The following is a 63,696-nucleotide window of genomic DNA, read 5'->3' on the forward strand; positions in this document are numbered from 1 at the left end:
TCACGTATCGCTGTACCGTATCATGTAGCGAGCAAAAATAAAACTCTCTAGTGTGTGTCAATAATCAGCCAGTTATTGTGTGTCAATAATCAGCCGGAACTATATTCTGCTGCGCAGGATACCGCCTGTGTACGCCTCGTACTTTCAGCAGTGCTGCAACCAGCTTGTGAGATGGAGTATTGTGCGTGCGTGATTGCACACATGCACACATGGCGTCTTATCCATTTCGCTGTTTTCGAACATGCGCAGCGAAATACCTGTATGCAGGACCCTGTATATATACGTATATATATATGAGCGTATGTGAATGTACGCTCGCTACATTGGTCGCCGACCTATGAGGGCCCACCCTCCACGGAAAGGAGACTAAGCCCTGCTCTACTCTACCTTAATTAAGATAGAGCTAAGGCACTCGAACGTACGACCTTTGGTGGGGGTCGAACCATCGACCCTTGATGTTACTTAAGGCGAAATTAATTATGGCAGAGTTAATCAAGATAGAGTTAATTAGGCCACTCGAACCCATGACCTTTGGTGGGAGACAACAAGTAATAGGAAATAACAACGCATTCGAATGAGAATGAACAGACAACTTGTCCTACTAGGCATGTGCTGGCTGCTGTCTGGCCTGTAGTAAACAATTTGGGTTACTGTGTATGGTCCCCTTCCCAGAATGGATGTGCAACTGTGACTCAAGAAGACGCTGTGTGAGTCGCTATAAAACGCGAAGTGCGATATGTGCCATCAGCTGTGTAGTAAGAAACTAAGAAAACGTCAGCGAAGATGCTTGGCGTTTCAGTAAGGAAAATATGATCATATATAATTTCAATAAAAATTCATTTTTACTTACCGGGAGCGCGTCGCAATTGTGGGCACAAATATCTTGTAATTATCGTATGAAAACAGCAAGTCTTTTTGATAATGAAAGGCGGACTGGAAAAACACAGTGACTCAAGGTGTCTGTACTACATTTAGTACAGTCTTAGAATTGCAGAGCGAGGAGCTGAAAAATCTAAAAACTACGTACAGTACGCTTACACGTACAGTACTGCCTCGGCAGCGGGGTTAGGTAGGCCTCGGCACTAGAGTAGCGATTCTGATTCAAGCTTAACTAGGAGACGAAGAATAAGAGCAAGACACATCCAGGCCGAAGCTTTGTCATCAGCTTTCTACATCGCCGTTTACCATTTATTATATTGTTCCACTGGGTATTACTTTTTAAATTCGCGGTGATTCATGAACCTGCTATTAGGTTGATGACGAACAGGGCATGAGTTCTAGACGCGACTTAACACGTGGTAGATTTTCTAGCGTGTCTAACACCGCAGAAGTTTAGTTTTTACCTGCGATTTTTGATGACGTAGGACATATCGCATTTTCAATATTTCTAACCTTTCGAATAAACTTTCAGTTGCCATTCCGAGCCATGTCTTGTCTCATCTCGTGCCTTAGCTTGGGTCCTAGTAGTTCGTGCTCCCAATTAGCCATGCTTCCGCACTCACTTGCCCATTGTTCTCTTCTGATGCACATAATTTATCATTCCAGATGGTAGAAATGTTGTATAGATTCAGAAGTGAGATGTACGCTCTGCACTGTGGCCATGAGTACTGTGGAAATATAGCAGCAGGAAATATTGATATTGGCATTCTGACAGTTTGAGAGTTTATTTGATAGTTGATGTGCAGAGTTCCAGGACACGGTAAAATTCAAGTCTAATAAATGCACAGAAATGTTCAGGTTCGTTAGCGCTGGGGGGTTACGGGTAAATTGTGTCCAAATTTTAAATTTACTGCCTTAATCACCATTGCAAATCATTACTGACCGTTCGTTTTACTTGTCTTTTCCTGCAGTATGCGCGTTATACGGGGTTCGTAGTTGGCTTCTACTTTTCCATGGCGAAGTTAACGAGCCATCTGGTTAAGGGTGAAAATAAGGGGAACGTTTCGGGCAATGTTTAGGCAAAGTTCGGTATGCCTGACTTTATTGCGAATTACGTGCTCAACTGCTTGGGAGCGTTATAAAAAGGTATGTTTCACGAGCGCCACAAAATTAAGCCCGATTTCGGCATTATTACCGATGCCAACGGGTTATTACGATGCCACCCAACACAATTTTTGTAAAATGTTCCTCTAGCAAGTGCTCCAGAGCGTTGTACTGCATTTGACGCTATATGTTTAGCAGTGTCCCGAGACATCTATACGTAACGCCGATCTTATATTTGTTAGAAATGTGGAAAGGGGGGGGGGGTATATCTGATGTCTAATGTGCGCAGAAAATTTATTGTTTCTGGTTTAATCAGGAGCATTACACATAATTGCGACAACTCGAGTTACCTTGTTCTCGAACAAAAATGGTAGGTTATGGGTGATATGTAGGAAACGTTTACAGTTAGGGCGTTAATTGTGGCCTTTGCAATTAGGTATTGAAGCATTCCGGATCGTGATGAGTGTGTTTTACGAACGGTGCAGAATTCAGACCGCTGCCATAGAGGAACTATGTGTGCTACCGAGATCCCATTTGGTGAAACTTTGGGGGAAATTATGGCCAATGCTTACGAAGTAAAATGCGTGCAGATCAATTTACTTCCTTTGTACTGCCTGTGTGACCTTACAGTCTTTGTGAAAAGAATTTCTCAACAACTGCCCGAAAGCATTATACACGGACAAAGTTTCAAACAGGTGAGTCTAATGCAAGCCACGTTTTAGTGACCGGCAAATGAAATTCCTAATTTAAGTTCACGAAAGGAAGAGCTCCATTGGAAATTGAGTCGTGATTTTGCAAGGTTGCACATGCAGGTCCTTTTGCGCAAGTATATATCATGCTATGGACATTTCACGTCTTTTTGTATCTTGGTGTATAGTTGATGGAGGTGAACTATTTTATGGCCATGCGGCACTGCACCGAAGGAGCAAAGAGCAAAGGAGAAATATGACGAGCAATTAACAGTAGATATACAAATGAAACAGGGCGCGGATCAAATACACAAGAACGCATTTAACAGCAGTTCACTAAAACAAAGTTTTAAAGAAAGCAAACGATGTCATACGCGTGGCCGGGCAGCGGCAGCAAGTCCATAAACCGTGAAGTCGGCGCTCAGAGCTTTCCCGAAGAATGCCGCCGAGCCGATCTTGTTGAGGTGGATGCGAATGCTGAGCTGGGTTACCCGGGAGTCTAGATCTGACGACTTCTCTTAAGCAGTTTCAGCTAACTTGAGGCGAAATACCGTGAGCTTCGTTGCAGACGTTGGTTTGTCGTCTCGTACGTAGCAAAAAGGGCAGCTAAGGCCGCTGGACTCCTGGACTGAGGGGACCACCCACTGCAGAGCGGAGGAGCTACCTACGCTCGCGTGCTCTTTTTATGAAAGTTTATTCCCTCTCTCTCTCAACTAGTTACTCGGAGTTCCGATGTGGCTAGGCGGCCCAGGCGATACTGAACGGCACTAGCCCATCGACTTCTTCTCAGCAGATTACAGGCTCAGCTTCTAGACTGCTTAGCAGGGACTAAAACTTGTGCGTAAATAGCCTCTCCTTTCCCTCGTTCCCTAGGTCGAGGAACGGCAGGTGTGGGTGACCGTTAACCTAATTATTTCATTACTCCTCGCAAAGGTCGTAGCCGCGCCCCTTTTAATCAGGTGATCAGCCCCCCCCCCCCCCCCCCCCCTGCTGTCAGAGGTCGCGCCCCCGCACTGCACACACACACACACACACACACGTAACGTAACGTAACGTGTGTAACGTAAGGTACGTTCGGGGAGACCCCGAACGTACCTTACGTTACACAGTTATAATATCTACCTGAAATGCGAGGCATCCTAGGTGCGGCGAGTTCTGAAATTTGCACGTTACAGGCATAATTAGAAGCGTTACAAATAATTATTAACTCCTCCCTTTTTCGGTAAGTTTCCATGGATTATACTACAGTCGCCCGGTGCCCTCAGTGAACGAAGCGACGCACTTTGTTTCTGTTTGATTTCTGTTTGGCTAGGTCATGAATGATGTGTAGACGAAGTTGAAATAGGTTGGGTTTATTGCAGCTTTTGAAATAAATTACGCATGCAAGCGCTCCTGGGCGTTATGAGTGCGTTTTAGAAGCGGCGTAGTATTTAGCCACATCCCTGACATAACTAAAGGAAGCTACAAAGACACAGTTTTCCGAACGTGTGGCAAATTAATGTGCGAAGTGAAATGTTTGCGAACGAAATACAACGTTTGCAAAAAATTCCTTAAAAATGAGCTCGAAGGCGTTATGCGAGCATTTTATGTCGTGTTTCTCAGTGTGCCGAGGGAAGTCTACGTTAACCAAAGTCTAAAGTTGGCCAAAATGAGGCGCACGTTATTATGGGTCATGTGCAGTCAAAATCAAAAGTCTTTCGGTTAATTTAGTCCTTTGCACTCTGTTTACTACGTGTCGTTTTCAATTTGAACTCACCTTTTTCCATGTCCTTAGCTCTGTTTGCGCAGCCTGTTGTTTTCTATGTACTCTCACATTTATCCGTTTCCTTAGCGCTGTTTGCAGAGCGCGTCATTTTCTGTGTGCCCTCTCTTTTGTTGATGTCCTTAGCGTTGTTTACGCAAAGTGCTGTTTTCTATTTTCACTCACTTTTGTCCATGTCCTTAGCACTGTTTGCGAATCTTGTCATTTTCAGTGTACACTAATTTTTGCCCGTATCCTTAGCGCTGTTTTCGCAACGTGTTATCTTCTATCTTCACTCACTTTTGTCCGTGTCCTTAGCACTGTTTGCACAACAACTCATTTTTTTATGTGTCTTCACTATTTTTCGTGTCCTTACTGCTGTTTGCTCAACGTGTCGTTTTCAATGTGCCATCACTTTTGTCCGTGTCCTTAGCACTGTTTGCGCAACATGTCGTCTTCTTTGTGCCCTCGCTTTTGTTCGCGTCCTTAGGGCTTTGTGTGCAATGTATTCTTATCTATGTGCCCTCATCATTTTCCGTGTCCTTAGCGCTGTTCACCCAACGTGTCGTTTTATATGTGCCCTCATGACAGGAGTGATACTGGTCCGGACATCTTTTTGTGCATCACCCTATAGCTTTTGACCACAGCTCACCTCACATGTCATAGTGTTAATATTTTACGCACCTCAGAGCGAATATTTTATGCCCTTATACCGCCATGTTACATCTTTACCTTTTATCATTGACCATACCATCGACTACACCATACAATTTCCTGGCGATATTTGGCCCTCATTGGCCCTTCCCCATAAAACCGCATACATCACGTCTATGTGCCCTCACATTTGCCCGTCTTTTTAGTGCTGTTCCCACCTGAATATGAATAACCAAATAGCCGATGCTTTTAGTTGACGTCTTCACTTTGTTGCTCAACGCACCATGCTCAATGCGTGCTCTGGTGCCATTTTGTTCCCTTGACTTCTTTGGTTATTTCGGTTGCGGAACTTTTTCACTTCTTGCGTCAAGTTCTGCTTCTATTTTCGGGAACACACTCAGTGGCACATAACCATTCTGAGGTACTGGGCCTCATTGGGCCTGGGGGATTAGTCTCATTGCCCTCACGTTGTCGACGTCACGCCCCTTCTCATTGTCGTCATGCCGTTGTCGCTATACCGCCTTTGTCTTTCCATCGATATCATTCCTTTTTCATCATTCCGTCGTCAGTGCGTCGGCGTCATATAGTCGTCGTCATGCGGCCGTAAGCATGGGCAACCTTAGCAAGCGAGTGCCCTAGCAAAGGAGGACGATATTCTCGTATGTGGCATATATCCGAAGAAACGACTATTTGTAGCGTTAGCTACACTGGCCTAGCCAAGCCCGTTTCGCGCGGCACATCAAGAGCCGTGCTGCGCATGCGCAAGGACCAGTGATGTCCCACGGCTTGCGCACCGGAGCCACCGGAGCCGGCACCTCTTGCGCACTCCGCCGCCGCCGCGCGCGACTCACCGCCGCCGGTCTGCGCATTCCAGAGGAGTGACGTCGTAGCCGTGGTAGACGCACTGGCGCCGGCGCGCGCTCGCTGTGCAGTCGCCGTCTGACACTGCGCTGGAGCCGCTGCGCTTCTGACTGGCGTTTGCCAGTGTGGTATAGCCATGGAGAAGGAGAGCGCAAATGCTGCTCAACAGCGCAGAAGAACGGAGAAGCTTGACTCATCGGATCCCGAAGTAGTTGCCTGGCAATTAGCGGTTGAGCGTAGGAGGAATGAACAGAAGAAGGCTATATACATGTGCCACATAATACGTATACCGCGTGTGTGTCATTGGAGCAGCAGTAAGCATGACAATCAAGCTAATCCTTGACAATCTAGACAACCAGGAAAGCTAAGAATAATCAGCTGAACCTTTGTTAACGCTACGTATATCCTGGCATAGCCGAGCTAAGCCACTGCAACTTTTTCATCATTCCGTCGTCATTGCGTCGGCGTCATATAGTCGTCGTCATGCGGCCGTAAGCATGGGGAACCTTAGCAAGCGAGTGCCTATAGCAAAGGAGGACAGTATGTGGCATATAGCCGAAGAAACGACTATCTCAGAATTACCGCTACACTTGTTGAATAAACGTAACTTCATGAATACAGTCAGCAGCTACATTGCTCGACTGCTATTCGCATTGCTGTCGAGAGTCATCGTGAGATGAGTTGTGCCGCTATTTTTTTTCTTTCCCTGCATGTGTTAGATTACACTAACTTCGAGATCAGCTCACAAAAATGGTTGCACAGTCGTAAGAAAATAGTGGATTGTTCGCAAAGAAATACAAGATGATTTAAAACGACGAAAGAAAGTGCACGCGTGGCCAGCACTCCAGGTTATTTAAAAACAGCGCTACCGACACAGTACACAGAAAAGAGAATGGACACACACGGCACCGACACAACGGCGTTTATTAGAAAAGCAAGTCAGCTTTTTTTAAGCCTTACATAAATTGTGCGCGCATGTTCATGTCAATAAAAGCGCTTGTCATTCCCAAAACATTGCCTCGTGGTCGCGCGTGCGATTAACACCATTGTTCATCCCTGTTCAACAAGCCCATTTCCTTATAAGATAAGGCTACGGAAGGCTGACTAATACAACCACCACCTTTTATTATTATGCGAAACGCTTCCACCACTTCTATTGTACTGCTTTCAGAGTGAACAAACAGGATTTCTGTGACATCAAAAAATGGTTTACAATCGTGTTCGAAGCAGTGCATTGCCACGTTTGTAGATTGTTTTATCGAAACAATTCTGGTGCTCTGCTATCCTCACAATAATGTATCGGCCTATCTGTCCAATGTACGCAAGGCCGCAGGACAAAGGGATTTGGTAGACAACAGCAATTTTGCCGGCAAGGACCGAATCCAAGACAAGGACCGAATCCTCGAAACCGGCCTCCCTGCAACGACGTATCTGTGCCTCGAGACTGCTGCTCATTTTACGACGACAAGATTTCTTGACTACCATACCCATGCATCCGGCGACTATCCCATTTTTCACATGTTTTGAGTGGCATGTCCTCAAGTTCAACCAGGGCTTCTCGCTCCTAGCTAGGTGAGTACTGCCAAAACAGGTGGCCTTGTTCGAAGGTTAGCTTTAAGTCTAAGTATTGCAGTATGCTATGTTGTGTAACTTCATGCGTGAATTTGAGCCCGGATCCTCGCCGCGGGCATGAGCGTTGTGCACACATACACACTGTAAGTACACTAGCTTGCTGCTGAGCTGCTATGCATATTCACCGGTCTGTGCAGAAGGGACAGTAAGCGGCAAGGTGACATTACCTAAAATTGAACTTGGCACTGCCTAAAGCCGACGGCCTCCCGTCGGCCTCAACTCGCGCACCATCGAGACGCGACGGCTCCAACGTCAATTGGTGAGGCTCCTTATCACGCCAGCATTGTGAGACGCCTGGTAGCCGCATGGGCGCTGTTCCTTCCGCCAGGCAGCAATTACCCGGCGCGCTGGCTCACGCTAACGTGTCCTATCCAGTGATAGAGCACTGTTTGAGGTTTGCGGACTTCAAGCGCGACGCTAAAGCTTGCTATTGTTGTCAATGCTTCTACCTTCGGACGAGACTGACATTTTTTTGTAAGCAGCAAATCTAAAGTTGGAAATGCGAATGCACTTTCGAAGGCATGGAGCGTTTTGTAGCGAAGAATCGCTACAGTAAAAATGTCATATTCAACAGAAACATCAAGGACAAGGCTAGATTTTTGTTCGTTTTGATTCCCAAATAAGGACAGAAAAACGAAGGAAGAGAAAATCAACTGCAGCATCCTATTTCCTAGATGTTATTAAAACTATACCCGCAAAGTGCAGTGGTTGACCTATGTACTATGAAATTATTTCTTCGGGGAAAGCGAATGAAGTTGCTAATAATGTACTTAAGTGTGTCGCTCATTATTTGCAACGTTCTTTTTTTTCAGCCCTGTTGAAAGTTTCTTTAAAATGATTAAATATGTTTGAACCAAGGTGAACTTTCGGGAAAGGTCTATGCTTTCTAAGTAAAGTGAAAATTGCCTCTGAACGTGACTGTACTTTTCATATGGCGATGAAGCTTATTTTCTTTTTATTGGTACTCAGTAAACGTGGTTTTCTTCTCAGTTTGAGGGCTGGGATGATGTAAGGGATGTTCAGGAACGTTATGAGTGCCTGAGCAGTACACTTCAGAGTCTTCGTGACTTCAGAGACCTCATAGTTTTCAGAGACTTGTGATGTCGATCTCGCCGGTAATCTCAACGCTCCCCTTTGTTCTCGTTTGGACGGTAAAAGACTTGCTGTGGTAGTACAAACAGCGTACGTGTGTGAGCCTTGCTTCTTCATTTTTGTGTAATGCACGAAGACCTCCTGAAGCAACATTACCCTGCTGCGCACAGCCGTTCTTTCTCCACTCTTTCCTTCCTTCCTTCCTATCTCGACTAAGTTACATTCCGTGCAGTCCCGGTCAGGTGCATGCGCTAAATTTCGTAACCATCGACATGCAGTGTACACTTACAGCATACATTGGAACAGCTGAGCAATTCCATCAATTTACGCAGAGCTTAGAATGCCATTATAGTCTAGTGTGAAAATGACGGTGGACAGACAAACTGAACATGACCCGTAATATTATTGTGGCGTTTTAATAGCGAGAGTTACACAGCGCAAAATCAGATGTGTTCTTTCGGCTACGTGCTCACGTTTCTTCAATGAACATGAAGGGTTCACAAAAAAAGAACATATTAGAGCAATTTGATTTGTGAGCCAGTTTAGGTGACCGCAGAAGCTACGGCCACTGAGTGCCACAGGACCGGCGGCTAAAGTCATGCCTTTTTTTAAAGCACATGGCCTTGAAATATGCATTAGCCATGGCAACAGAGTACATTTACAGAGGATGTACCAGAAAGCAAAATACTATTTAGCGGCAGAGAAACGGGAGCGACACAACGCCACCTGTGACCACAACGTCTAAACCTTCATGCGCTATAAATTAAGCTCTTGCGCGGCAGAATTTGCCTTTCAAAGACCTAGTTGGCGTTGGGCGACGAAAGTCCCCATTGAAGTACGATAACGTGTGGATGAAATAAATAATTTTTTTTCGTTTTAAATGCGAGAAAGTTCAACGGAAATGAATTTCGTTTAATAAAGCACTGACACACTGGATAGCGCATATTTATTGTAGTAAATATATTTAGGTAACGTTTGTTTTTTGAATTATGTAGTAGAGAACAGAGGTGTTAGTTGGTAGATCTGTAGCCGTAGTATTAGATAGCGATGCATGTAGAGCTCTCAGCAACGTTCGGTTTGCAGATGACATTGTCCTGTTCAGCAACACTGTAGATGAATTGCAACAAATGATTGGGGACCTTAACCGAGAAAGTGCCAGGGTAAGGTTGAAGATTATTATGCAAAAAACAAAGGTAATGTTCAATTGCCTGGCATGGAAACAAAAATTCATGATCGCCAATCAGCCGCTACAGTCTGTAAAGGAGTAGAAACGAGGAGAGAAACACACTCTTGAAGTGTGTTGAAAAGGCCAGGCGAGGCCTCTAGCTCCCGTGCGACAAATCGAGATACTTGTAGAGCTAATATAGTGTATTTGTGTAGCGCCGTTTCTAAATTGAAATGCTGGTTTTGGTAAAAGTTTGTTATGGAAGCTGGTAGAACACCCGGGTAGACAAGCGCTTCAGTAATCCTTCGAAGTTGCTGCTCTTTCAATCCTTTGCATTTGGGCGTTACTCTACAAAACATGGCGTAAATCTGATTTAGTTATCCCATTGTTTTTCGCATCCATACTGCGACATAGGAAAATCCTGGAGGAGAAATCCCAGCATCTATGTTTGATGGGCGTGGTATTCTGGTGTGCTTCATATGGAGACGTATGCTTTGGCGATTCTCTTCCCTGTGATGGTCTATTTAATTTGTTACTACTACTACGTAGTCGGATTTTGTTAGAGAATACTTATGCCCAATACGGGTGAGGTGTTCGCGAATGATATCTAAGCCTGACTGAAATGTGAGCTCTTGTTCTAGGCAAAGTTTGCAAAACCATATAGTAAATACTGTCCGCATAGATATTGTGTTCGATTAGTGGGATAGATGAGAGAATGGCAGGCAGATCGAATAGTACGATATTGAAGAACGTGGAGGTTAAAATTGAGCCTTGAGAGAGGCGGTACTTAGTGGATATGGTGCTGAAAGCTCTCCATCGATTTGATGTTGTATAGAGCGACCGGTAACAACGTCATTAATATAGTTGTAGTAGCATAAGAGGGGAGGATGCTGGTTAGTACTGTCAGGTAGTTCTTGAGAATAGAGGAGTGTTTTAGTAGTCAAACACCTACCACCTGCCATTACTCGAGTTCGCACAAAACTATAATTTTGATACACATCTTCTGAGATACAGAGCATGGTATTTCGAGTGCTAATATGTGATCTAAAGCCTATCATTGTGTATGGGTAAGCACTGTTATTTTCTAAATGCCATTTGAAGCGATAAGGGCCGTGCGCTCCATGAGTTCGCCTACACATGACACTAGATATAGGACGGAGGCGCGTGATGGCAGCTGGCCCCCTAACCGGGTTTCAGGAAGGGTATTATAGAAGCTGTTTACCACTTCTCTCGAAGGATTTCGGATTCGCAAATATTGTTGATGTCTTCCAAATGTTGTTATAAGACGAGGGTAGCCTATGAAGTGTACTATATGTGATATCATCCTTAACTGGCGCTGTCTTTCGCTCTGCTAAAGTAAACAGACTGCTTATTCCGGTTGTACCTTCTTAGAGTGATTCATTTGATAATCCGGAAGTTGTCCTACAAATCGGTCAAAGAGGTTGAACGTTTGACGAATTTCCCCAGCACTTTCTCGGCTTGTCTTGCCAGAGTGCACCTGAGTCCGTGGTGTGTCGTGCGTTTCCTTGGCCCGAAATTGATAATAAGATATTCCATACTTTCGGAGTATATAGCTCACGATTCAGCTTGTCCCTTCTTTCTAACTAGGTTTCGGTGCAAAGTCCTCACGCATATTCTTGTGCTTCTAACGATATTTGCTCAATAAGATTGCAAACTCTCCAGTTTTCCCTTTGTTTCATCCGCTTTCGCACTATGTTGTGGCTTTTATCCTGTGGACTAAGGAGTTCAGAATCAACCACATTTTTTGCGTACTTTTTCGAATTTTGTTAATATTCTTTACCAGCGATAGTAGGTCTAGCTGTTTGTCAGCTTTGTCTAGGTCTAATCGGAATCGGCGCCCCTCAGTAAATTGCGTATCGCCCGTAGCGCTAGTAAGGCGAGTCTTGATGCGAGGAATCGGTCGAGTATGATGTGATGATCGCTGCCAAGGTATTTGGTATTCATGAAGATTCTTCTAAGCTGCATTTCTGATTTCGCGGTGCCAGCTTAGGTAAGAGTCCGAGTTCTATTCGACATTGTTTCCTTGGTGTGTAGGGTCGGCTGTGCCATTAAGGAAAGCATATTTTTTTTATCTTGCATGTTTCGGTGCAGGCGCTGCCCTCCTTTTGTTGTGCGTTGGTAGCCCCATGATGTGTTATGTGTATTGAAATCCCCAGCTGTGATGATGTCTTTGTCCGTATGCAGCTCTGTTTACGCGCTTGACCATTTAAAACAAGGACTGTTGAGCCTGGTACCCAGCTGTGTGAGAAGGTTTGTAAGGTCACTGCAACTGAGGCAAAACCTCCCTTGCCGAGAGAAACGAGGCCGTTTGCATTTTGATAGACCGTATTCAAACACAAAAACGAGAGATATAAAAAATCACATCATCTCACCCTACGGGCAACCATGGTTGGATGCGAAAGCATCGCGGGGGGTGCGCATCGAGTTTCCGTTTCGTTTCCCTTGGCAACACAACCCAATGAAAGTTAGAGTGAGAGAATGTATTGAGAATGTATTGTATTGTTGCTGAACTGGCGTCGAAGCACGCTAACGGCCGCGTTACGCTGACGTTCGTTCTGGACGCTCCCGACTTTGCTCAGGTTGTTGTCGAACCAAAGCCGGTCGCACACGTTGCAGCTGTGCCCGAAGCTCCAATCGAGGAAGTCGCGCTTGAACAGCGCGTCAGCACCGTCGAAGCCCGGGTGTTGTAATGGCCTCGAACGTGTTGCTGCTCTGGCCGCAGACTCGCGTTGCCTCGTCGCTTCGGGATCGGGAGCTGCCGCTCGACGCTGCCGTTGCGCTTCAACTTTCGGAGCCCGGAGTTCGGGGTCGGCTTCATAACGCTGACGTTCCACTTCGGCGTGCCGAGCCCGTCTTGCTTCCGTATAAGTTTCCTGCCGACGTTGACGTTTACGTTCGACTTCCCGAGCCTTCCTCTGCTCCGCGGCGCTGCCGCTGCAACTACCGCTGACGTTGGCGTTGTTCATGGCGTTTCGCACCTCGTTGCACAGAGAGAGAACGACGGAAGCACAGCGAACGCGCGCTTTATACTGCGCCGCGACACTTGCGCCGCCTACCGGCGTACCCTTAGAGAGAGAGAGTGAGAGAGAGAGAGTGATATGCAATGATTTGCTGCACCGCACATGTGGCGGAGAGGGGAGAAGAGCGCACACCTGCGTAGAAGAGAATGAGGGAGAGTTGCGCATGCGCAGTATGAGTGCGGACGCCGCAGAACGGACACTGCCTCCAGCATAAGATGCCCCCGCACCTAAAAAGGTTTGTTAAAGAATCACTGGCAGTTTCACTTAGCTCGTGACTCATGCCACGGCCGCTGGATAAAAAAAAAGGGTGCGGCCTGCCGCGTGCATCGAAAACGGTGTGATCCGCCGCGGCGCCACACGCCTGGGTCTGTTGTCTGGAGTCGCAGAATCCAGACAACAGACCCAGGCGTGTGGCGCCGCGGCGGATCACACCGTTTTCTGCGACTCCAAGGCAGCCCTCCTCGGCCTGCAGAGGCCAGACAGCGCCAGTCTTGGAGTCGCACTGCTGTCCACCCGGCTGACAGCGCTGCAGGACGCAGGCCACCCTGTGTCCCTGCACTGGATCCCCGCCCACGTAGGGATCCCGGGCAACGAGGCAGCCGACACCCTGGCGAAGGACGCCTACCACATCACTGTGCCCCTCAGTCGGGCCGTGACGGAGGGCGACTTCACAGGACTGAGGCTGCGGCGACACCTGGCGACCCACCACCCAGACAAACGGGTGGCCCTGGGATGCCCCCCACGTCCACTCCCCCAGCGAGGCCTGGTTCGCAGGGAGACCTCGCTCCTCCTCCGGCTCCGCATCGGCTGCAGCTGGACGGCAGCACGCAGCCACCGACTAGGACGAGCGACGTCCCCGGCCTGCTCTTCCTGCGGGGAGCCGGAGACCATCGAGCATCTCCTGCTGGCCTGCCCGGCGTACCTCCAGCAGCGGGGCCCACTCCTGCAGGAGTTCCGCCGCCTGGGCCTCCCCTCTGGCAAGGAGGAAGACCTCCTCTTCCCCGGCCGACACCACCTTCCTGCACTTCGAGGCGTCGTGGAGTACCTTGACTCGTCAGGGCTCTCCGCACGCCTCTAAGACATCATTTCTGCAAACGGGACGGCCTCACGGCCTCCCATCCCACCCCGGGCCTAACAGGCCCGGAACAACACTCCCTGCAGTCTCTGCAGCACACCAAGGCCTTCCATCTCGGCCTAATACATGCCGCCACAGCCTGCCGGTTTTGCTTCGCCCAGCCATGGCGACTCCACCCTATCCTCCTTTCTCCCCCACTTACCCCTTCCCGTTGGCGCTGAGCCGTGCTCCCTCAAGGGCTGCAGAAGATAGCGTCAACATTTCCCTTTCCACATGAACCACTTACTACTACTACTTGCTGTTGTCTGGTATCATCATCATCATCATCATCATCATCATCATCATCATCATCATCATCATCAGCCTATATTTATGTCCACTGCAGGACGAAGGCCTCTCCCTGCGATCTCCAATTACCCCTGTCTTGCGCTAGCGTATTCCAACTTGCGCCTGCGAATTTCCTAACCTCATCATCCCACCTGACTTTCTGCCGTCCTCGACTGCGCTTCCCTTCTCTTGGTATCCATTCTGTAACCCTAATGGTCCACCGGTTATCCATCCTACGCATTACATGGCCTGCCCAGCTCCATTTCTTCCGCTTAATGTCAACTAGAATGTCGTCTACCCCCGTTTGTTCTCTGATCCACACCACTCTCTTCCTGTCTCTTAACGTTACTCCTAAGATATTTCGTTCCATTGCTCTTTGTGCGGTCCTTAACTTGTTCTCGAGCTTCTTTGTTAACCTCCAAGTTTCTGCCCCGTATGTTAGCACCGGTAGAATGCAATGATTGTACACTTTTCTTTTCAACGACAGTGGTAAGCTCCCAGTCAGGATTTGGCAATGCCTGCCGTATGCACTCCAACCTAATTTTATTCTTCTGTAAATTTCTTTCTCATGATAAGGGTCCCCTGTGAGTAATTGACCTAGATAAACATATTCCTTTACTGATTCTAGAGGCTGACTGACGATCCTGAATTCTTGTTCTCTTGCCAGGCTATTGAACATTATCTTTGTCTTCTGCATATTCATCTTCAACCCAATTCTTGCACTTTCTCGATGATGGTCCTCAATCATTTGTTGTAATTCATCTCCATTGTTGCTCAATAGGACAATGTCATCTGCAAACCGAAGGTTGCTGAGATATTCGCCATCGATCCTCACTCCTAATCCTTCCCAGTCTAAGAGCTTGAATACTTCTTCTAAGCATGCAGTGAATAGCATTGGAGAGATTGTGTCTCCTTGCCTGACCCCTTTCTTGATAGGTATCTTTCTACTTTTCTTGTGGAGAACCAAGGTAGCTGTGGAATCCTTATAGATATTTGCCAAGATATTCACGTATGCCTCATCCACTCCTTGATTACGCAATGCCTCTATGACTGCTGATATCTCTACTGAATCGAATGCCTTTTCATAATCTATGAAAGCCATATAGAGAGGTTGATTGTACTCCGCAGATTTCTCGATTACCTGATTGATGGCATGGATATGGTCCATCGTAGAATATCCCTTCCTGAAGCCAGCCTGTTCTCTTGGTTGACTGAAGTCAAGTGTTGTCCTGATTCTATTGGAAATTATCTTGGTGAATATTTTATACAATACTGAAAGCAAGCTAATGGGTCGGTAATTCTTCAATTCTTTAACGTCTCCCTTCGTATGGATAAGTATAATGTTGGCGTTCTTCCAGCTCTCTGGTACACTTGAAATTGTGAGGCATTGCGTATAAAAGGCCGCAAGCTTTTCAAGCATGATATCTCCTCCATCTTTGATTAAATCTACTGTTATTCCATCTTCTCCAGGCGCTTTTCCCCTGGTCATGTCTTTCAAGGCCCTTCTAACTTCATCGCTAGTTATTGAAAGAGCTTCTGTATCCGGTTCATCACTATTTCGAATGGAAGAAGCTTGGCTGTTTTGGCTACAGTACAGGTCAGTATAGAATACTTCTGCTGCTTTTACTATGTCATCGAAATTGCTGATGATATTACCATGCTTATCTTTCAGTGCATACATCTTGCCTTGTCCTATGCCTAGTTTTCTTCTTACTGATTTCATGCTGCGTCCATATTTTACGGCTTCCCCAATTTTTCCCACGTTATAATTTCGAATATCCCTTACTTTCTTCTTGTTGATCAGTTTTGACAGTTCAGCGAATTCTATCTGATCTCTTGAGTTGGACACTTTCATGTTTTGTCGTTTCTTTATTAGGTCCTTTGTTTCTTGGGAGAGCTTCCCTACAGGTTGCTTTGGTGCCTTACCTCCCACTTCAATTGCTGCTTCTGAGATCAGCCTAGTTACGGTTTCATTCATTAGCTCTATGTTATCTTCATCTTCCTGTTCTAAAGCTGCATATTTGTTTGCGAGCACCAGCCTGAATTGGTCTGCTTTTACCCTTACTGCCTCTAGGTTGGCCTGTTTCCTCTTGACTAGTTTCACTCTCTCTCTCTCTTCAAATTGAGAGAAATCCTAGACCTCACTAACCTATGGTCACTGCACTTAACCTTACCTAACACTTCTACATCCTGCACTATGCTTGGATCGGCAGAGAGTATGAAATCTATTTCATTCCTTGTTTCTCCATTAGGGCTTTTCCAGGTCCACTTCCTGTTGCTGCGCTTCCTGAAGAAGGTATTCATTATTCGGAGCCTATTCCTTTCCGCGAATTCTACTAACATCTCTCCTCTTGCATTCCTAGAATCGATGCCGTAGTTGCCAATGGCTTGCTCACCAACCTGCTTTTCCCCCACTTTTGCATTGAAGTCGCCCATGACTAAAGTATACTGAGTTTGCACCTTTCTCATTGCTAGTTCAAAATCTTCATAAAACTGTTCTATTTCTTCATCATCGTGACTAGAGGTTGGGGCATAGGCTTGTACTACCTTCATTTTGTACCTCCTATTCAGCTTTATTACGACGACTGCTATCCTTTCATTAATGCTGTAGAATTCATCAATGTTGCCCGCTACGTTGTTATGCCCTAGAAATCCTACCCCGGATTCTTTCTTATCTGGAAGACCTCTGTAGCAGAGGACGTGGCCGTTAGTCAGTACTGTGTAAGCCTCACCAGTTCTTCTAACCTCACTAAGGCCAATAATATCCCAGGAAATGCCTGATAATTCTTCAAATAGTCCTGCTAAGCTAGCCTCACTCGAGAGGGTGCGCGTGTTGAACGTTGCCAGGTTCAGTTTGTCTGGTATCGGCATAGCAAATGCGTCAGGAACGCGCTTGGAACGCCGTCGTGCGTGCAAGCCGAAGCGTTTTATCCCCCTCAGCTAGCGCCGTTCGGCACAGCCAAGTGGCCGACAATGCAACTACGGCCGTCACGTTCGCTCGCATAGCAGCGCACCTGACGCGGCAGGCCGCACCTTTATTTTATCCAGCGGCCGTGCACATGCAGTGGACTTCCCAACAAGGAAACTAAAGTGTTCGAGTTCTAGAAAGTTCGGATAGCGCGTTAAAGATAATGTTCATGCACGTGTTCAACCTGTGGACGTCAACGTGGGGTACGTTGGTATATTTCCTTTCACGACAATGGCATGGGTAGACGAAGAATGATCGGCAGAGTAGGTGCGACACAGTCTGGCACCAGAGAATCATCAAGAGGTGTAGGGCTACAATTCGTGACCGTCCAAGTGCAGCGGACCATGGCCTACCGAGGAACCGCCAGGCAGGTTGAGTCAAAACTTAGCCGCTGACCTTCGCGACCGGAACCCGACGAGTTGTCTCAGCCTGGAAGTAGCTCGCTTAAGTCAGCACAAAAGCAAACTTCTCCTAGCACTTCCTCCTCCACGTGTAACTATGCCATTGGGAGAATTTGGCCACTCTCCATTTCCGGTCTTCTTTTAATGCAATTAGCATTTTTGCCGACTTCAGGCGCTTTTAGTCTGTCTGTCTGTCTGTCTGTCTGTCTGTCTGTCTGTCTGGGCTGTCTGTCTGTCGTCTGTCTGTTCTGTCTGTCTGTCTGTCTGTCTGTCTGTATGTTGTCTGGTCTGTATGTCTGTCTGTCTGTCTGTCTGTATGTCTGTCTGTCTGTATGGCTGTATGCTCTGTCATGTCTGTCTGTCTGTATGTTCGTCGTCTTTCTGTCTGTCTGTCTGTCTGGTCTGTCGTCTGGTCTGTCGTCTGTCGGTCTGTCTGTCGTCTGTCTGTCTGTCTGTCTGTCTGTCTGTCTGTCTGTCTGTCTGTCTGTCTGTCTGTCTGTCTGTCTGTCTGTCTGTCTGTCTGTCTGTCTGTCTGTCTGTCTGTCTGTCTGTCTGTCTGTCTGTCTGTCTGTCTGTCTGTCTGTCTGTCTGTCTGTCTGTCTGTCTGTCTGTCTGTCTGTCTGTCTGTCTGTCTGTCTGTCTGTCTGTCTGTCTGTCTGTCTGTCTGTCTGTCTGTCTGTCTGTCGATCTGTCTGTCTTCTTCTGTCTGTCTGTCGTCTGTCTGTCTGTCTGTCTGTCTAATCTCTTTTTCTTCTTCTCATTCTTCTGTCTGTCTGTCGATCTAATCTCTTTTTCTTCTTCTCATTCTTCTGTCTGTCTGTCGATCTAATCTCTTTTTCTTCTTCTCATTCTTCTGTCTGTCTGTCGATCTAATCTCTTTTTCTTCTTCTCATTCTTCTGTCTGTCTGTCGATCTAATCTCTTTTCTTCTCTCATTCTTCTGTCTGTCTGTCGATCTAATCTCTTTTTCTTCTCCTCATTCTTCTGTCTGTCTGTCGATCTAATCTCTTTTCTTCTCCTCATTCTTCTGTCTGGCTGTCGATCTAATCTCTTTTCTTCTCCTCATTCTTCTGTCTGTCTGTTCGATCTAATCTCTTTTCTTCTCCTCATTCTTCTGTCTGTCCTGTCGATCTAATCTCTTTTCTTCTTCCTCATTCTTCTGTCTGTCTGTCGATCTAATCTCTTTTTCTTCTCCTCATTCTTCTGTCTGTCTGTCGATCTAATCTCTTTTTCTTCTCCTCATTCTTCTGTCTGTCTGTCGATCTAATCTCTTTTTCTTCTCCTCATTCTTCTGTCTGTCTGTCGATCTAATCTCTTTTTCTTCTCCTCATTCTTCTGTCTGTCTGTCGATCTAATCTCTTTTTTTTCTCCTCATTCTTTCTTGTCTGTCTGTCGATCTAATCTCTTTTTTTTTCTTTTCATTCTTCTGTCTGTCTGTCGATCTAATCTCTTTTTTTTTTCTTTTCATTCTTCTGTCTGTCTGTCGATCTAATCTCTTTTTTTTCTTTTCATTCTTCTGTCTGTCTGTCGATCTAATCTCTTTTTTTTTCTTTTCATTCTTCTGTCTGTCTGTCGATCTAATCTCTTCTTTTTTTTTCATTCTTCTGTCTGTCTGTCGATCTAATCTCTTTTTTTTTCTTTTCATTCTTCTGTCTGTCTGTCGATCTAATCTCTTTTTTTTTCTTTTCATTCTTCTGTCTGTCTGTCGATCTAATCTCTTTCTTTTCATTCTTCTGTCTGTCTGTCGATCTAATCTCTTTTTTTTTCCTTTCATTCTTCTGTCTGTCTGGCGATCTAATCTCTTTTTTTTTGTTTTCATTCTTCTGTCTGTCTGTCGATCTAATCTCTTTTTTTTGTTTTCATTCTTCTGTCTGTCTGTCGATCTAATCTCTTTTTTTTGTTTTCATTCTTCTGTCTGTCTGTCGATCTAATCTCTTTTTTTTTCTTTTCATTCTTCTGTCTGTCTGTCGATCTAATCTCTTTTTTTTCTTTTCATTCTTCTGTCTGTCTGTCGATCTAATCTCTTTTTTTTTCTTTTCATTCTTCTGTCTGTCTGTCGATCTAATCTCTGTTTCTCTAATCTATTTTTCTCTGTCTTACGCCAACACATAAGCCCAAGTTGTCTTCCAAATAGCGCGACTGCGTATGTGATCCTGGCCATGATGCTGTTGTGGCAATTCCATCGTCGTCCTTCCAGCTTTGTAGTCTGACCGTCGTCATGCCATCGTCGTAACCTAAGTAACCCAAGTAACCTAAGTTGTCTAATAGCTTGGGCCACTAGTTGCGTACTTGTGATACCAGTGTGGTAATTGCGTTGTTATTATGCCAGCTTTGTCATCCGACTCTCGCCATGCTTTCGTCGTAACGCCGCCGTCGTCATACGGTCGTTATGCATTTGTTGTCATACCTTTATCGTAATACATCGTGGTCATTCCAACGTCATCATTCTAGCTTCGTCATCCGACTCTCGCCATGCTGTCGTCGTCAGGCAGTCGTCGCCAAACCACTGGCATCATGCTCATGGCCGGCTGGGGGTCATGGTCCTTCCATTGTCGTGATTCCAGCCACAGCATCCCGGTTACTCCCCTATTCCTTCAGCTTCCTCCTGGGAGACTGCGCTGACCAGCTTAGACCCGCAACAGCAGCGACGGTTGATCCAACGGGCCTGCGGAATGGCGCCAGCCAATAGGACTCTGAAATATAAGGTCTCAACCCTAGGAGCAAGTCACCCCATCTCATTAGAAATAAATGTTTTCTCTCTCTCTATCCAGCTTCATCATTTGACTATCGTTGCCGTCACGCCTTCTAGGCTGACCAGTGCCTTAAGTTGTCGTATACCCTGAGCCACACGGTATCTGCTCATGGCCGCGATGCCATCGTGATCGCTGCGTCATCGTCATTCCACCTTTGTCATCTGACTCATCATGCTGCCGTCGTCATACAGTCGACATGCATTCTTCTCATAACGTAACCGCGATGCTGCTGTGGTTGCTCCATAGTCGTCATGCAATTCTCGTCGTGCCAGCATCGTGACGCAATTGCCAATGCGTCGTCGTCATCAGTAGTCGTCCCGCATTTGTCATACTGTAGACGTGATGGGGGAGTGGTCATTCTATTGTCGTCATTTTAACTTCTTCATCCGACTCTCATCCGACGCCACGCCGCCGTCGTCAAGCTGTCGTGTGACCCGTCTCATCAATTCAGAAACTTCTATTCACTATCGTTATGCCGTCGTCATTATGCTGCTTACGCGGTTTCATTAATGTCACTCCGTTTCCGTAACTGTATCGTTTTTTTGCTATAGTCTTTTGCTTGAGATTATGCCGCCTCTCCAGCATGTCATTGCCTTAATTGCGTCGTCGCCAGACAGTCGCTCTCATGTACCTTTTGTCGTACTATTGCAGCTTCAGACATCAGACGTATTGCAGCTTCAGATTTCAATCTGTCTTCGTCATTCTATCGGCAGCCTTGCGAAGTCGCCAGACAGTTGTCGTCACGTAATCGTGCTCATTGTCGACTTTGGCAAGCGAGGACGCAGCAGTGGGGGTCGATACCGGAGACAGTGCATATCGCATGTAGCGGACGCAAGTGAAGTCTCGGAACTACCATTACAGATATCAAATAAACGTGAGTTCAGCAATGCGGTGTATCACTACATTGCATGAATGCTAATCGCTTCACTGTCGACAGTCATGGTGAGATCGATTCTGCCGTAATTTTTTTTCTTTTCCTTCCGTCCACGGCACGCCAGCAGTACTGTCTTTTTCAGTCGTTGTCTCCGGCATTTCGTTGACGCACCGCACAGCACGACGGACACGGTGCACCACATGACACTGCACAGAGCATGATGGCAGTGTGCACTGATGATTAGAACATCCCGGCTGCCCAAGTGGCATTGTGCAGTAGCGTGGTCCTGAGCAGAGTTGTTTATGAAATCAGTGTCAGTTAGTGTAGCTGGAATATGTCTGGCCACATATGTTACGGTGATAATTTACATGGTCACACTCCGTGGAGCTCTTTTGTTCCGCCTATTTAATACTGCCTTGGATAAAGTGTTGATGCCCTGGTAATAATACACGTACAAATCCGCCAGATTCTTGAAATAATATATATATATATATATATATATATATATATATTGCGTCTCTCGGTGGCTGAGTTATGCTATTGACTTATGTTGGAAACAGCAATTGTTGACATATCCCTAGTGCCGGTATCTGAATCAGAGGAGGCGTTGAATGTTTGATTAATAGGTTTGTTTTTCCCAAGAACTGATGCAAGCAATGAGAGTGGCCATTAAGAAAATACAGAAAGTTTAGATGGATAGTTCTTTCCACGTTGGCTGTGGGGATTTGTGTGTGTTTGGTTTGAAGAAATGTTTTGGGTTTATCATGTACATAAAGGATTTGGTAGATTAAGTAATTGTGTGAGTTGAAATCCATTTTAATTTTCTGGTATACATGGTGGTAGGTTTCGGCTAAAAACTTCATAAAAAGCTTGAAGTGTCCTAAAAGACCTTACAGAGCAAGAGCATTCAGTGCGTGCACAATTCAATTCAGTAGTAACATAGAACAGTGGAAAACGTGTAACATAATTTGCAGGCATTGGTGCAGGAAGACGTCTGAACCAAATGCGTGCTTGTCAAGAATTAAAGCTTCAAGTGACTGGAACCTACACTATGAGGATGCCAAGCGTGTAACACATTTGAGAGCACTTAATACGTTTAATTATAAATTTTTGGTATTGTTGACTATATGTTCATCGGCTTCGTGACCAACGTGCCCACCAGAAAGTTGTAGTCTACATTGCAAAAGAACATACCTTTAGAGCTTTAAAAATAGGGGACTCAAAGATAGGGGATGCTATCAGGAATAGCAAAAGAATCAATGTAATTCAGACCACAAAACAAACAAAAAATAAGAACCCTAGCGGAGTTTACTTTCCACGCAGGCGCAGTGCCGCTGAGTGTATTTTTGGTTACGATTTAACAGTTGCCGCGACTGGCATTGGCTAAGACCATCCAATGTTTATACACATAGCCGTCGAAGTGCTCCAAATTGAACTTCGTCACTTGTACCGCTTCCCCATTTTACCACCTAGCTTCTCTGTCAGGGGGACAACATTGCCCTGTGATTTCTGTTATTGTCGCTGATCACTGTGCGTCGCTTACGCCATGCTTCAAGTTCACTACTCGATGACCTAACTAGTTTATGGCTCCATACGCAACTGCATGTGCATCCTAATACTTCGAGCATTTGAAAGAACATCTTGTTACTGCAGGTCACTCCGTAGCAATCACATTTACGGCGCATATATCAGTCATAGTTTGATTGTGTGCAGGTATACAAAGATGATTTGTTTGTAACGACCAGCTCGTCCGCTTCCGTTGACAATCAATCAAGATTGGCCTGTACCAGCTTTACGCTCTCGAATATTACAGCTTGCGGTGACGATATCTATCGCCAGTCGTCACATTTCGTGTCTCTGTGCGGCCTTGCAAAGTCCGTAATGAGCCCTGCATCCGCGTCCCTGTGCCACGGCCCTCACTAACATCTGGTATCCGAAATAGGAAAGCATGCCACGGCGTGGTCGAAAATAGGTGGTCGTCGAACTTCTGCAACTGCTGGGCCAATGTGTTATCTCTCGATGTATGTCATTATAGGTTTTGGAGACAAAATACTGCAATCTCGTGTCTCCCCACTACAGTGTACCTCACATAGCACCAATAGCCTACTAGAACCCTTGAGATAAAGTTGAGTCGAGCGCTCATATTGACGTTTAGAAAAGTATACAATAAATATTTTGAGTTGTTTTCGTGTTTTATGAGATGTGTTTCGAACGGCAGGTACATCGCATCAATTTGCAGTGACGCACGCTTTATCTTGTGGCATCCCGACGTGGGAGTGGCCCGCTACGCGCTAGCGCGCGCCCTATAGGAACATAATAAAGATTTTCATCCATCCATCCACCGGGGATAATTCACAAGCGAAAGTATAAACAGTGCTGACACCTCATGACGGGGAAGTAAGGCGGTCTTCTACGAGCCAAGCTTGCCTAGCAAGAAGAATGATCCAGAAAAAGATGTTTTCCAGTTGTTGTGAAGGGTCTGGCGCCGTTCCTCTCAATTTACTATAGTAATAAATCTCTCTTGAATCCTTGTAGCCGCCAATTTTCTAAATGACCTTTAGGTGTTGTTGAAACACGCCATCGCACGTTCTGCAATAAAACGCCAATATAACATACAAATGTTAACAAACGACGTCCGAGCCTCATCCCGCCAACAAACTTGACAACGTGGTGAATGCGACATTTGTCAGTGGTGGGCCTTCGGCAAAAAGAAGCTCGACAGTCTGCCGTAAACGTGCCGACTAGAGTGGTGCGCTTCAGTTGCTTCAACCTTTGTGATGCACTATGAACTGTTTTTCTACGTAGAAAATGGTACTCCACTTAACGCTGCTTTGTTTCTGCTCAAATGTCCTTGAAAAAAAAAAGCATTTGTTGGTCCAGCTTGTTGAATATAACAGCTGGTGCTGTTACTGGCCTGGTTTTCGAAGAATGAAACAGTGACAAGTTGCTTTCATCTTTGCCCGTCGCGGTGTCCATGGCATGTATCCGAGCAACGGCCTCGGGTTACACAAGCCAATTCCAAAGGCCATGCTTTGCTGTATTGCAACGTCTATAAAGCCATCGCTGACGTCATGGCCACGTTTATCTTGGGCACCACCATGGCGAGGGGTGTAAGCGAAGGTAACTTCGCATTGTTGTTCTCGTCCAGTCGGGGAATTAATGGTACCAAGAGTTTTGTTGTAGGATTGAGATCATAAAGCCTAATTTTGATCCATGTTTTGAGTAGGAAAGGAGAGGTAAGCACGAAGTGTTTCTTAAAAAATTTTAAGATAACGACGAGGTCATAGTATACGGCTGTCTTCCCTTAACAGACTAGACATCAATGTATATATGGAGCAAGAAATTACACTTTCATAATTATATATATATATATATATATATATATATATATATATATATGTCAGCTTGTGGTCGCCATGAAACATTACAGTTCTTCAACCACTCTTCAGCACCAGGCGCTCATCGTCCCTCTGCAGCCTTAGATGTGTCCTACTTATGAAATGGTTTCCGATATTCTTCACGAGTACGGTAGTGCAACACAAGACGAGGACAACGAATTAAGCAGGACAGGGCCCATACAGTTTGCTTCTCTACCCTCGTATTCTTTGCGCTATCATAATCATAAGAAATAATTACCAAATTGCTTAGTTGTCGGTTTTCCTATATTTCTTGCCCATTACATGAGGAGCCGCAGCGCAAGAAACCAGAGACGCTAAATTGTTCTAGGCTAGACCTTCGTGTTTTGTTGTCAAGTTTTCAAAGCTAAGCATTCTTTTCCTTCCCGCCCACCACGGGATTTTCAATGTGCCTGTCAGTTGCGTGATTGCCGAGTAAAGGATACCGATCCCAGAAACAGTGCGATAGCAAAGTGCGATGATCCCATGGATGGTGTAATCAAAATCAAAGCTTGGCCTATGCCGGAAACGGTATAAACGTAGGACGTCAGTTGGTGGGCCTATCCTCACACCAGCACACCTTACGTGCCCTCTCATAACTTTTAATGTGGCGTGTAACGCGAGACAATGCTGCGGGCAGTGCAATCATGGTGATGCGATCAAGTAACTCAGGCGTAGCACCTGAAGCTAGTTTCTTTGTCCCCTCCTGGGGGATTGGATTCGCGGTCTGGCCAGGTCTCTCACGCAGCTGTGTTGCGGTGAGAAAAAGCATGGAGAACATTTACTAGGCACAAAACATTTAAAAGCCAAAGAAAATGTCGCCGGATGGACTGCCTCATTGGGAGGTCATCGTATTCACGTGGATCATATGGTGGGGCGATTGATTGATCCCGTGTTTGTCAGTTGTGTTCAGGTGTTGAATGCGCACCGCTCGCTTATATCTTTCGTTATACTCACCACTGGTTAGTGCCAAATGTATGTCTATGACAGTTAGAATACCGTTGTTTCACTATTTACTTTTGTGTAACGTTGTCTGCCTTGTTCGGCAATATGCAATGTTTTTGTCAAGCTGCCGAAAAAAAAAACCCTTGGCAAGTTCGCGGTAGACTGCTAAAATTACACAGTTGCATAGATGAGTGTTCTGTTCGAAATTGCCGATGCATAATTTATGATGAGAGAAGTTCATGATGAGAACGTTATCTATCTACTAGACAGAGCTTAGCCTTGTTTTAGTGAAAGGCGTTAAGGGGACCTTGGTTTATCTCTTGGAAAGCAAATTGCTTTACCACACCTACAACATACAGCACTTGCCTTCATGACGCTTTCGTCTGTTTGATTACGTCAAAGAGTGGTTGTCAGGACAGTGATCGAATTGTGATAATATAAAAGCCATTGCAGTAGACTGGCAGTGTGTATAAACGAGAACGTGCGTTTAGCTTACAAAAATGTGTAGAAAATACGTCAATAACTGCCAAGATTCTGCTGAAGCTTTTCGACTAATGCACCAGAAACTTCTATATAACAAATTTCGTGCAGTTGGACTTGTATAAAGACCATTATTTGTTGAGCAGCAGCGTATTTGTAAAGCCCTGTAACATTACGTTCACAGCTTGTGAAACGTCTCCTACAAACTTCGTCGCAGGAAATTCCAGTGTCATAAGCAGTTGGAGATAACAATAGGACATTTTGCTAACAAAATGTCCTTTTTGTTAGCAAAAACAAAATGTCCTTTTTGTTAACAAAAACGGTCGGCTAGGACGAAGAAGATAGGCTTAAAACAGCCATGCCGAAAATTGTTTAATTTCTTGTGTTTCGCATGTATCGGGGACGAACGCAACTAGCAACTCAATATCTTTCCGGAATATTTCTGTGGAGGAGGTTCTTTCTTTTCCAAGAAACAGCTGTGTATTTCACGTATAGCGCACGAACCATCCAACAAGACGTAGTCATCTCTGAATAAAAGGGCACAAGGCAAACTTCCTTCACGTAAGCAAGGAGTTCAAGTGATTAATTTTTTCCTATTTGTGAAGTACTGCGCAGAGCTCTTTTGAAAATATCAGGCCCCTGCCATTGAAACTCCTTTATGAGCCGCTCTATGGTAACGGCTGAAAATATGGCTTCCAATAGTGCCCAGTATAAAAAAACCCGCTTGCGTTATTTAGAACGTTGACCAAAGTTTCGTTGTTATCTACAGAGTCGTTTACCGCCAACTAAATCGTTATCTGGTACCTTGTAGAATGAAGATTCCTCGTTCAGACAACGTAAATAATATTTTAGAATATTGTACTGTTTGCGTAATGTCAGTGCGCAAAGACTTCTTTAGGTTTCTGAGGTACTTTCACACTTTCGTTGTGATCAAAGCCGGTCAGCATTTCGAATAGACTTTGCATACCTTACGTATGCAAGCTCAGATCCGTTTGGCTTAGTAGTTCAGAAACGTGCTAAAACTTTTTAGCTGCAACTGACTCCTAAGTTGCTCTAAATTTATTAGAGAACAAGTTATGACGACAGTCATTGAGCAGCTTTGTGCAGTCGAGTAAAATCGGTCGAGTTGATGATGTCTAGAAGAATGAATAGGAATCTGACGCCAAAAACTAGCCCCCTGAGCTGCAGAAAAAGCAATATCTTGAATTGAGATAGTGAGTCACACGTGGAAAAATCACTTCACAGCGCTAGAGAAGGGATGAAACACGTACAACAACACTGGCGCTGACTACTAAGTGACATTTATTAGAAAATAGTGCGCATCTATATGAGCATCCTGCTTCCCCAGTGAACATAATCGCCATGACATAAAAGAGCAACAGGTATTCGAAGACTGGCCCACCTACCAATTCGAACCGAGAGAGACATCTAAAAACATCAATGTATTTTCTTGAAGGGCCAGGGAAGCCATGCGGTGACACTTTTACCTTCACGTTCTATGTGAAAGGCCTCTACAATTGTATTCTTCGTTTGGTCTAGTCCTGCCCCGATGAAGTTAGTCTTTCGAAGAAGCAGAAGACAGCCATATTCCTTGCAGCGCGTGGCAGTTGGACTGCGGTATCCATTCTTAAGGTTTATTCTGTGCGGCCGCGTTCTATCTTTAAAACATTGTCCGTACAGTTTGCCACAGCTGAGCGGAATTGGTCACCTGCGAAGTGAACTTGGTAGCGTGTTTCATGACGCATATGTTGATATAATTACAGTGCATGTTATATGTTATGGTAACATATGGAGAACTAATATGGAGGTCAACAAAGAAGCTCGAGAACAAGTTAAGGACCGCACAAAGAGCGATGAAACGAAAAATGTTAGGTCTAACGTTAAGAGACGGGAAGAGAGCGGTGTGGATCAGAGAACAAACGAGGATAGCCGATATTCTAGTTGACATTAAGAGGAAAAAATGGAGCTGGACAGGCCATTTATAGCGTAGGAAGGTTAACCGGTGGACCATTGGAGGTACAGAATAGATACCAAGAGAAGGGAGGCACAGTCGAGGACGGCAGAGAACTAGGTGCGGTGATGGAGTTAGGAAATTTACAGGCGCAAGTTGGAATCAGCTAGCGCAAGACAGGGGTAATTGGAGATCGCAGGGACAAGTCTTCGTCCTGCACTGGACATAAATATAGGCTGCTGCTGATGATGATGGTGCATGTTGGCAGAGATCTTGGAAAGCTTGCAGGGAGACGCCATGACGATGTTCGAATTACGAGGTTGGCTATATTTTTTTGATAGTATGAGATAATGCATATATGTATGGGGCGACATGCAGAGGGTATTTTTCATTGTTTGTTTCAGTCCTGGACACCTTCTGACCATGCTTCAACATTTGTAGAGGGTTCGCACGTATCGTCGAGATTAAAGATGGCGGATATCGAGCTCTTTCGACGCGCGTCACTTGTGCGCTGAAGCTGTGGCTCAATAAAGTATTGCAGGAGTTTCCTAAATTGTTTAGTTTAGGCATGCAGAAAGAACAACCCTTTTCAGCTGTTTCATGTGGGCTATTTCACGAGAACGCATGCCTTTCTCGAACACGAATTGTACGACCAGCAAATGTGATCTTCAATACTAAAATGAACCTTGATACGCTGTTTGATATTTCGATCAAGGCCCATACAATGCTTACCTCATTATACCGATAGCCTGCTACGACCTTTATTATAAGAGTGAGTCAGTTGTGCGTATTGACGCGAAGAAATCTGTGTAATAAATATTCCGCATTGTGCTCATGTTTTTTTCAGACGCATTTACAACGGCAGGTGCTTGATGACGCACATTTTATCTTGCGGCACCTGGAATGAGTCGTAGGCGAAAGAATAAACAGCGCTCACAATACCCGGCCGGGGTCTCATGCTGTCAGCTACGAGCCAACGTTTGCCAAATCAAGATGAATTGTCCAAAAAAGATGTTTTTCTCGTTGTTGTGACTGGTATAGGGCAATGAATGATCATTTGTTTTAGTAATAAATCTCTTTTGAATCCTGGTCGTAAACAGTGTAAATGACCTTTAGTCGTGGCTGAAAAGTGCCATCTTTTATTGTACAATCAAATTCCGGCTAAAATATATAATTAATAACAAAAACCATATAGCGAACTCGATAGCACGGAGTATGCGACCGTTGTCAATGGCGCGTTCCTCATTTTTAACTTGGGCAATAAGGAGCACGCCTGTCTCTAGAAAACAGGCTAACTAGTGTAGTCAATTTCACTTGCGTTAATCTAGGCGATGTATATCGAACTGCGCATTTGTTTCAAAAGCTTAAAATATTTTTTTTTGCGCTTAACGCTGCTTCGTTTTTTCTCAAATTTTTCAGAATAAACACATTGCTTTCTCGATCCCAACTGCTGAGTATATCTCTTGGCACTGATAAATGATCACTTGTCTAGAAATTAATATTATGCTGCTTTCCTCTGCACCAGTCATGGCGATAACGTCACAACTCCCAGCGATGGCTTCCTGTAATGTAAACAGATTTCGAAGGCCACGTTTTTCCTCGATCCGGCTGCCGATAGGAATTGGGAAAGTCACGACTGCGATATTTTTACATCACATATGGGGATAGATGCGGACAAAGACAACTTCGCATTTTCTTTTATTGCCAAGTCAGGCGAGTAGAAGCACCAAGTGCCCTATACTGAACGACTGTGATCATGAAATGCGATCTCGCTTCGCAACATGAGCCTCAGAAAAGCAGTGTTAAGGCCAAAATAATATTTAATGTTGTCGAAGGACAACGGCAGTGCATAACTGGCATCAGCTTTTGTGAGGATCGTTAGAAAGCAACATACATAGAGCATGAAATTGCACTTTTATCGCCCTAAATAGCGCTTCTTGTTAGCTGCAGCAATCGGAAAGTAGTTCTGCGAGCAGTATCGAAAGTTTCAAGTACTCATAAATATTTATTCATTGATGTTAACTGACACCTCTAGCATTTTATTTGTAGGTCTTTATTGCTCGACACTTCCAGCTCGCATTTAGCTTTCTCCATACAATGTTTCTTAAAAAGATAACATTGGTTCTTTAAGCTTCAGGTTAACGGTGAAGTGTAAAGTTCTCAACAGTGTTTGCGCGGTGGATGGAATAGGCTAAGTTGGATAGAATAAGCTAAGTTGTATGTAATTGATTACATAGTGCTGACATGCTTACACACAATGACAGGAATAAGATATAAACGCTGGGCAGGAAATCAACAACGCGAAAGTTGACTCTGGGAACGATCTTATGCCCAATGGTTGCAGAGACAGCGCCATTTTATCTTTAAGAAATCATATGTAAGAGTGCATTTTTACGTTTTAGGGCAATTGTATCATGCCATTTGAAGTACATTTCTTAATCATTACAAAATATTGCAGGCTGCAACGCAAGTTTTGCAAGGACTCAGAATGCTCCTCGGAACAAACAACATAGACTAATAGTTGAGACAGCACATTTGCTTTATGGAAGATGTTGCGGTGACGAATTACTGAACCACAAGTTCACCCGAAAAATTTTAATAATGAGCACCTTGGAGAAAATAAAATTTATTGGTCAGCGAAAATTCCCAGTCGTGTGCTATGGGTGTGTTTACGTACACGTAACAGAATTTAAAAAAAGTCATGATTGTTGAGAGTACTGCAAAAGAGTTTCTATGCGAGGGGGACATACGTGTCACAAATAAATTTCAGAATACTGATTACCAAGAATTTTTAAATAAACTTTTTCATAGAGCTTTGGCGGGAGTTGTTTTATAGTAGATTCAGAATTAGTCACATTCTCATGCATCTTCTTTATTACGAGTCTTCTAATCGCACCTAATTGAAAATGTTCATCATCAAAATTTAACCACTGCAGGCACTTTCCAAACAGAGCGTGGCGGGTGCAGTAAACACAGCACATTTGCATAAGATGGAAACGCCCGGTGCCGAAAAGGGTGACGAAGTTTGAAAGTGAAGGTCGCGGACGATAGTGAAAGGGCACGTTTTGCCTGGCAAATATATGCCGCCGCGTGCCGTATCAGTAATTGCTCTCATATGTCATCATATAAATTTCATCACGCACTTCGTAACGGGACATTTTCGTCAGACGTAATAGCGCGAATGCCTTTACTGCGCTCCCGGCGCACTGGGTTGCATTTCCCCCCGTTTGAGCATTGAAATAAGATGACGAATATCTGAAATTTGGTGGATATATTCATCATGCAGAAATCGGAAATTCGAAAGAATAGATGTGCAATAAAGTGCGATTGCCTCCACGTTTGTCATATACACAATCGCCTACAAGGCTCTAATCAGAAAAGACTTCGTGACTTTTTTTAAAGATTTGTCTTTCGGAGCTTACGTTATATGCCGAAAAGAATGGCCTCGTCGCCCAGCAACTCGTCTCAAAAATACGCCGCATTCGGCACACTCATTCGCGTTTTATATTAAAATATATACATATTTAATAAACGAAGTCATGTGGCAAATAAAGAGAAATGAATTTGACACCAATTTGGGCCCTTGGTTCGTGCGGTTGGCAGGAAGACTACCTTTTTCTCTTTATAAATAACTTTACAAGGCGCAAAAAAAAAAAAAGACAGAGACAAGAACGAAAGAAGCAACGGGACCGGCACTGGACTTAACTCGGAAGTTTATTGAAAGCAAACCAATTTTATGAGCGCAATGAAATCACGTGAGTTGTGACAACAGTACAATATAAGAACTAGCGGGATGCTGTTAAGATGAATATCCACCAACTCACCCATATGTCAGTTCTGGTCAATTGCAGTTAATGATATTATGTATCTATAGTAGGATATCGTTAGTAGTTATGTAAGTGATAAACATGTTTTAAACATTGCTGTATTGTTTTAAGGCTATTAATTTCAAAGTGCCACTTACTAGCCTTAGTTCTACTGATGAAGTGGCTTCCGATAATTCGTGATGGTTAGAAGAGGAGCTGCCACGCAAGGAATCACAGATTCTGAAGTATTCTGGGCGAGAGTTAAGTAATTTGGTGCAAATGTTTAGGGCGAAGCTTTTTTTTTTGGCCTCCTTCCTCCTCCTCACTAGGTTTGGTGTATGTCAGTCTCTTTAGCAGCTCCTGAAATAGTGTAATTTTGAACTGGGCTGATCCCAGAGATGGAGTAATCAAAACTGTTCCGATGCCGGAGACTTAAAAGCTGGATACACGATAGGCTGATCCGTAGACCATTGCACCATATCACCATATGTGCCCTGTCTGCGCTTTTATTTCGGCTTGCGGTCCGAGCTGATCCGGGAGGCAGTTCAATCCTGATATTCTTGATAATGATATCGCATTAATGTCGCTCAGGTATAGATTGTCCAATTATCTTCTTGGCCTTTTCTTCTGAGTTTGGCTGTCGATATCTAACCTACAAGGTGTAGCGACGTTTCTTCCACGCAGCTGACGCAAGTAGTGGGAAGGCATCAACATTTGCAAAGTATAAAAGGATACCTCGCCGGACATAATGCCGCGCGAGGTCTCTGCGGTCACGTGGGTCGCGTCGGGAGGATTATCACGTGTTTGTCACAGGCGTGCAAGTGTCAAATTTATACGTCCTTCTACGTAAACCTCTCCTCATGATGTTTGCTTGACTAATCGCAACATGTAGCATTAGCCCCAAGCCATCACCGCATCCATGTAGCATATGCATATTTATAGTACCATGAGGATACGTGCGCGAAAATTTGTTTGTATTGAGGCTGAAGACATAAAATACTATAGAAACTGGAAATAAAGCACGACCGCGCATCATGTGTCTCTTTGCATAGCACTTAAGTAAAGCGATTCAACAAAAGCTACGCTTAATTTAGATTCGAAGTAGCCCGTTGGATCTGCGGGGAGTGTTCGAAGTCTGGCATTGATTCTAATAAGAATTAAGCAGTTACTGACGCTTGCCATCTGTTACAGGCCGCACTACACTAAGAAACAATGCTAGTTTTCAGTGAACACTAAATCTCTATTCTGCGAAATGCAATCAGTGAAGGTTATCTGAGCAGAACGGCCCAGTCTCATCTGAGAACCACGTATTTGTTATTTCTTATGCGTGCATGGGCGTTGTCTAACCCGGACCTGCATTCTTTACGACGCCATTCTGTTTCTTAAACGTATAGCCAAACGTGCCCCCCCCTCTCTCTCCCTCCTCTCCGTTTTTCCATGTACACCTAGAGATGGTGCTATGGCGGGGGATGCTTGATGAACTTCTCCCTGTCCAGTGTCTTTGAGAGTATAGTTTTTTTTTCTACATTAGTCTTGTAGCCACTAGCATTGTCTTCCCGGTTCAGCGAGGTACAATGCGATCGCCAAGCACAGAAAAAGAGAAAGAAAAGTTCATACCGGGCTCGCAGAACGCTGCTAAAACAGAGACGATCACATGTAATGCATGACTGTTTTCAGAAACTTATAATAAACAAATGAGAATGAGACAGGTTCATCATGACATATTTACGCAACTACAAGACAGCGCTGAATCTTGTTTTACTTCAGGGTGACAAGAGTACCCTAATTTAGCCGTTGAGAAGTGAAATGTCTGACCACGCGTCTTACATTACATGTTGCCTCCATGACGCTTTCGTCTGCAACTGCTCGAAACAGCCGTTGTCAGGGCAGTGGTACACTTTTGATTATACGAAACATTTGTGATATACTGAATCAGGTCATATATACAACGTTAAACGACGTTACGTCAATGCTAGGTGGAGTGATGAAGTTGGGAAATTTGCAGGCGCAAGTTGAAATCAGCTAGCGCAAGACAAGGGTAATTGGAGATCACAGGGAGAGGCCTTCGTCCTTCAGTGGACATAAATATAGGCTGATGATCGTGGTGATGATGACGTAAATGCTGGCGCTTATGTGTCAAGTATAGCTCAATAACTATGAATATACTTCTAAAGCTGCATGTATAATGATTGCACTGAAAAATATCTACATAAAAACTGGCAGTCACTTTAGCATACGCCAGAGAGGGTAAAGGCGAAAGCCTGCGCGCTCAAGACACATTCATTAATTGACTTGACAATACTTGTTGCATGTTATTACTTGTTCTATCCCGCCAAAGGTCCTGGGTTTGAGTGCCTTAATTGACGCTGCCTTAATTAACTGTGCCTTAATTAATTTTGCCCTAATAACACCAACGGTCGAGGGCTCGAGTGCCTGAATTAACTCTATCTTACTTACCTTTGCCTTTTTTGGCATGATGAACGGCATCGGAGCCAGCTGTGAAGCAGACGACGACGAACGCGCGAGCAGTGGCACGAGCGCGTCTCCGCGCGAGGCGAGCTCACATGACTTTGTGTACCGCACGCCGCGTTTTCAAGGTCACTGTGTGAAGAGGCATTTAAGGCTTTCTCTTTAAGGAACTTTGCCTAGTTCGACTTATATTGACGCAATGACTTTCTGAATGCGCAGCGATATTTTAAAGCCGTGCAACGCTGCCTGTGAAACTTGTGTGCACATCTCATAAACTTTGTAAGCAAAACGTTATATTTAAATTATGGGGTTTTATGTGCCAAAACCACGATCTGATTATGAGGCACGCCATAGTAGAGGACTCCGGAAATCTGGACCACCTGGGGTTCTTTAACGTGCACCTAAATCTAAGTACACGGGTGTTTTCGCATTTCGCCCCCATAGAAATGCGGCCGCCGTGGCCGTGATTCGATCCCGCGACCTCGTGCTAAGCAGCTCAACACCATAGATACTGAGCAACCACGGCGAGTTAGCAAAACGTTCTATGTTCCCGATAAGCAGTAAGAGAAAATTATGAAATTGGTCATAACTGCTTTCAACAAGCTTTTTTCCTACGAAGAACAGTTTGTTAGGAGGAGAAAAATACACCTTTAAGCTGTCAGCATAACTTTATTTAGTACTTTGTGTATCACATACACGTCAGCGAATGGAACTAACAAGCCGGTATCTCTACGGGACTTGGCACTGGAGAAGGCGCCTTCGTGAATTTGAGAAACTTGCAGTACAGTTCACTTACAGCGCTCGAACAATCCATTGAGACGTGGTGACCTCCGAATAATACATTGGCATACATAAGAGCACCAGCTTGCTTGACGTAACCCCGTAGTTCAAGGGATGAATTGTTTTCTCTGTGCCAAGGCACTCGCGGAGCTGTTTTCAAGATTTGAGACCCTCGCCATTGCAGCTCCGTGAACGACTGTTCAATGTTAACGGCTGGAAACACGTCGTCCAGTTGTGCCGTGTAGAAAAGGACGTGCAAATTATTTAGTACATGCAACAATACTTTGCTGTGGTTGTGAAAGAAGTCATGTAATGCCAACTGCAATGCTATTTCACGCCTCGTACCATCAAGCGTCCTCGTATAGGCGACGTGAATAATTTTTTTGAATGCTGTACTATTTGCGTAATGGTAGTACGCAAGAACTTCCTTCGGCCTTCGAGGAACTATAATGCTTCCCTGGTTATTGAAGCCGGTTAGCTTTCCGAAAAGACTTTTTTCACCTTTTCCACGCAAGTTGAGAACTGTTTGGCTGAGAAGTAGAGTCGCGTTCGGATATTGTTTACCATCAACTAACTGCTGAATTGTATCGAATCTGTGAGAGAACACATTACGACGGCATTCGTCCAGCAGCGCTGTGTAGTAAAGGGAATCAGTAGAGTTGATGATGTCTAGAAGTGGAAATAGAAATCCGACGCCAAGCATGACCCCTTTCAACTTCAAGGAAAGCTGGTCTGACTTGTTTGTCATCACCTTATGCGCCACTCCAACGGCGAACCTTGCTGGAAGAAAAGAAGACGTTTCCTTAATTAGGATAGCAACACTCTCAGAAGGTCTAAAAAATGTCCAGTTCCGCAGAAGGGCAAACATTGAAATGCGACAGCAAAGGTTAGCGTTGTAGTGAAGCTCTTTGGGTGGTTTTGAACAATAGGTGAGGGCAACAGGCTGGCGCCACGTAGCACGCGACGCAACTGTTGCTGCGCAGCCTGGAGGCTACCAGACGCCTGGAAGCGGCTGCGGATGAGCGTAGTCAAAGGCTTTTCAGTCGTCGGATCTCGGTGGTGCCCGAGATGAGACCGCAGAAAAACATTCGGCGTTCGCAGCTGGAAATTTGCAGCCAACTGCACTACGCGACTCTTGCGACATTCTAACCCTCCGTGCGCGGGCCTCGCATGCGTCAGATGCAGCGACTGCGCGACGGCGGGAGCGGCTCTGACGGCGCAAACGTGCATCGAGTATCCGTATCATTCCTATGAGAATGAAATTAAGAAAACGTACAGAAAGTGCATCTCAAATCGAAAAATGCACCCGTCATTTGGCAGTCATATTTTATGGCCAGCGGAAGCTTAAAAAAATTAGAAAGGCTGTATTAGTGACACAGCCACAGTGGAGTAGATGAAACGGCATTGTTCATGGCAATTATTACGGAGAGAGTGCAATGAATGTGACGAAGGAAGCTTTCGCTGCTTCTTGTAGCTTTAGTTCCGATTTTTCTGTTCTAAATGCCAGCGCAAGCTGCCGTCGCTGACGAGAAAATAAAGTTGTAAGAGTCAGAAAAAGTCCCTACGTAACGCGAGTGCGTGTAGAAAGAGCGTTAAATGCGAGGTTGGTGGCGGAGAAGGCGCTGTTTTCACCGTGAAGTATATAACACAAAGATAGTGATAGCGCTCATATACTAGTACGAGACGCTTCATAAGACTGCCGCACATATACAAGTTTAAGCCACGGAGTGTAGAAGGCGGATCGCTGAAGGATAACGCCGGCGTACAGAGTAGTTAAAAATTCCGAATAATAGGAAGAGCGTTTACATGAGGAACACAAGGAGCCTGACAATTACAGTTGGTAGTTCCGCTTATAGCCAATACATTTCGTTGCCGGTGATGCGGGGAGAGCTTCGTACTTTTCAAAAACATTAAATTCTGAAGCTTTACTTGCCAAAATCATGAGATGATTATGAGGCACACCGTAGTGGGTGACTCCGCATTCATTTTCACAACCTGGGGTTCTTGAAACGTGCACAGAAAGGTATACATGCGCGTTTTTATATTTCGCCCCAATCCAAATGCGGCCGCTACCTCGGGGAATTGAACCCGCGACCTCGTGCGTAGCAGTGCAGTGCCATAGCCAACGCGGTGGGTGGTCTCGTACTTTTATTATGCTTGTTTCAAGCACCACACCAATCCTGAAGTATACTTTCTTGGATGTGTTACAAAGCAGAACGTTCAGTGCTGAAATCCGAAGCTCTGTTTGAACTATGCATTGACAGCCCAGGCACATACTTGCGTATTATTTGAATTCTAATATAGCACGAAGTGACCGCATACAATTGTCCATGCATTTGTTTGGTAAAGGCGTAAATTAAATACCGTTTTGTTCAGAGTCGGTTCTGTGTTTTTATGCACCTGCCAGAGCCCTCACTGCACGTGCAAAGGGAAGTAGAAAGCAGGATAAGTGGCCAACAAGTGTTCTAACTGTAATTCTGACAAGGGACTAACGCAGAAATGCTTTGTACAGGAAGTCAGCCGAATTAATTAGACCTCACAAGTGGTATACCTTCGCTGAGCTGTCGGACGTGGTTATGGCTTCGCAAAAAGCCAGACTACAGAACACGGCGGCGGGCAGAGCCATCCTCCACCGGACCGGCACGGCCACGGAGCTTCGTGCCCTCGATGGGCAACGATCACTCCCGCCCGAGGTCAGAAGCAAGATCACGGCGAACCCCATACCAAGGCACATGAGTCATGAACTCCACGAAGGACGACGCAAGGCGCGGGTCAACAGACAGCGCCGACAATTCAAGAGTGACCCGTACGTACAGTACGTGGACGTGGCGGCGTACCCCGCAGGGGGCCTCTTCGCGGTAGCCGCCGTGAACGGGAGAGACAACTCCTTAACCCTCGCGGCCTCCGTCAGGGCAGAGACCCCAGCTGCGGCTGAGACCATAGCCGCAGCGCTAGTAATAAAACAACATGACAGGGTGGGCAGGGAAGTTCATGTCGTTACCGACTCGCAACAGGCCTGCCGAAACTTTACCAACGGACGAACACCGGTGCTGGCGGCTCAAATTCTAGGCCCGAGGCTACAAGAAACCCATCAAATCACTTGGACGCCGGGTCACGCGGGACTGGAGGGGAACGAAAGGGCGAACGCCTTAGCTCGAGCGCTAATTAACCGAGCGGGGCAAAACCAATCGTCTTATCAATCCCCTCCCTTTACCTTTGTGCCCCTGCCATCAAATTACTGCGACCGACTCGAAATCCAGCGACTCAACCGCAGGATTTACCCTCCCCCTCACAAAAATATCAGCACTGAAGAGGCAATAGCCCTCAGACTTATCCAAACAAACACATTCCCAAACCTACACAGATACAGCAAAATATACCCACAAACATATCGCGGCATCTGCCCCTGGTGCGGCGACACACGCCCTACACTGTTTCACATCTCGTGGGGGTGCGGGGGCAAACCTCAACATTTAAAGACGCCTAACACGTCATTTGAGCGGTGGGAGGTACAGCTGACCGGCGATACCCTGGCGGGACAACAAGCTCTCGTCCAGCAAGTACGTCGAGCAGCCATGGCCAGTGGAGTCCTGGAATGAGGACACCACCCACTCGTCCTCAAGATCAACGATCTGAATGGTCTAAATGAATGTTTTTCTCTCTCTCTCTCATGACTTGGCTGATGCCTGACATCTAGGCTTGCGGGCAGTCTTTATCGACGTATTAAGAAACGTGATTGCGTGTATACCGGTCAGTGTTTATAGCACCCGTGCGCCTGTTATGCAAAAAAAAAGAAAAAAAAAACAATCACGTAAAGATGCTCTACTGCAGCTCATCAAATCACAGGCGTCAATGCCGCACGTCCTGCTCTTGCAGGAAACTCTCAGCGATAATGTAAATCTATTGGGCTACCGTTCGGTTAGCCAAAAGGGAGAAAATGGCAGAGGTATCGCCACGTTTGTCAAGAAACCCGCCGTCGCGCAGTTGCTGCATCTGACGCATGCGAGGCCCGCGCATGGAGGGTTGGAATGTCGCAAGAGTCGTGTAGAGCAGTTGCCTGCAAACACTGACTGCAAACACTCAATCGGAGACTGCGGGAAAAGATCGCCGAGCTCAATAGGCACATTGAGGAGCATTGCTCCGAATTAAATAAGCAGCAATGGAGGGACGCCTGCTCGGCAGCGGACGGGAAAATGCGACAAGGAGGTAAATGGAGCCTCTTCAAACATCTCCTAGACGATGAACAATCGAAATGTAATCAGAGACTAGCCATAGACCGACTTATTAATAAGGAGCTAATGGAAGATATCTCAGAAGCCTCCATATTTAGGAAACTAGCCAACAAATACCTTCCACTTGACCAAAGCTAAAGCTCTTCCCACCCTCGATATGAGGGCGCGCCTGCCCCAGAGCTGGACGCTCCCTTCTCGGAAGCTGAGATCAGGGAAGTGCTGCATAATCTTTACGGACGGTCTGCCCCAGGCCCCGATGGAGTCACAAACCGGCTCTTAAGAAATTTGGACGACAAAGCCATTCATTCCTTAGTGAACGAGATAAACGGGGTATGGGAGGAGGGTGTCGTACCGGACAGTTGGAAAAAAGGCCACAGTGGTCCTAATCCCCAAGCCAGGTAAATCACCTAGCTTGGATAACCTCCGTCCTCCCTCCCTTACTTCTTGCATTAGAAAAGTAGCGGAACATGCAGTGCATAACAGGATATCGAGACATATCGAGCGGAATGAGCTATTCTCGTACAATATGGTGGGTTTCAGGCCCTCGCTTTCCACGCAGGATGTCATGCTCCTGCTCAAAACACAGATCATAGACTCTCAAAACAAAGATGTAAAAGGGGTACTCGCACTAGATCTACCCAAGGCCTTCGACACAATTACACATGACTACATCCTTAAGGAGATATCGGCCTTGAACTTAGGAGTTAAATTCTTCACCTTCGTTGAATCCTTCCTTGAGAGCAGGACGGCGGTCATAAAGTTGAGGCAATCAGTGTCGGAGTCTTTCACACTCGGAAGAAGGGGCACTCCCCAAGGGGCAGTTATCTCGCCACTTCTGTTCAACATAGCAATGCGCAAATTGTCGGAAAGCCTTGCAACAATTCCTAATGTTGGTCATGCATTATATGCTGACGACATTACAATCTGGTGTCCCGGAGGATCGGAGGCGACGGTCGAACAAGCTCTACAGGAGGCTCTAGACGTTACAGAGTCTTTCCTGGACGGTACGGCACTTGCACTCTCGCCTGGAAAGTCGGAACTCCTGCTGTACAGACAGGCTAGACGAGGTGCTAGGGGACTCACCCCACTCGATCAGGTGCCCATTAGCGTTCGTACCAGGGATGGGTATACCATCCCTAGAGTAGACTCTATCAAAATTCTAGGGCTTTTATTAGACTCGAAGGGCTGCAACGCAACGTCTATAGCTCATCTCACCACGAAAACAGAGAACATTTTCAGATTAGTTATGAGAGTGTCCAACAAGAAAGGCGGCATAGGCGAGGATATACTCCTTAGAGCTCACCATGCTTTCCTCATGAGCCATGTCATTTACACAGTCGCGGCCCTCAATTTCACAAAAAAGGTAAATTAGATACGCTCATGCGCAAAACTGTCAAAAAGGTGCTTGGTGTTCCAATCACGGCTAGCAGAGAGAAATTCATGAAGTTGGGAGTACACAACACCACTTCGGAGTTAATTGAAGCGCAAAGATCAGCACAAATTTTTAGATTATCGAACTCCAAAGCAGGCAGAAGACTGTTGGATGCGGCAGGCCTCCATCGTAGTTTTAATCAGGGAGAAACCACGCAACTTGATAACCAAACCATGAATTCCTTTATTGTAGACCCTTTTCCAAGAAACGTCCACCCACAACACAATAAAGGTCGAAGATTGGCAAGGGCTAGGGCTTTCCTAAAGAACTTATCCGGAACGGAGACCTTTGTTGACGCGGCGCGACACACGAGCTCCGACAAGTTTTCCGTAGCTATAGTCAATGACAGGGGAGATCTCCTCTCGGCAGCTTCGCTAAAGACCTCATTGGTCGACGTGGCGGAGCAGGCTGCTATAGCTGTCGCATTACTTGATACAACACGCACTACAGTTTACACGGACTCCCGAGCGGCAATTAGAGCGTTCGCATCGGGATTGATAGCCAAACAGGCAGCCAGGATTATCAACGGCAGACCCCCCTCAGACACTATTCATCACATAGTCTGGTTCCCAGCACACATGGGATCAGACGTATTACCGGGTCACCTGAACCCCAATGAGATAGCCCACGACCGTGCGTGAGGTTTCATATGCCGCGACGGGATGGTGTCTCGGGTGAGTTCGGGAGAGCTCTTCCACAGTGATCCTCTAGTTACTTTTCACGAAATCACATCACATTACAGAGGGGATCGGCAGAGTTTTCCCTCCCCCTATCATAAGCTCAACAGATCACAATCTAGCACGCTCCGCATGTTCCACACGGGGTCCTACCCCTCTAGGGGCTTTCTGAACAAACTTCACCCCGACATCGATCCATTCTGCCCAGATTGTGGCACTGAATTTTGCTAATTGAATCACATGCTCTGGCAGTGCCCTGTGTTACAGGATTTTAACCAAGAAGAAGACTGGACGAAGGCCATCAAAGATCCCAGACAAGACGTCCAACTCCTGGCTGTCCAGAGGGTCCGTGAACGAGCGGAGAGGCACGGCCTCTCTGTTCCGACATGGGACTAGCCAACGGCTAGCAGTCCCCCCTGCCTAGCTTCTCAGGACCCAAATAAAGTGTTTACTACTACTACTATCACGATTTCTTTTCTACAAGGCAGTTTGAGCCCACACTGGCCACTTCGTGCATTACCCACACATATTACAAGTTCCATATTGTGTTGCACGCACCCGGTATGCCCTTCGGCAAGTAAGCATTCGTGAGCCATTCTTCTGTGCTCCGATACACCATGTGCTATTGCAAGCAGCATGTTCGTGTTTGTTACCACTTGAATTTCAGAGTTGTTAAAGTTCAAACTTCACTTTCGGACAGAACGAATGATCAACCTACGCATTGTGTCATTGAAAATAAACATGTCACTTACATACGCCGTTCAATCATTGATGTCGCTCATGATCTCTGTATTCTGTTTTCCGGCATAGCGGAGTAAACATGTTTGATATATTGCGCGGCGCTCTCAAGCCTACGCTCTTAAAAATGTTTTCACCCCTTGGGGCTTATCTTGCCACGCAGCGATAATCGCCATGTATCTTGCCCGCATTTCCTTTCTGTAATGCTGCGCGTCCGGTACACCTACGTCACCAACGGCATGACTAGCATTCTCGCGTGCATGACTAGCATTCTCGATAGAAAAAAGTAGAGTTTTCAAGAAAGGAAACGCCAGCAAGGCAGATGGTGATTATTGTTGTGGTGCCACATAAGCCCCAAAGGTTGCAAACTTTTTTGAAGAGTGTACGTGAAGGGCGCATTTGTATAGAGCTGGGTTGTAACGTCGTATTCATGAACATTATTTCTGATGAGGGGCGTGGTTTTCGCCATCTGCTGTGGAAGAGTTTTCGATTTCATATTCGATCTCGGTGCATGTGTGGAGTTGCATGCTGCTGTATGCGTGGTGTCAAGATAGCCGCAGCCAAATCATTTAGATGCAGCATACCTGTACGTAGCTTCGCGATTATGCTTTGTAGTTGCCGGCGGGAAGGTTGCAGATCAAGAACCAAAGAACAGGTGTAAGCGGTCGTGCTTTGAATATCTTAGCTTTTTACTGCGAGATATAAGATCTCTTAATAAAATGTGCAAAAGCTTTTCGTGCGATTTTCAGATCCAGGCAAGGCAACCACAGTATTTTCCGGCACAACATGCAGGAACATGCTTAGACAGTATATGGAGGTCTCCACAGTGATCAGCCAACAATTCTATTAAAGCAGCTTTGTTGTGCCAGTGTTTCCTGACTAAAAAACGCAAACTTGGTTTACGTACCTGTGAAATGCGTAACTCTGTGGTTTACTGTTACATGAAACAAACTTTATCATAATTGCTCCGAGACGCTAGGTTTGATGACAAGCGATCACGAAAATGTTAATCACAAAAAGGAGCAAGATATTGTAATGAGTGCGCTGTATTTTCGATAACTTGGCCTTTTTAATGGCCTCGGTCTGTCAAAATATCGCGCTGCGCCTTATACAATTATTTACAGGAACACTAATAGTGTAAAAGTGGATGGAGAACTGCTGTTGACGCGTAATGAGCCTGACATGACATCTATTTTATGTCCAAAGGGCATATATTTTATCGTGGCAGACGCTTTTGTACGAACACTAGGTTTAATTGCTTCAGGAATAAATATGAATTTAAGCATAATGGTGTTAAATAGTGTTTGTAGGTTTGTATCACGGCTCTTAATTAGTAACGATACTTTAGTAGTCCGTATTCCGTACAGTACAGTCCGTACAGCAAAAGCAGGTGTGACTTTTTTGTCAACGTCAGCACTAGGTTCGTGAGTGTCTGTGAAGCATGGATGCGGAAACATAACAAACCCTAATTTCAGATTTTTTAAAACCATATCTAGTTTTGCTCGAGCTCATACATTACAAATTACCGTACTTACTTCTGTAATACCGACAGTCCTGTAAGGCCCACCCTCTTGTTAGGCCCACACACCTGTAAGGCTCGCTCCCCCATTGATAGATTGCGAAAACTTGGAAAACAATTTCCCCTGAGTGTCAGGCGCTGTTTCACTGAACGTCACGCATGCAGGTGAATTTCCGCAAGTCGCTATTATATGGCACTAGTTGTGCTGCCGACGGTGGTATTATCACAGTATCCCGTACGGAAGCGCCGGAGTAACAAAAATCGTACTAAACGGCAACTTTAGACGCCCACACGTATGAAGCCGCCTTGGTTAGGCATATAGCCAGCGCGGGCGGGGATCGGCAAGCCGAAGTGATAAATTCGCCCTCAAAATATTTGTACGAGGAGATCACATCGGTAATCAAGCGTGAGATCACATGCACATTCTGGACTGACGGCCATGTGCGTGAAGCAGGATTTGGGTGCACGGGCGATCAGCCGGTAACTACCGCGAATGCCTGGGATCAATGGTGCAAGCTCGCCTGCGGGCATAAATGCAGTGATTTTCCAAAAAGATTATATGCAGCTGAGCTTAAACTGACACTGTCGCGGAGTGAAGGCCTTGTGCGCAATACCTGCCGTTGACGGCGACGTGCGACGCACTTCGGGCTGTGCCATGGCTAAACGTGGAGTGCACCCGTGGTCTCCGTCAACGCTAAGTTTTGAGGGAATTTTATTTGGATTGGGCAGAACACAGAGAAAGAGCCAGTAAATGAAATTTCAGCTGTTCTGGCCCTCTAAAAAAACGCAAGATGGAATTGACCATCACATTTTGCTTTTCTAGGATGGACCGATTATTCAGATATTTTCACGGCAATGTCCGTGTCCGAAAAATTGGACGGCCACTGTAAAAATGTTCGTAGTGGGCCACCAGCGGTTGCCTTATTCTCTTAACACTTAGGAGGTAGTTCGATGTTTCAATTAGTAGCCGTGAGCTTGTGTCGTGAAAGGCCTGCGTCCTATAATTTTTTTTGTAAATGCGGGCCTTACAAAAGTAAATACGGTATTTCCTAATCTGCAAGCATCAATAGGAAGCGGTCACATTACCTCCGTAGGACTCCCCGGCGATGTAAAAGTCTCTGTCTTTGTATTCACGAAAGATTTCCAAGAACTGCTCGAGAAATGTGATGACGTGGTTGGAAGCCTGTTCGAGTGAGGACGGGTACTTCTCGTTTTTGTCGAAGCTGTATCCAGATCCAACTGGCTGGTCCAGGTAAATAATGTTGAATTCCTTTAGAAGGGTGTGTTCTCTGTAGTACAGGTTTCCCGAGGGGTCGATTCCAAGGGGTCCGTTCTCAAGGAATTGGCCAAAAAGGGAGGATTTACCAGGTCCACCTTGCAGCCACAAGAGAAGAGGCTTCTTCATATCATCCTGAAGGGGTGAGGGGAGAAAGAGTTTAGGAATACTTTTCTCACCTTTAAAACCACAAATAATCGTAAACATAAACCATAAACAATAGCCACAAATAGCCAAATAAACCTTAATCTCCTTGTAATGCCTTCTGGAAAATGGTGGCATCAACATAAATAAATAAGTAAATAAATAAATTAATAAATTAATTAATAAAATAGAGAAATAATATATTTACTCATGAATGCAAGAATTTTCCAGATTTCTCTCTTCTGGTGTGGCACTTTTCAATTTGTGCCTGTATAGGGAATTTCGGTATTTACAAATTTGTGCCTGATCGTGGTTAGCCAGACAGTTCTGCGTATGGTGTCGAAGTCTATTGGTGTACTTATCCCGTTAGCAGATACGAAGAAATAATTTTGTTTTCAATTTTGAATCAGATGAACGAATGTTCCTTTGTGTTGGCACAGCTCTGTGTAGCCTTGACACACATCCTTGAGGAGACATCACAGCCTCGAACTTCGCCGCATCATACAAAGTTGGCGAACATCCTTACTTGGATTGGATGATTCTCTCGTAAATTTTCGTTGTCATGTCGTAGGTTTTTTAAGTGTCCACTCCAATTTTCGACGTCACGCAGGATGCTCAAAAGCGTGCGACGCTGTCGTGAGGTTGGTTACATGGTGCGAGCATTTTCATCTTTTTGTTTGCCTTGTTGTAATCTCACCTTGCCCTGTCCTTTCATAGAGTAATTGTTAAAAAAAGTTGAAGCTTTTTAAGCATACATATTTATGCTCCTTATTTTTTGCCGCAACCTTGCCCCTGAGAAATATGGTTGCCATGAATTGCGTATTATAGGGCTTAACACCTTAATTTAGAGGCGCTCAAGAAACGCACGAGAACTGTGCATTTCCTGTATTTGCCAACAAAATATTCAAATCCTTGTTTCGTCATAGATTAGGCAAAGCACGTTTAGCGACTTCTGTGTTAGGGCAGTTGCTAATGACAAAACGCACGTGCCTGTAACGATTTGTAGAGTTTTCCTGCAAAGGACTAACTCAAGAGGAAGTTTTCCTACCTCAACTTAGCATCTCGGTTTGTACGTAAATTTCAAGAACACAATTTTGGACACGTTTTCTTTTTGTGTGTATGAATGGGCCAAATTTTATCGCAGAAACGAATGTTTCTGTCTATGTCTCCCGCCAACTTCGGTTGCACGGTAACTACGTCATCGCCCGACATAGTGGCGTCAAACCTGCCCGCCTCAGGCCAAACGGTGCGAAGGCTGCATGTCAAGGCTATAGGCGTTAGCTTGTCATGGTGAGGCAAACCGACGCAGTTCAGGAACCCAAATCATTTATTACACAAAATAGCACTTAGCTGAAGCGCGTGGCTGCGCCGATGGCCAGCAGAATTGAAGGAAGTGAAGTAATTCCTAGGTATCGCTTGGGCCGTGCATTTAAAGGCTGCCAAAGAGGAGCCTCAGGTGGCGCTCGTGATGTGCTAGACTAATCCTTGATGACGAGTAGCCATTTCTGACCCGTTTGCCTTTTCGCGGGAAGTTAATGCTGCTATGGACTCTCGCCACTCTTCCTTTTCCTTCGGCCGCAAAGCCCTGGAATTATCTAGGAAATCTCCTTGAGAGTCGATCTAGAGCTAAGGGCATGAAGGCCTAGCTTATGGTAACCAACTTGGATTGGCGCGGCCTTAAGCAGCGTGCGCTTTTTGCTGTTTGTGGTATCTTGCGCTTGAAACATTTGGAATGGTCACATACGTACGCAGACCACGAACGTGTCAAAACACTGAACTTTCAGAGGCAGTGGGGCAAAATAATCGCAGAACTATTTCAAGACGCTCAAGGCGCAGACGTGGGACGCATGAACAGTTCTCACTCTATTGGCTCTCCTTTGTGTGCCGAAGCTACCGCCTCCAGACGATTGAAATGCTCAGTCACGTTCGCAAACGCCAGGACCACGTCAGAACACTTCTGTGCATATTTCTCGATTACCAAACGCACCCTTGGTAGCCACCCTACACTTGGCGACCGAGCCCGATTACGTGGGGGGCTCGAAAAACCTTGCAGTTTGAGTTAAAATTTGTTTTTTTTAAGCCGCAGAAAAGCGTCTTGTTAAAAGTGATGTTTCCTGACAAGGTGCCATGGATCTGTCGTGAAAAACCACTGCATCGACGGCAAATGATTTAACGCGGGGTAGCACCACCAGAGGAAGCGTCAGGCCTCTAAACAAGCAAGAAACTCTGCAACCCCTGTTATAATTGCGCAGGCCGAGACCATCGCCAAGCGCATGGTACTTGCGTCCCTCTTTGTGGTTACTTTAATTGTTCTTTCAGCACTCACCGGCCTCAGTTTGACTGAGGCCGGTGAGGAAATGAGAAGCGTGCACCACCAACTCTCCACACCTGCTCAAGTTTGACAAGTGTATTTTGTGAGAAAGATTAAAAGAATAGGAGTCAAATATTGCACCTATAATGGAGACAAGGAAATGAAAGAGGTGTACAAGAATGCGAAGGACATAGGGAAATATCCACGGTCAATGACGACAGTTGTGCTAGATTCTGCATTTTAGAATGCGAAGAAAACTTGTTCACAATAACAAAACAACGGATAAGAAAAAGCCAGTCAGATCACGGCGATTTGTCACGTGTGTTTGTTTCGATTTCGCCAGCAACAATTCCCCCTTTCAGATAAGGTTCTTCAGTTTATTGCGACTTACTTAAACACATCTGAACTGCAGAACAGTTGACACGAGGCCAGCCGCAAAGCAGAACTTAACGAAGGGTGTTGCAATTTGAACAAATATTTGAAGAGCTTTTTTTCGAAATGAGTCAAATCCACTTAAACAGAATTTGAGAAATATGCCCAAATTTGTTATCGGACTGAAATGCAACGTTATCCAAGCAATTATATGATACGTTTTACATGTCAACCAGAGCAGCTTTACCGCAAGAAGTGGCAAAACATTAGGCAGCACATTTGACCAGTATTAGGACGTAAGGTTGAGATTTGACTTTCTTTCAATGAGACACTAGATTTATAGCTGTTTTGGCAGAAAAACTTTGTTGAAAACGACTTTCAAGAACGGTCCAGTGCCATTTCATTAGGAAAACCATTAGAATATTTCCCCTTAAGAAGACTGCTATGGTTCATCAACACTGGAAATAATATTTGGAGACAGAATATTTATTTGCTTGAAAGCGTATGGAGTCTTCGTAGTCTCTTGCAGAACCTTTTCCTTGAGCAGCCTTGAAGGGTGTAACCAAATAAAGAATGCAACTTGCAATGAAACTAGCACATTGAGTCAATCACATTGTCTGGAATGAGCCTTCCTATTGGGTGATTGCATTTGACTTATTTTGATTCATACACCAGCAGGATCTCACTCATTTTTGATGTTGCATTTGTTGGCACATTGTTCGCATGCCTAATTGGACCCATCTCATGTGATACTTTTTATAGAGGAAAAGTTGTCCAGTTTTTCTTGTCATTACGGCTCTGTCTAGTATAGTTCCGATTTGTGAATCTAGGTAATTTGAAAAAAGATTCCTCATTTCTTTCTGGTGACCTTAGAGGGAGAAGTTCTTATTGAGGACCCCAACTACTTCATATGAACCACATCAAACTTTAAAAAAAAACTGCAGGATTGCAGGCACCAGATTTTCTAAGTAGAGTCCACATACACAAGAGTTCTGGGAAGTGCATCCTTAATTACGTCTTGAGCGGATAATGCCGGTATGCCATGCATTGTTCAAAAGTGTCCCTTCCTAATTGCGGCTTTAACAAAACTCCCATTGAACAATCTTGCCCGCTTTTCTATTAAAACAAAGGTGACAAAGCTGATATAAATTATGAAGAGCATTGCACATGACGTAATTATCCTTGTTGTTTTTGCGTAATATACTAGGAAGGGAGCGGCGGGAAGAGGGTAGCGAGCAATAATCGACAAACATTTTTTCGAGGGCAAGGCAGAACAGCTGTTTCGTGTTGCGAGCCCTAGGGCGCCTTTAAGTGTGCAATAATATTAAAGATAAATTGTTATGTGAGACGAAGTGAAACAAAATGCTTTATGGTAAAGGCTCTAAGTACAATTTTAGATGGAAGCTGCTTACCTTCCTCCGACTTAATGTGCAAGAAAAACAAGTAAGATGATTCTTTGCGTTCGTCTACAGGAATGTATCCAGAATATGCCCATAGATGATCGCATGGCTTTGGCAAACAAACACGGCTGGCTTTTTTCGAGTTATTTAAGGAGTTATCAAGCTTCTCGTCATTCTGAATTCGTAAAATGGTGTCCTCTGAAGGCCCTACTGAAAAAAAGGAAGCATCACAACAAGTGAAAAGTTGTTGCAGCAACACGCTGTTGAAAAGAAATTAATTGCAACAAAATTTGCAATGTATTGTTTGCCAATTTAGGTATCTGCAAGGTTCTACTATAAACACAGACGTTTTTTTGCGTAATTTGCGTTTTGCGTCACGAAAAGATTTAAAAAAATTACATAGAATCTCCTCAGGGAGCTGTCTGATTTCTTAGTAACGACGTCGTGTTGAGTGCTCACACTCAACACTGCTGATAATCCTAGCAGTGCTCAGCGGCTGCGGTCGTCTTGGCGCCATTACGGTAACTTCGACAGCGTGGTGGCGACACGAACTCCTGCGGAAGGCGGCGCAACGTCAACTGAGGAGGCAAGCAAACTACAGCAGGTCGCGGCGCCAGGTGCGTTGAATGACGTTCCGATACGAAGCCACGGATGCTCCACAGTTCTGGCTTACTAAAGGCTTGCCTAGTGCGTGCCTGATTGCACACGTCACGTAGTCACAAAGACGCGCTCGTGCCACTGCTCGCGCGTTCGTCGTCTTCTTCCACAACTGGTGAACTTGAAAGTGATCGTCTTACGCGGAGGGCGGACGGACGCTCGGACAGTTTTCTCGTGGGGTAACCATAGAAATGCTTACGCATTTAAAACAATTGACATTTCCCAGAATTTCCTTCAGCCTTGTAAATATACCGCGTAACTTTACACTGTTGTTGCATTGCACTTGCGCTTCATGGAGGACCCAAGCAAAGTTTTGGCACGGCTGCTACACAGTTCTATGGGGCTTACCGTTAACTAAATACTCCAGCTCAGTTATGTCACAACTTTGCTGAGAAAATAACATAACAGATTAGTGTTTATTTCAAGCTTTGCTTTCCCCAGTTCTTGACACTGCCATCGCAATACTTCAGCAGTGCCACAACATTTATGTCTGCAGTTTTTGTCAAATGTGGCGAGGGTTATTGCGATATTGTAAAAAGCAAATGTTTGAGCTCATCAATGTGTCTCGTGGTAACGCACAAATGAACGCCTGCTATTACATATCATGTCCCCTTTTACAACGCGTGGCACAACAAAGCATCGAAATATATGATATCTGTTTGAGTAAAATTTTAGTACAGTGCACAAACGCACGAGCTTAACCATTTGAAGTCAAAACAGTGAGCCCATAATTTTCATCAATTACCTTATTCGCGATAATGCAGAACAAGAGAATGACAGCAAGGTGGAGGCTCGAAGTGATTAAGTGTGGTAGAACAAGGAATGTCATTGGAGTCTACGTTTCGACAAGAGGCTTTGTTTTCGTTAGGGTGGCTAGCTGCTGGCACGACGTGGGGTATACAGGGCAGAGAACAGAGCCCAATGCTATTCCGTATCTGATTAGACTGGGTGATAACCTTGCCAACCATCGTTCGGCTCTGCATATGCTCAGATGGCAGTTCGACGTCGGGTGTGGCGCCAATTCAGGTTTGCACTGCAGAAGGACTGCATAGAGAGGTAATGTGAAAGCTTCGCCCTGGTGGTATTTCAGAGGAAGGCAAAAATATTCTTATGGGGTATTTTGGAATTGAATTTGAATTTATTTGCAAACAGGATACAAAAAATGATAAAAATACATGAGAAACATCTGGACCCTTAGCATCAAGCTAGTTTGGATCCATACATAAATAATAACAGAGATTTACAATATCAATTTCAACATTTGTGCGTTGATGTAGCTAGCAGACATCTTGTAATCATAATTCAACGTTAATACAAGAATTTTGAATGGTGTTTCACCTTACCAAAATTATTTACTTCGTTTTACATGTACAGGAAGACTGTACCACAAAGTACAACCAATGCTAGGTAGCCGCCTTTTGCCATGCACATTTTTTACGAGTGTCTGCAAGAAGTTCCCGGCTTCGTAGCCTCTTGGTGGGAACCGGGAAGACATGAATGATGCGCAGAAAAGTGGGGGAGCAATTGTTAGTTATGCAATTATACACCGTAATTGTAGTTTTACAGTTTACTAGCAGTTTAAGGGACATGATTCGATATTTGTTAAAGAGCGGCTTAGTAGGTCGCTGCATAACTTTAACTTGACAAAGACGAATTGCTCACTTCTGCAGCACTACAAGTGGCCTTAGGTAAGAATCATACGTATGATCTCACGACTCTATATGATATTTGACTACGAAAAAGAGCAAAATAGATGGTTCTCAAAGTCGGTACATGGAAAAACTGGCGACATTCAAATATCACAAAGCAGAGACTGCTGAACATTTTACATAGCGAATCAATATGCATTTTCCAGTTTAAATGACGGTCTAATACAACACTTGGATATGTTATGCTATTCACACGTTCAATGGCCTCTCCATCTACCTGAAGCATGCATGAGGCGAAGGTTGTAGCTTTGTGTGAAGAATGAATTAACATAAATTTTATCTTCTTTACGTTCAGTAGCAGTTTGTTAGCATGAAACCAATTACTGATAAGTTTCATTTTTTCGTTAGCTGTAAGAAAAGCTTCAGGCATAGACTCATGTGCGCAAATGACTTATTAGTAGTCAGTTGATATCCTACAGCAAGAGTCACAGTTGTGTAAGATGATAATTGACCGAGACCTCTCATGGAGTCGTGATGTAAGCTAAGTGAAAAAACGACTGACAGCAATTTGCCATATATAGGAGTTCTTAGCTAGGAAGAGCTGGGGAGAGTCCATACACTCTATGTTGCCAGTTGTAGTGGGCCTTATTTACTCATTTGTTTAGGTGCCTTATAGGCCTCTAGGGTCATTAAGAGTACTTAATGGATTCCTGCGGTGGAACCTATTTGTTATCGTCAACACATGCAGAAATAGCTGTAAACGATCTGAGGTACCCAAGCTCTCAGGTTATGTCGTGGCTTACTCCCGAGCGCGCCAGTGACAGACACCATTGCAATCACTGAAGACTACACACTGAAAACCCAAGTTGTTGTTCGGACGATGCGTGTGCACGTTAAGGTAATTCGTCCGGATTTTTCGCACCACCTTGGCAGCTTCTCCGCCGAAAGGCCCGCACGGCATTAAGTGCAATAATCTATGCACAACTTGCCTCGCTTACATCAGGACACGTAGGTGCGGCTAGGCAGTTGTTTCTGCTATCGTGTGTGAGCTGTCATCAAGTACAACTCACAACTCCAGGGCTTCAAATGAAGCCTAACTTAATGTCGTTTACATTAAAGCAACACCGTTTACTCTTCTTGTATGCAAAGCAAAGCAACTGCACACGCATCTATACTAATGACTCGACCTGAATAACCAGTTAGTTTCGTCGGTGCTGCAGGTACGCACTGACAACAAGAATAACCGAAGGGTTCAAGACGTCGTGGGCCACAACATCTACAGATGCAGAACTGCGGCCCTCTGCAGTGAACTTCAGATGGTTGACATATAGGGTCCTCGAAAATTGGCTGTGACTCACAGCTGGTATTACAGTGTACGCAGTTCCTCCTACGTGTATCTCAAAACTAATTAACGTGCGCAGTCGCCAAACTTGCGCAGTCGCCAAACACCATCACTAGCTATAAAAAGGACATCGGATTTCTTTCAGTGGTTACCCGGCGATTGCAGTATCACTGGGCCCAACGACGCCGACAAGGCTGCTCGATTATCGCACGAGAAGACCACTGCATCCCGATTCCATTCTTTAGGGCGACAGGCGCTGGGGGTTGTTTCATCCTCTCGCGCATACACTCACTATCTCAGAGGGACACCAGTTGTATCAAACGTACCAAACTGCACAAGCGAAATCCTTCACTACAACTTGGACCTCCACCCGGACTGCACCAACGCGAGGCTTGTGAACATTGCCCTTCACAAGAGCTTTTTAATGCAATTAGCAACTCTGAGAACTTCGCGCACTTTGAGGGGACTCTCTGCCTGTTCTATGCAGCCATTTTCCCACAGATTGGGTCACTGGACAGTCCGTGGTCGAATCATTACAGTATCGGGCTGCTGTGCTGGGGGAAGAGGAATCGAAACCAACTGTCGGAACAAATCCACCGGGTATGGGGCGCGTTTTAATTAACCTCTTTCACGCTAAGTTGGCTTACTGGCTATGTAGCACTTGGTACGTGCCACTCTACAATGAACTTCTTTAACGCCAACTTGAGTCACTGGGTATATGCCGGTATTCAATGGCAAAAAAATAGTGAAATTGATTCTGGTGTTCGGCAAAAGAGAACCCGTGCAATATATATATATATATATATATATATATATATATATATATATTATATATATATATATATTCAGCCAATCTTGTCTGAACATATTGCTACGGAGGGAAGAAGCGCAAGACAGGAAATCTATTTACAATATGTACACGATTGACAAGGATTTACGCAACCGACCAGTTACTGAAGCCTCGTCTTCTTCAGCCCCTAACTCGTGCTCATATGACTTCCTCGATGTTGCGCAGAACAGTGTAACATATTTCCGCCCGGCATGGAAGCACCGTCCCAGTGCTTCCTAGGTAGAAGAGGACTGGTAGCGTTTCAGGCAGCCGACATGAACGACGTCATGGGAAGTCTGGAGGGAGCGAGTAGTAGGTGTGACAGGAGAGATCTAGGTCCCCTGGAGGAGGACACGGTAAGGACCGGAGTAACGAGACATCGGTTTTTCAGAGAGGCCGACGCGGTGGGTCGGAGACCATAGAACAAGCTCCCCGGGAGCATAGTCGGCGTCACGGTGACGACTGTCATAAATGCTTTTCTGTTTGTTCTGAGAAGCACAAAATCGACGGTGAGCAACTTGGCGTGCTCCTTCGGCTCGGGCAATCACGTCGCGGGCATAATCAGACACGGACTCTTGAGGGGTAGGCAGTATTGTGCCAAAAAAGTTAAAGTAACAACCTGGCTACAATGGCACTGTGGACTAGCAACGCATTGGATCCTGTGCCAAGCTGCAGGCTGTGCAAATAAAGTTACAAAATTTGTATTATCGCTCACATTTGGCTGAATGTACATTTGAATGTTACGGTCTATAAATAATAACTGTGAGCAGCTTATTTTTTACCATGCCAGGTCTTTGCGCTAGGTCGCCAGGATAACTGCCTCAGCAAGAGGCAGATTTCACTAAGCAAAAAATTGATTTTCTTTATTGACTTTATTGATGACTAAGTCTCGTTTGACAGTACGTACGGCTGATCCAGTCAGCTTACTTCGTGCACAGTGTAGAACTTTCACAGTCGTTCCATTGGGTGCGACAGGTTATCAGATGCAGCTGTTTGCTACCTTCGGAAAATACTGCAGTGTTTATAAAAATCCAGAAGTTAATCTATATTTTCTTATTGTGCATGCAGAAGACTAACAATGGTACATAGTCAAAATGTTAAGAGGCGCCTATAGAAAAGAATTCATTGAGAAGAACATGCCGGGCTGATGACATAAATGTGCAGAGAAGAAACGAAGAGATTCTGCAGGTGTATAGAGTAAACGGCAAAAGTCGGAGCTGCTTGTTGTGCACACCACGCGCTGGAGACGCATAGCTATGACCGTACTCAACAAAGGACAAATACATTCCGCAAAGACATAATATTATATCAAAATGTTAAGTCTACGCATGTAGCGAGATGGAGGGGATGCGGCGACTCTTCAGCACTTTCTAAAGCAGGATGACCAAGTCTTGAACACGATGCGACGCATTTCCAGTCACCACCGAGGACTTCAAGAGAAAGACATGCTACGGCTGCGTGACGTCTCGCTTGTCTCGCTTCCACTATCACGCGCCATACATTAACCTCACAAAAGCGCAAAACTAGACACCTTCATTCGCAAAGACACCAAACTGGCAATGGGATTGCCGACCAACACGAGTACGGAGCTACTAGACAAGGCAGGCAACCATAAAACCCTAGAAGAGCTTATCAGCATGCACAAACGAGGGCAGGAAATTCGACTGAGCCTTACCACATCAGACAGAAGAATCCTGCAAACGCTGGGTAGCCAACCCAACGACACCGCGTCGCCTGCTACAAGCGCGCTCGGAAAAATGCCCGAGCACTGCTCACAATAGCCCCATACCAAGGCACACGGACCCCCAATGAGTCAAAGAACGCAGAGAATCAAGCATCACGTACTACAGCAAGTACATTCAATGACCCAACACCCACACATACCTGTATACCGATGCTGTCATCAGCAGCAGCGCAGCAGCCATAGCGATTTGCTATCACCACCGCTCAATCAATCATACGCAGACCATCAACAAGACGGAACCACAGGGAGCAGAGCTGGCCGCCATCATCAAGGCAATCTAACTCACCCCAATCACCACAAGAAATATAACATATTTACAGATGCGAGAAAAGCCTGCGGGATACATCAGAGCGCACAACTTCCCAAAGATTAGTGAGGCAATACACAAACACCTGCACCTGCCCACTGATGTCATCTGGATGATGTAATCTGGGGCATGCGGGAATAGAGGGTATTGAAGGGGTTAATCTGCTCATCTCAAAAGCACTACGCTGGACCTCCTCCATCGCCTGCTCAGGTAGATCCTCTTAAAAGACTCCCGCAATGCCCACACTAGCACATAATAGGGCATAGAGAAGAAAATTTTCAACTATCAGCCCACACCTCACCAGACGACAGGGTACACTCATTCGCCAAGCACAAACACCCTGCATACACCAGCTTGACAACACCTTATATGGGGACAAGTAACAGAGCCTCCGCCACAGTGAAGGGTCTGTGGCGCTTACCCAAACATTCCGGACATACTATGCCACTGCGGCCTTCATTCCCAACACTTCCAAACGACTCCACCTTCACTCTACTCCCTACAGCCAAGTGGCTGATTGCATCCACCACACACGACGACCAAGACATTCGATGCGTACATTGCATTTGTGCATTGGTGCTTACATTGCATTGGTGCAGGTGACCAGTGGGCTCCTGGACTGAGGGGCCCAGTTCTTGGCACAATGTTTTAACATCCGTTTAGGCCAGTTGTAATTTGTGCGTGTGCCAGGAAGATATCATCATCAGCATTGGCTCGAGCGTGGTCGTCTTCTTCCGCAGTTTAAGCCACCGTAATTTGCGCGTGTTTGCAGGAAACTGCCGCGCCGTAGCCATGGTAACCAGGCGACGCCACGGAGCTCCCACCAGCTGCGTGCTACTGCGCATGCGCCGTGACGTCATCCTGGCGCGTCTGCGCTCGCCTCCCGAGAGAAATAAGTAAATAAATAATAAATAAATAAATAAATAAATAACTAAATGAATGTTCTTGCCAAGGCAGGATTTGAATCTGGGCAGCCACGGTCCGAAGGCGAGCGTCATAACCACTGCGCATACACCCACGCTTGCAGAACGTGCATTTATGGGTAACATATGGTTGCATTGTACTGACGATTGCAACACAAGTTCCTTTGGGAGAGAGAAAGAGAAAACGTGAGCGAGAGAGAGAGAAAGATAGAAAGAAATAGAGATAGATAGAGAGAGAGAGATAACCTTGCTACAACCAAGAGACGCAATCAATCGGCCAGCTTCGCTGTGTCATGAGCTTTGCGCGGCCTAGTGCAAGCTTTCACCTTTTTTTTTAAAATAAACTTTACAACAACAACAACAACAACAACAACAACAACAACAACAACAACAACAACAACACAACAACAACAACAACAACAACAACAACAACAACAACAACAACAACAACAACAACAACAACAACAACAACAACAACACAACAACACAACAACAACAACAACAACAACAACAACAACAACAACAACAACAATTGGAGGACGCTTAAGCTTCGCCTTAAAGAGTAGAGCGCGATAGCGTTATTGGGACCCATTCGCATCGCAACGCATGGCTGTAGGTCTGGTAGAAATGCTGGAAAAGAGGTTTGTGCTTGAGTTTCCTCGTAGCAGAATTAGGTTTTCTCGTACATTCAAATTACAATCCGCCGCCGATTGGTAAACAATCCGACGGCAATCCGACGCCGTATGGTAAAGTCGTCCTGACGGATTTCACTGTGACAAAATAATTTTTTTGTTCACCAAAACCTTGCACCACCTGGACAGCCTGCGTGGTCGGGGTGGTTGGGGTTGATTTTCTCCGCCACCCGCATCGCACGCCGACGCCGGTTGCCGACGCCGGATTTTCTACGACACGGGGCCCTTAACGCTGTCGCGTTAACAACTGCTATTACTCCTACTTCTACGTATCAGAATGACTTTATGGTTGGTCGTTATTAAGCGTTTCGAAGGTAAGGGTGGCTTTGGAGGCGCAACGTAAATGAAGTACTTCGAGACCCTCATAAGAGCGTCAGAGAGAGAGATACAACTTTTATTGGTGCCAGCAATTCACGAGGGCGGACGCAGCCACCCTCCGCCTAGCAGACGGCCGAGATCCCCTGGGTCTCAGCGGCTGCCTCGGCTAGCTGGACAACGAGAAAACATTTTTTATGTGGCACAATACATAAAGCTTAGCCTTCAAAAAGGAGCCCACCAGGAACATTCTTTCAATGTCGAAATAAGACTCAATGGACTGAAGGAGACACATCGGAGCATCTATTACCTAGGCAGAGTCTCTTCGTAGAAAAGCAAAATAACAAACGATGTGGTTGGTCATTATTGTAGCGATGATATAGTATATTACAGTGACGAAGTGAAGTAGTCTGACCAAGTTTAGTATAGTACTCTGACAAAGCTGGTGTACCGGAGTTCATCGCATAAATTTTGATTCTCAGCCATGCATTAAAATCTGAAAATTCTCAGTCACTTACGTTTGGTTGACATATTGGCATTTCAGTTGAGTGTGGAGAATAGCCAGGTCCGACCCATCGTTCACTTTGGCATTTTCACAATTTAATACTGTTAACAAGGAAGCTGAAACAAGCATGGGTGCCACTTCGTATAGCTTCATATCTGCTTGCACATGAGCTGAAAGGCAGTGCCATACAGAGCACTTGTAAAAGTAACCCGCTATCTTCAGTGTCTATTTCAACGCTGCTGATAATTGTTTACTCAATGAAAAAGGCCATGGAACTCCGAAAGGCAATCAGTTTTCGCAGACGCTTTATTACCGAAAAAGATGACAGATCTGAAAGCTGCAAAGAGTGATCAGTACTCAATGTTTTGTGAAAGCACTTGTTGATCAAGATCTGGTTCGTACAGCCAAATGAGAAAACTTTTTTTTGCTTATAACATGCCACACTTTGAAGCAAAGAAAAAAAAGTCCACCTGAATATAGCAGTTTTTACATTCAGATACTATCGTCGCGTCAGCTGCGCATTTACAATGGCATCGCAGCAACAGATCTGGTAAAGAGAACTTAGGAAGAATCAGAATCAACTTATACCCACGAAATAAAAAAAAACAACAAGGGGATCGAGCACCAAATAAACATCCTTTTTTTGCCACAACCTTGTCGATTTTATGATGCTTCCAGAAAATATTTTTTCAAGAAAGAAGTGCTGCCGCTCGAGAATATTTCTAAAGGAGTATGTGATTATCTTATTGCGCTAGAAACTGTATGAACATTAGACAAATTTTGGCCGTCACAGGGATGTTGCAGTTATCGTTAAGTATATAACATATATATTGAATTAATCATCATCATCATCATCATCAGACTATATTTATGTCCGCTGCAGGACTAAGGCGATCTCCTGCGATCTCCTATTATCCCTGTATTGCGCTGGCTAATTCCAAATTTCCTAATTTAATCACCCCACCTAGTTTTCTGCCGTCTTCCACTGCGCTTCACTTCCCTTGGCACGCATTCTGTAACTCTGATAGTAAATCCGTTATCCATCCTACGCATTACATGGTCTGCCCAGCTCCACTTTTTCCGCTTAATATCAACAAGAACATCGGCTATCCCCGTTTGCTCTCTGATCCACACCGCGCTCTTCCTGTCTCTTAACATTAGGCCTAACGTTTTTCGTTCCATCGCTCTTTGTGCGGTCCTTAACTTGTTCTCGAGCTTCTTTGTTAACCTCCAGCTTGTTTTTTTAACCTGTAGCAGTTTGTTAACCTCCAGCTCCCTCGTCAGAACAGGAATTGGCCTTCCTGGTGCAGTATTCGGCCACTACCTCCCTCATGACTCCTACAATTGAAACAAATATACTTACATAAATAAAATTGTCTTACGGCCAGATTCAGGCACAGAACTTCAGAACAGAAGCCCGATACTCTAGCCATAAGGCCACGGACGCTTTCTTAAAAATTATCCTATGCGAGCAAAATATTTACAAAGACAAAGCACTAGAGAAATTTAGGGTTACACAAAACATTCACTCAACAGTCAAGCAAGCAAGTGCAATCGTCCAATGAAGACATCCAATCCGGCGAGGCTTCTTGTGCTGCGTACACACTACGGGTGGATGTCTCATGTTCCATTTAATTACTTCTCTCCACCTAGCGGGTTTCCGCTGAACTATGACGTCACACACTACGAACGCGAGTAGCAGATTCCCCCCAACACGACCGAATGCATCGCGATGACTCAGCATGCCCGTCGTACATTCTATTGCAACCACTGGCTATGCAAGCCAGCATGTCCTATGGTGGGTCACATGGATTTTTTATAAAGTAGGGAACAAATTGCGCATAGTGTTATATCAATTTTGGAGTGTTCTTAGGAGAAGGCCCCTGAAGAATACGGCATGCCTACAGTCTATAAAAGAGTGATAAATCGTTTCAGCACGAGCGCACAAACGGAAGTTTGTTGGTAAATGCACTAAACAGCCCTTTTTATCCGACCAAGTTTTTACAAAAGGCTTGCGGAATGTAACTTATGAAACAAGTTTATCCATGCAGGAATAATCATTCGATAGAAACGCTTAAACACATCTAAGTAATAGCATTCGACATAAGGTGTACAATAAAACGGAACAGAAGACAATGCGTCTACGAGTGCATCAGAATTTCTTTTTTTTTTGCGAGAGGCAGAGAAAATATAATCCATACTGAAACGAGCCTTTACATAGCAAAAACTTTAACAAGCCTCAAGTATGTACATCTCTAGTAGATGACTACATAATTATTTCTGGAAGGTAGTTCCTTAAGCGAAGTTGTAACATCTGCCTTTGAAATGGATTGTTAACATTACGAAAGTGAACCAGGCCATATATATATTTATTTTTTATATTTTTCATTTTCTCTCGAAAGACAATATAGAAGCTTGACCTCCTGCTGTCCTTTTAACTTCTTGCTTGAATATATCCTACTGCGCAGATATAAAAATGCAATTTAGTACTTTGATCAGAATTTTCCGGACGCGCTTCTGAAAAAACTCACGGGACAGTCGTAGAAATTTAGTTTCCGAGAATTTCCAGCTTGTCCGTGAACATTGGAATTGGTGATTACCAAAACAGAGCGAAACAAAACAATTATCTCTAAAGGGCACAAGGGGGCGCATTGTAGCCGTATAGTCTAGGCTGGACAGTTAAGGATACATAAATCTGATAATGCCTGCAATGAGATGTACCCCTAATGTGTAGGTGGCGGTACGGAACTCTTTCATGTTCCCAACGTCAAAACGCTGATAATCGCATGTTATGACATGCAAAACATCGACAGTGATATCATGGCGTTGCCTTGCAGACATGGAGTGAATAACAAATAGAAGGGGTGTCACGTGACAACCTTGAAGCCCAGCCAATAAAAAAAGGTGGAGGAGAATCCAAAGGGATGCTGGAAATTCTACCATTAGCACACGATCGTGTAACATGATAGGCAAGTGGAGCGCCACACGCTTGTCGCCTGCGCTTACGCATGCGGTCAGGCGGGTTGCTCCGTTTGGTGGGTGTGTCCGGGACGCTCATTTCGCATGTTTGTCACTTTAATTCTCGCGGGTCCCACTTTTGAGTAATTTTTTTAAAATTTGCCGGTTAGGTAAAATTACCACTGTGAAATGCGCTTAACAACTTTCGGGAAAGGATAAAAAAGGAAGGAGCGGCTTCGGAAGAGATTGGCCTGCCGAAGCTAGCTGAGTGACGTCATGGTCCCTCCCAGTTTTTTCCCTAGGTGACAGATGCTGTACCCTACCCACATAATTAAATTCACTAAGGTAGCCAATGCACGACCAGTACGTAAGTACTGGGTCAATGACCGAAAGTAGTCCTCCTTGTCACCTGCCGTATTCGCGCATTCAAACAAACAAACCTCAAAACTTGGCCTTCCATATTGACATCGCACCACATAATGCACAGTTCATTGACAGTGGCTAGTTGCAACACGTTTCATCGCCACCTTTTGTTCAGAAATAACATACATCCCGCAGAGACAGCAATCGCATGGCTGACACATACTTCAAACTCCAAAAGAAATGGAGCTACAGCAGCATCTGTGTCTTCACCATATTCAATTTTTGTTTGCTGATTTGGCATGGCATCTCAAGCTAGGTTAGGCAACAAATGTAGCAGCTGACCCTGCCGTCGATTACTACGTAAGCCACGGGCATTCGGTGTTCCAAATGTCAAGAAACGAGTGCTCGCCATTATTTTATACTACTAAGGCGCAGCGCCTACACGTAGCACTGCTACCTGTTTTGCCTGTTCCGCCCCGTCGAGGAGTCGTAGCTGCAGAAACCACTTGAACTGCAGCGGCAGCTCCACTCACAGGGGCTCCACAAAGGGGTTTCTTTGCCACGACCGTGACCCTGGGCTCTTAGAGCATTCCAAATGATCCAATGGTGTTGGACGCATCTTAGACGGCTCAGTCAGTTCAGCATCCCAGGCCGGCCGGAGGAGGCTGATCCCGAAATGTTGGTCAGTCGGCCCATCTTTCAGAAAGGTATTTTCCACGATCGGGTGCTGTAGACTCTTGAGTGCTCTTTGCCGTAGCTGTGTCCGCAGTTGGGCAATACTTGCACCTCCTCCGTTCAGTGGTCTTCAGCAAGAGCTTCGCCAGATGCATCCACGATCTCACTAACATTCATGAGGTGGTCAGCGATGGTGTCGTCACATCCAGGTGGACAACCACGGAGGTTGTTAGCAAACGCCCCGACGCATGTCTCTGTGTTATGCCCAAGACAGTGTTATGTCCATGACAGCGTAGTGTCAGTGGGCACCGTATTTTGGGCCCTACTATGTTGTATTGAAGACCCAAGAAAGGCCGTCCATGAATAGGAGTTAAGCACTGATGTCCGAATATCGTCGGAAGATGAAGAAAGAAGCTGGTAGAGACCCTTCTTTGAGCGTAGACTCAACATCACCGCTCCTCATCTGACGGCTATACATACCCACTAAAACCACAGTTCTCTGGCTGCGGAATGCACCACGCCATACGTTTCCAATGCTCCGACAATGCATCCATACGTTTCCAATGCTCCGACAAAGAATCGGTTTTAAATGAGGGGGAAGCCAGAGAAGGTTCATTTTTATGTTCCCCCTTTCCGGGTCGGTGACATGGCACTTCAATCCTTCCACTAGTGGCGCTGAGCCGTGCTCCCTCAAGGGCTGCAGAAGATAGCGCCAACCTTTCCCTTTCCCTCAAGAACCACTTATCATCATCATCCTTCCACTAGAAGCTCACCTTGATCGACAACATTTTCCTTGGCAAGCTGTTGGCACAGGTAAAGAGCCACAAGTGGTTCATCTGATACATGACTGGATCCTAGAACGTCCTTGAAGTCGAGCATGGAGACCAGCGCATCACTAACGTCCGCTGGACGGTACGGCCGGCAAGCGAAGTCCGCGTGCAGGGACACGCATTTGAGAACAGTGTTTACCACTGGCCATTAAGGCAGAACAATCTCGTAATTACAGGTAACGTTAGACGCTGAAAGAGATCCTCGACCTTAGGCCGATGCGCTATTTCCGGCAGAACAAATCCTGTTGTTGTTGTTGCCTCAAAACGTGGCTGGTATCCACGAGGGGGATAGGCCACACTGGATTAACTAAAAAGTGCACCCAGCCAAATACCAAGAGTGGTAGAAGGCAAACAATGAAAACGGATCATTAGGCAACTCAAGGATAACACAAATTGTGAGAGGGCTCATTCATAAACACAGAAAATAAGAATAACATGCGCCACAGTCAGTACCCTTGCAGCGTAATCTTCCACACGCTTCAAAGAACTTATGCAGAGTCGTAATCATAGACTACACACATCCTGAACACGGCCATTTGAAGCGGCGGCTTCTCTCTCAGGCCATGGATGCTTGTCTCAGCGGGTGCGATGTACTCGCGCGACGCCGCACACAAAGCCACTCCTGCTGGGTATAAAGGAACTGTGCCCTGACAGCTACGAAACCTCTCTTGCCCATGGAAAATTCTCAGTGGTGTTCTATTCTGCCTGCTAAGGCAAGCGTCCTT

General features: G+C 45.3%; 1 protein-coding gene across 2 annotated transcripts; it reads right to left on the reverse strand.

Annotated features, from left to right (window-relative positions):
* Positions 1-34,950: 34,950 nt before the first annotated feature.
* Positions 34,951-58,351, reverse strand: LOC125940742 (venom serine carboxypeptidase-like). Of its 2 annotated transcripts, none has more exons than XM_049657218.1 (3): positions 58,159-58,351; positions 44,766-45,090; positions 34,951-35,857 (listed from the first exon to the last, which is right to left on the reverse strand). In XM_049657218.1, exons 1-3 carry the CDS (start codon positions 58,177-58,179, stop codon positions 35,829-35,831), a joined length of 375 nt encoding a protein of 124 aa, XP_049513175.1. In that variant the 5' UTR covers positions 58,180-58,351; the 3' UTR covers positions 34,951-35,828. The 2 variants fall into 2 exon arrangements, with proteins under 2 accessions (XP_049513175.1, XP_049513174.1); XM_049657217.1 differs by having other exon boundaries at positions 34,951-35,861.
* Positions 58,352-63,696: the final 5,345 nt, after the last annotated feature.

Source organism: Dermacentor silvarum, chromosome 10, assembly GCF_013339745.2.
Source record: "Dermacentor silvarum isolate Dsil-2018 chromosome 10, BIME_Dsil_1.4, whole genome shotgun sequence".
Taxonomy (NCBI): domain Eukaryota; kingdom Metazoa; phylum Arthropoda; class Arachnida; order Ixodida; family Ixodidae; genus Dermacentor; species Dermacentor silvarum.

Excerpts from the sequence above, each read along its gene's own strand:
- LOC125940742 (XM_049657217.1), bottom strand. The coding sequence starts at position 58,179 with ATGCCAATATGTCAACCAAAC. Across the intron at positions 45,091-58,158 it reads TGCCAATATGTCAACCAAAC|GATGATATGAAGAAGCCTCT; the intron begins GTAAGTGACTGA and ends TCACCCCTTCAG. Across the intron at positions 35,862-44,765 it reads CGCCGGGGAGTCCTACGGAG|CAAGGTTCGCCGTTGGAGTG; the intron begins GTAATGTGACCG and ends CTTTTCTTCCAG.